At 43.1% G+C, this 72,089-nt stretch overlaps 1 protein-coding gene across 5 annotated transcripts; it reads right to left on the bottom strand.

The window, feature by feature from the left end:
* Positions 1-41,883: 41,883 nt before the first annotated feature.
* LOC109778399 (uncharacterized) lies at positions 41,884-63,686 on the bottom strand. 5 transcript variants are annotated; one of them, XM_073511414.1, is made up of 18 exons: positions 63,491-63,686; positions 62,681-62,837; positions 62,153-62,414; positions 61,763-61,982; positions 61,553-61,676; positions 60,495-60,734; positions 59,524-60,012; positions 58,176-58,550; positions 54,550-54,933; positions 53,805-54,206; positions 53,166-53,549; positions 52,185-52,553; positions 51,390-51,770; positions 49,662-50,042; positions 49,143-49,544; positions 48,537-48,920; positions 48,218-48,283; positions 41,884-41,996 (listed from the first exon to the last, which is right to left on the bottom strand). In XM_073511414.1, exons 2-17 carry the CDS (start codon positions 62,834-62,836, stop codon positions 48,260-48,262), a joined length of 4,977 nt encoding a protein of 1,658 aa, XP_073367515.1. In that variant the 5' UTR covers position 62,837; positions 63,491-63,686; the 3' UTR covers positions 41,884-41,996; positions 48,218-48,259. The 5 variants fall into 5 exon arrangements, with proteins under 5 accessions (XP_073367515.1, XP_073367514.1, XP_073367513.1 ...); XM_073511413.1 differs by lacking the exon at positions 41,884-41,996 and adding an exon at positions 43,726-44,025; XM_073511412.1 differs by lacking the exon at positions 41,884-41,996 and adding an exon at positions 47,023-47,374.
* Positions 63,687-72,089: the final 8,403 nt, after the last annotated feature.

Raw genomic sequence — 72,089 nt, 5'->3', positions numbered from 1 at the left:
ATGCCTAGGCACTAGGCAACAGCCAAACGCATCGCCTAGGGCATAAGTGGAAGTCTAGGCAGGTCAAGCAAGATATTGTCTATCCAAGCAGGAAATCATGCATGCCATATTGCACTGATATGCCAAACGAGCCATATTGCAATGGTAGTAGCGGGAAGTTAACTTATTTATATGCCCTAAATCTATACCTAGTAATTAAAGGGCTCTTGCTTCTTGCGTTACATCATGAAAATTGTCCCCAAAGTTGTAAAATATTGCACACCAATGCCACCTATAAATGACAAAAAAATGATTCACACAGGGCAATCTCCTGCATGGGCCGGCAAATGCAGTAGGGACCTGCTATACTGCACTCTACGGCTGGCAGAAGACACCGTGCGCCCGTTTGGGCCGGCCCACGTTCGGGCGGCCTGTTTTATAATTTTTATTTTTATTTTCCGGTTTCGTTTATTTTTACTTTAAATAATTTAGGACTTAAGTAATTTCCGAAATTAAAAAATGAGAAATATGAAATAAATTATTTCATAAATAATGAAATGTTTGAGGATTTAAAACTGTTCATGAGTTCATAAAAACAATTTTCTTATTCAGTAAATGTTCGAAATTTGGACAGCAAATGTTTAGGAAATTAAAAAATGTTCATTATTTTTAAAAAGCTCATGTTTTAAAAACTTTTAATGAATTAAACAAAATTTCACCAATTCAAAAAATGTTAATGAATGGAAAAATATCCTAGAAACATTTCAAACACCGTTCAAGACTTACAAAATAGTTTATTCATTCATAAATTTGTTGTTGATTCAAAAAATTATCATGCATTTCAAAAATTATTCGTTAAATCAAAAAATGTTCTTGAATTTCCAAAATTGTTCCACCAATTTCCGAAATAGTATTCGTCCATTCTAGAGATGTTCGCTGATTCACGAAAATTGTTAAAAAAGTTTTCAAAAATTTACCAAATGTTTGCAAATAATGAAATTGTTGATGAATTTCAAAACTCATTTAAAAAAAGGTTCTAAAATTTGCAAATGTGTTCATGAATTTAAAAAATGTTCATATTTTTGAATATGTTCACGAGTTGGCCATTGCCTAGGCGTGCCTAAGCGTGGGCTAGATATGTCAAAAGTGCATTGTGGCCAAACGCATGATTGGTTCGATGCCAAAAGTTGGCATGCCAATATTTGGTAAATGCCAAATATTGGCTAGTGATTGATTGGCTATCAATTTTTCTTCTCAACCTCACAAAAAGTTGTCAACATTTGGCAACTTTTGATTTTGCCAAATATTGGCAATGCCAAATGTTGGCATCAAACCAATTATGCTCTAGGTAGGTCAAGCATTATATTGTCTATCCAAGCAAGAAATCATGCCATATTGCACTGGTATGCCATTGCAATGGCAGGAGCCGAAAGTTACCTTATGTATATGCCCTAAATCTATACCTAGTAATTAAAGGGCTATTGCTTCTTGCGGTACGTCATGAAAATTATCCCCAAAGTTGTAAAATAGGGATTTTACCTCTACTCATTCATCCCCGCACCCTTAACTTTTGCTCAGTTTTCCCCACTCCCTTGCCCGAAACCCTCAGAACAGGTCACAACGGACGTTGCCGTCAGGTCAATGACTTGACCGTTAACTCTGACGATGTTGGGGAACGCAGTATTTCAAAAAAAAAAATCCTACGATCACGCAAGATCTATCACTAGGAGATGCATAGCGACGAGCGGGGAGAGTGTGTCCACATACCCTCGTAGACCGAAAGCAGAAGCGTTTTATCAACACGGTTGATGTAGTCGTATGTCTTCACGATCAGACCGATCCTAGCACCAAACGTACGGCACCTCCGTGTTCAGCACACGTTCAGCTCGATGACGTCCCTCGTACTCTTGATCCAGTTGAGGCCGAGGGAGAGTTCCGTCAGCACGACGGCGTGGCGACGGTGATGATGAAGTTACCGGCGCAGGGCTTCGCCTAAGCACTACGATGATATGACCGAGGTGTGTAACTGTGGAGGGGGGCACCGCACACGGCTAAAAGATCAACTTGTGTGTTCTAGGGTGCCCCCTTCCCACGTATATAAAGGAGGGAGGGGGAGGCCGGCCGACCCTCCTAGGGCGCGCCAGGAGAGGGGAATCCTACTAGGACTCCAAGTCGTAGTAGGTTTCCACCTAAGGAAGAGGGGGAAGAAGGAAGGAAGAGGGGGAAGGGAAGGAAACGGGGGCGCCGCCCCCTTCCCCTAGTCCAATTCGGACCCAAGGGGAGGGCGCGCGGCCAGCCCCTCCTGGCCCTTCCTCTCTTCCCACTAAGGCCCATAGAGGCCCATTAGTTCCCCTGGGGTTTCCGATAACCCTCCAGCACTCCGATATTTATCCGGTAACCCCTGGAACTCATCCGGTGTCCGAGTAACATCGTACAACATATGAATCTTTACGTCTCAACCATTTCCAGACTCCTCGTCATGTCCGTGATCTTATCCGGGACTCCGAACAACCTTCGGTCATCAAATCACATAACTCATAATACAAATTGTCATAGAACGTTAAGCGTGCGGACCCTACGGGTTCGAGAACTATGTAGACATGACCGAGACACATCTCCGGTCAATAACCAATAGAGGAACCTGGATGCTCATATTGGCTCCTACATATTCTACGAAGATCTTTATCGGTGAAACCGCATAACAACATACGTTGTTCCCGTTGTCATCGGTGTGTTACTTGCCCGAGATTCGATCATCGGTATCCTCATACCTAGTTCAATATCGTTACCGGCAAGTCTCTTTACTCATTCCGTAATGCATCATCCCGCAACTAACTCATTAGTCACATTGCTTGCAAGGCTTATAGGGATGTGCATTACCGAGAGGGCCCAGAGATACCTCTCCGATACTCAGAGTGACAAATCCTAATCTCGATCTATGCCAACTCAACAAACACCATCAGAGACACCTGTAGAGAATCTTTATAATCACCCAGTTACGTTGTGACGTTTGATAGCACACTAAGTGTTCCTCCGGTATTCGGGAGTTGCATAATCTCATAGTAATAGGAACATGTATAAGTCATGAAGAAAGCAATAGCAGCAAACTAAACGATCATAGTGCTAAGCTAACGGATTGGTCTTGTCCATCACATCATTCTCTAATGATGTGATCCTGTTCATCAAATGACAACACATATCTATGGCTAGGAAACTTAACCATCTTTGATTAACGAGCTAGTCAAGTAGAGGCATACTAGGGACACTCTGTTTGTCTATGTATCCACACATGTACTAAGTTTCCGGTTAATACAATTCTAGCATGAATAATAAATATTTATCATGATATAAGGAAATATAAATAACAACTTTATTATTGCCTCTAGGGCATATTTCCTTCAGTCTCCCACTTGCACTAGAGTCAATAATCTAGATTGCATAGTAATGATTCTAACACCCATGGAGTCTTGGTGCTGATCATGTTTTGCTCGTGAGAGAGGCTTAGGCAATGGGTCTGCAATATTCAGATCCGTATGTATTTTGCAAATCTCTATCTCTCCCTCCTTGACTTGATCGCGGATGGAATTGAAGCGTCTCTTGATGTCTTTGGTTCTCTTGTGAAATCTGGATTCCTTTGCCAAGGTTATTTCTCCAGTATTGTCACAAAAGATTCTAATTGGACCCGATGCACTAGGTATGACACCTAGATCGGATATGAACTCCTTCATCCAGACTCCTTCATTTGCTGCTTCCGAAGCAGCTATGTACTCCACTTCACACGTAGATCCCACCACGACGCCTTGCTTAGAACTGCACCAACTAACAGCTCCACCGTTCAATATAAATACGTATCCGGTTTGTGACTTAGAGTCATTCGGATCAGTGTCAAAGCTTGCATCGACGTAACCATTTACGATGAGCTCTTTGTCACCTCCCTAGACGAGAAACATATCCTTAGTCCTCTTCAGGTATTTCAGGATGTTCTTGACTGCTGTCCAGTGATCCACTCCTGGATTACTTTGGTACCTCCCTGCTAAACTAATAGCAAGGCACACATCAGGTCTGGTACACAGCATTGCATACATGATAGAACCTATTGCTGAAGCATAGGGAATGACTTTCATTTTCTCTCTATCTTCTGCAGTGGTCGGGCATTGAGTCTAACTCAACTTCACTCCTTGTAACACAGGCAAGAACCCTTTCTTTGCTTGATCCATTTTGAACTTCTTCAAAACTTTATGAAGGTATGTGCTTTGTGGAAGTCTAATTAAGCGCCTTGATCTATCTCTATAGATCTTGATGCCCAATATATAAGCAGCTTCACCGAGGTCTTTCATTGAAAATTCTTATTCAAGTATCCTTTTATGCTATTCAGAAATTCCATATCATTTTCAATCAACAACATGTCATCCACATATAATATCAGAAATGCTACAGAGCTCCCACTCACTTTCTTGTAAATACAGGCTTCTCCAAAAGTCTGTATAAAATCATATGCTTTGATCACACTATCAAAGTGTATATTCCAACTCCGAGATGCTTGCACCAGTCCATAAATGGATCGCTGGAGTTTGCACACTTTGTTAGCACCTTCTGGATCGACAAACCTTCTGGTTGCATCATATACAACTCTTCTTTAAGATATCCATTAAGGAATGCAGTTTTGACATCTGATACGCCTCCAACATATCTATAGTTTGATTGTTCCATGCTATTATATTATCTGTTTTGGATGTTTAATGGGCTTTATTAACCCAAGGCCCAGTGCAAATTGCTGTTTTTTGGCCTATTTCAGTGTTTCGCAGAAAAGGAATATCAGACGGAATCCAAACGGAATGAAACCTTCGGGCGAGTTATTTTTGGAACAAACGCTATCCAGGAGACTTGGAGTGGACGCCAAGGAAGCAACGAGGCGGCCACGAGGTAGGAGGGCATGCCCAGGGGGGTAGGCGCGCCCCCCACCCTCATGGGCCCCTCGTAGCTCCACCGACCTACTTCCTTCGCCTATATAAACTCATATACCCCGAAAACATCCAGGAGCACCACGAAACCCTATTTCCACTGCCGCAACTCTCTGTATCCGTGAGAACCCATCTTGGGGCCTTTTCCGGTGCTCCGCCGGAGGGGGAATCGATCACGGAGGGCTTCTACATCAACACCATAACCTCTCGGATGATGTGTGAGTAGTTTACCTCAGACCTCCATAGTTATTAGCTAGATGGCTTCTTCTCTCTCTTTGGATCTCAATACAAAGTTCTCCTCGATTCTGTTGGAGATCTATTCGATGTAATCTTCTTTTGCGGTGTGTTTGTTGAGATCCGATGAATTGTGGGTTTATGATCAAGTTTATCTATGAACAATATTTGGTTCTCCTCTGAATTCTTATATGTATGATTTAATATATCTTTGCAAGTCTCTTCGAATTATCAGTTTGGTTTGGCCTACTAGATTGATCTTTCTTGCAATGGGAGAAGTGCTTTGCTTTGGGTTCAATCTTGCGGTGCTCGATCCCAGTGACAGAAAGGGAAACGACACGTATTGTATTGTTGCCATCGAGGATAAAAAGATGGGGTTTATATCATATTGCTTGAGTTTATCCCTCTACATCATGTCATCTTGCCTAATGCGTTACTCTATTCTTATGAACTTAATAGGGATAATTAATTTGGTGCCCTTAGTTGTGTCCCACTCGGCAGGTTTACCCCTAGTTTCTGAAAACACTTGTTCCTGCCCAAACCACTTTGCTCCTCTTATGCTTTTGCCCTTTAACCGTTTGACCATAACTTCAAAAACTTCATAAAAAATTCATACTAACTCAGAAAAATTCAAATAAGATATCAAAATGTTCAGAAAAGCATCACCTATATGTGCATGTCATTTTCATTCATGAAAAAAGTGTTGGCCAGTCCCCATCTCAGTTTTAGCTCATACGATCTTAGTATGAACAGTAAAATCTAAAACAATTCAAAAAATTCTAAAAAAAACTGGTGGCAAAGTTTGACCAATATTTTGAGTGCTCGGCAAGTTTCATAAGGGAATGACATTCGTGGAAGTCGTGGTAAAGAAATGAAATTTTGGAGCATTGATTTTTGTTTTTTTGCCACGACTTCCACGAATGTCATTCCCTTATGAAACTTGGCAAGCACTCAAAACATTGGTCAAAGTTTGCCACCAATTTTTTTAGCATTTTTAGAAATTTTTTAGATTTTACTGTTGATGCTAAGATCATATGAGATAAAACTAAGATGGGTACTGGCCAACACTTTTTCATGAATGCCAATGACATGCACATATAGGTGATGCTTTTCTGAACATTTGATATCTTATTTGAATTTTTCTGAGTTAGTATGAATTTTTTATGAAGTTTTCAAAGTGATGGTCAAACAGTCAAAGGGCAAAGCATAAGAGGAGCAAAATGGTTTGGGCAAGAACAAGGGTTTTCGGAAACTAGTGGCAAACCTGCCGAGTGTGACCCAACTAGGGGCATAAAATCAATTATCCCTTAATACTCTAGATGCATGCTGGATAGTGGTCGATGTGTGGAGTAATAGTAGTAGATGGAGAATCGTTTCAGTCTACTTGTCGCGGACGTGATGCCTATATACATGATCATGCCTAGATATTCTCATAACTATGCGCTTTTCTATCAATTGCTCGACAGTAATTTGTTCACCCACCGTAGAATATGCTATCTTGAGAGAAGCCACTAGTGAAACCTATGGCCCCCGGGTCTATTTTCCATTATAAGTTTCCAATCTATTTTATTTTGCAATCTTTACTTTCCAATCTATATCATAAAAATACCAAAAATATTTATGTTATTATCTCTATCAGATCTCACTTTTGCAAGTGGCCGTGAAGGGATTGACAACCCCTTTATCGTGTTGGTTGCAAGGTTCTTATTTGTTTGTCTAGGTACAAGGCGACTTGCGTGTAACCTCCTACTGGATTGATACCTTGGTTGTCAAAACTGATGGAAATACTTACGCTACTTTGCTGCATCACCCTTTTCTCTTCAAGGGAAAACCAACGCATGCTCAAGAGGTAGCAAGAAGGATTTCCAGCGCCGTTGCCGGGGAGGCTTACGCCAAGTCAAGTCATACCAAGTACCCATCACAAACTCTTATCCCTCGCATTACATTATTTGCCATTTGCCTCTTGTTTTCCCCTCCCCCACTTCACCCTTGCCTTTTCTTCGCCCTTGTTCTGTTCGTCTTTTCGTTTGTCTTGATGTCTTACTTGGCTCGTTTGCTCGTTTGGTTGGAATAATTGTTTATTTATTGCTAAACAGAGAACCTAAGATCTATGGATCCTCATCTGCTTGCTAATCTTTTTAAGAGATCCAATTATGATGAACCAATTGCTAGTGAGTTTTCTGCACTAGATTATCTTTATGAAGTTTTGCTTGAAATTCGTGAATCTGAAAATTGTGATGAAGTACCTTATGAAGTGATTCGTGACAGATCTTTGAATAAAAAGCATGATTGCAATGATGTTACTACAAATTCTATTAATGTAAATTGTGTTAATGATATGCAATACCCTAAGCTTGGGGATGCTAATTTTGCTATGTCTACTACTTGTTGCAATGATCATGATTGGGGTGATTCTTCTTATGATCTTGAAAATTTATTTAAGCCCCATGATGAATATGAGATTGATAATAATGTTTGCAATAATATTGAAAGTGGGTTTGGAAGAGTGTCAACTTTAGATCCCACATATTTGGATTTTGATCAATCTTATGAAGTTTTTGATAAAAGTGGGTTTGGAGAGGTCATGACTTTAGTTTATGTTACTCCCACTATTTTGGAAGAGTGTCAACTTCGCATGCATGTGGATCGTGTTGAGAATATGTTATGTGATAGCTATTTTGTTGAATTTGCCGATGATCCTACATGTAATTATTATGAGAGAGGAAAATATGGTTGTATAAATTTTCATGTTACTAAATTAACTCTCGTCATGTTGAGATTGCTATCGTCTCTTTCTCCTTCCTTGCATATGCTAATTTTTGCTTGCTATGGTAATTTGTTTGCTTATAAAATGCCTATTCATAGGAAGTATGTTAGACTTAGATGTGTTTGTCACATGCTATATGATGCTCCTTTTGTGCTTCAATTTTTGTCTTTCATGTGAGCATCATTAAAATTATCAATGCCTAGCTAAAAGGCTTTAAAGAAAAGCACTTGTTGGGAGACAAACCCAATATATTTCCTTTATGTTTTTGAATAAATAATTCAAATAGACTCTGATTAGATGTGATTTTATATTTTAGTTAGTGTTTGTGCCAAGTAGAACCTTTGGAAAGACCTGGGTAAAGTCTATACGACCTTGCTGTAAAAAACAGAAACTTTTGCGCTCACGAGATTAGCTGCCATATTTTACCAGAGAGTGATTTTGAGTTAATTATTTTTGCACCTGATTAATAGACAAATTACTCACGTCCACCAATTTATTTCATAATTTTTGGAGTTACATAAGTATTCGAAAGTTACAGATTACTACAGACTGTTCTGTTTTTGACAGTTTCTGTTTTTCGTGTGTTGTTTGCTTATTTTGATGAACCTATGAGTAGTATCGGGGGGTATGAATCATAGAAAAGTTGGAATACAGCAATTTTAACACCTATATAAATAAAGAATGAGTTCAATACAGTACCTTAAAGTTGTAGTTTGTTTTCTTATACTAACGGAGCTCACGAGATTTTCTGTTTGAGTTTTGTGTTGTGAAGTTTTCAAGTTTTTGGGTAAAGATTTGATGGATTTTGGAATAAGGAGTGGCAAGAGCCTAAGCTTGGGTATGCCCAAGGCACCCCAAGGTAAAATTCAAGGACAACCAAAAGCCTAAGCTTGGGGATGCCCCGGAAGGCATCCCCTCTTTCGTCTTCATCCATTCGTAACTTTACTTGAGGCTATATTTTTATTCACCACATGATATGTGTTTTGCTTGGAGCGTCTTGTATGATTTGAGTCTTTGCTTTTTAATTTACCAAAATCATCCTCGCTGAATACACCTTTTGGAGAGACATGCATGAACCGGAATTTATTAGAATACTCTATGTGCTTCACTTATATCTTTTGAGCTAAATAATTTTTGCTCTAGTGCTTCGCTTATATCTTTTTAGAGCACGGTGGTGGTTTTATTTTATAGAAAATATTGATCTCTCATACTTCACTTATATTATTTTGAGAGTCTTAAACAGCATGGTAATTTTCTTTGGTTATAAAAATAGTCCTAATATGATAGGCATCCAAGATGGGTATAATAAAAACTTCCATAAAAAGTGCATTGAATACTATGAGACGTTTGATACTTGATGACCGTTTTGAGATATGAAGATGGTGATATCAAAGTTGTGCTAGTTGAGTAATTGTGAATTTGAGAAATACTTGTGTTAAAGTTTGCAAGTCCCGTAGCATGCACATATGGTAACCTTTGTGTAACAAATTTGAAGCATGAGATGTTTTTTGATTGTCTTCCTTATCAGTGGCGATCGGGGACGAGCGATGGTCTTTTCCTACCAATCTACCCCCTAGGAGCATGCGCGTAATACTTGGTTTTTGATGAATTGTAGATTTTTTGCAATAAGTATGTGAGTTCTTTATGACTAATGTTGAGTCCATCGATTATACGCACTCTCACCCTTCCATCATTGCTAGCCTCTTCGGTACCGTGCATTGCCCTTTCTCACCTTGAGAGTTGGTGCAAACTTCGCCGGTGCATCCAAACTCCGTGATACGATACGCTCTATCACACATAAACCTCCTTATATCTTCCTCAAAACAGCCACCATACCTACCTATCATGGCATTTCCACAGCCATTCCGAGATATATTGCCATGCAACTTACCACCGTTTCATTTATTATGACATGTTTCTGTTGGAGATCGCTGCAGAAATTAAAATTTTCTACGCATCACCAAGAACAATCTATGGAGTCTTCTAGCAACGAGAGGGAAAAGAGTGCATCTACATACCCTTGTAGCTCGCGAACGGAAGCGTTCAAGTGAAGGGGGTTGATGGAGTCGTACTCGTCGTGATCCAAATCACCGATGACCGAGCGCCGAACGGACGGCACCTCCGCGTTCAACACACGTACGGTTGGGGAAGACGTCTCCTCCTTCTTGATCCAGCAAGGGGGAGGGAGAGGTTGATGGAGATCCAGCAGCACGACGGCGTGGTGGTGGAAGCAGCGGGGATCTCGGCAGGGCTTCGCCAAGCTCAGCGAGAGGGAGAGGTGTCACGGGAGGGAGAGGGAGGCGCCAGGGGCTTGGGTGCGGCTGCCCTCCCTCCCCCCTCTTTATATAGGGCCCCTGGGGGGTCGCCGGCCCTAGGAGATCCAATCTCCATGGGGGGGTGGCGGCCAAGGGGGTGGCTTGCCCCCCAAGCCAAGTGGGGCGCCCCCACCCCTAGGGTTTCCAACCCTAGGCGCAGGGGGAGGCCCAAGGGGGGCGCACCAGCCCAACAGGGGCTGGTTCTCCTCCCACTTCAGCCCATGGGCCCCTCCGGGATAGGTGGCCCCACCCGGTGGACCCCCGGGACCCTTCCGGTGGTCCCGGTACAATACCGGTGACCCCCGAAACTTTCCCGGTGGCCGAAACTGGACTTCCTATATACAATTCTTCACCTCCGGACCATTCCGGAACTCCTCGTGACGTCCGGGATCTCATCCGGGACTCCGAACAACTTTCGGATTTCCGCATACTAATATCTCTACAACCCTAGCGTCACCGAACCTTAAGTGTGTAGACCCTACGGGTTCAGGAGACATGCAGACATGACCGAGACGACTATCCGGTCAATAACCAACAGCGGGATCTGGATACCCATGTTGGCTCCCACATGTTCCACGATGATCTCATCGGATGAACCACGATGTCGAGGATTCAATCAATCCCGTATACAATTCCCTTTGTCAATCGGTACGTTACTTGCCCGAGATTCGATCGTCGGTATCCCAATACCTTGTTCAATCTCGTTACCGGCAAGTCATTTTACTCGTACCGTAATGCATGATCCCGTGACCAAACACTTGGTCACATTGAGCCCATTATGATGATGCATTACCGAGTGGGCCCAGAGATACCTCTCCGTCATACGGAGTGACAAATCCCAGTCTCGATTCGTGCCAACCCAACACACTTTCGGAGATACCCGTAGTGCACCTTTATAGCCACCCAGTTACGTTGTGACGTTTGGCACACCCAAAGCACTCCTATGGTATCCGGGAGTTGCACAATCTCATGGTCTAAGGAAATGATACTTGACATTTGGAAAAGCTCTAGCAAACGAACTACACGATCTTGTGCTATGCTTAGGATTGGGTCTTGTCCATCACATCATTCTCCTAATGATGTGATCCCGTTATCAATGACATCCAATGTCCATAGTCAGGAAACCATGACTATCTGTTGATCAACGAGCTAGTCAACTAGAGGCTCACTAGGGACATGTTGTGGTCTATGTATTCACACATGTATTACGATTTCCGGATAACACAATTATAGCATGAACAATAGACAATTATCATGAACAAGGAAATATAATAATAACCATTTTATTATTGCCTCTAGGGCATATTTCCAACAGTCTCCCACTTGCACTAGAGTCAATAATCTAGTTACATTGTGATGAATCGAACACCCATAGAGTTCTGGTGTTGATCATGTTTTGCTCTAGGGAGAGGTTTAGTCAACGGATCTGCTACATTCAGGTCCGTATGTACTTTACAAATATCTATGTCTCCATTTTGAACATTTTCACGAATGGAGTTGAAGCGACGCTTGATATGCCTGGTCTTCCTGTGAAACCTGGGCTCCTTGGCAAGGGCAATAGCTCCAGTGTTGTCACAGAAGAGAGTCATCGGGCCCGACGCATTGGGAATAACTCCTAGGTCGGTAATGAACTCCTTCACCCAGATTGCTTCTTGTGCTGCTTCTGAGGCCGCCATGTATTCCGCTTCACATGTAGATCCCGCCACAACGCTTTGCTTGCAACTGCACCAGCTTACTGCCCCACCATTCAAAATATACACGTATCCGGTTTGTGACTTAGAGTCATCCAGATCTGTGTCGAAGCTAGCATCGACGTAACCCTTTACGACGAGCTCTTCGTCACCTCCATAAACGAGAAACATATCCTTAGTCCTTTTCAGGTACTTCAGGATATTCTTGACCGATGTCCAGTGTTCCATGACGGGATTACTTTGGTACCTTCCTACCAAACTTACGGCAAGGTTTACATCAGGTCTGGTACACAGCATGGCATACATAATAGACCCTATGGCCGAGGCATAGGGGACGACACTCATCTTTTCTCTATCTTCTGCCGTGGTCGGGCATTGAGCCGTGCTCAATTGCACACCTTGCAATACAGGCAAGAACCCCTTCTTGGACTGATCCATATTGAACTTCTTCAATATCTTGTCAAGGTACGTACTTTGTGAAAGACCAATGAGGCGTCTTGATCTATCTCTATAGATCTTGATGCCTAATATATAAGCAGCTTCTCCAAGGTCCTTCATTGAAAAACACTTGTTCAAGTAGGCCTTTATGCTTCCCAAGAATTCTATATCGTTTCCCATCAACAGTATGTCATCCACATATAATATGAGAAATGCTACAGAGCTCCCACTCACTTTCTTGTAAACACAGGCTTCTCCATAAGTCTGTGTAAACCCAAATGCTTTGATCATCTCATCAAATTGAATGTTCCAACTCCGAGATGCTTGCACCAGCCCATAGATGGAGCGCTGGAGCTTGCATACCTTGTTAGCATTCTTAGGATCGACAAAACCTTCTGGCTGCATCATATACAATTCTTCCTTAAGAAAGCCGTTAAGGAATGCCGTTTTGACGTCCATTTGCCATATCTCATAATCATAGAATGCGGCAATTGCTAACATGATTCGGACGGACTTCAGCTTCGCTACGGGTGAGATAGTCTCATCATAGTCAACCCCTTGAACTTGTCGATAACCCTTAGCGACAAGTCGAGCCTTATAGATGGTCACATTACCATTCGCGTCTGTCTTCTTCTTAAAGATCCATTTATTTTCTATGGCTCACCGATCATCGGGCAAGTCAGTCAAAGTCCATACTTCGTTTTCATGCATGGATCCTATCTCGGATTTCATGGCTTCTAGCCATTTGTCGGAATCTGGGCCCACCATTGCTTCTTCATAGTTTGAAGGTTCACCATTGTCTAACAACATGATTTCCAGGACAGGGTTGCCATACCACTCTGGTGTGGAACGTGTCCTCGTGGACCTACGAAGTTCAGTAGTAACTTGATCCGAAGTACCTTGATCATCATCATTAGCTTCCTCTCTAGTCAGTGCAGGCACCACAGGAACATCTTCCTGAGTTGTGCTACTTTCCGGTTCAAGAGGTAGTACTTCATCAAGTTCCACTTTTCTCCCACTTACTTCTTTCGAGAGAAACTCTTTCTCCAGAAAGGACCCGTTCTTGGCAACAAAGATCTTGCCTTCGGATCTGAGGTAGAAGGTATACCCAATGGTTTCCTTAGGGTATCCTATGAACACGCATTTTTCCAACTTGGGTTCGAGCTTTTCAGGTTGAAGTTTCTTGACATAAGCATCGCATCCCCAAACTTTAAGAAACGACAGCTTAGGTTTCTTTCCAAACCATAATTCATACGGTGTCGTCTCAACGGATTTCGACGGAGCCCTATTTAAAGTGAATGCGGCAGTCTCTAAAGCATAACCCTAGAATGATAGCGGTAGATCGGTAAGAGACATCATAGATTGCACCATATCCAATAGAGTGCGATTACGACGTTTGGACACACCATTACGCTGAGGTGTTCCAGGCGGCGTGAGTTGTGAAACTATTCCACATTTCCTTAAGTGTGTGCCAAATTCGTGACTCAAATATTCCCCTCCACGATCTGATCATAAGAACTTTATTTTCCTGTCACGTTGATTCTCAACCTCACTCTAAAATTCCTTGAACTTTTCAAAGGTCTTAGACTTGTGTTTCATTAGGTAGACATACCCATATCTACTCAAGTCATCAGTGAGAGTGAGAACATAACGATAGCCACCGCGAGCCTCAACACTCATTGGACCGCACACATCAGTATGTATGATTTCCCATAAGTTGGTTGCTCGCTCCATTGTTCCGGAGAACGGAGTCTTGGTCATCTTACCCATGAGGCATGGTTCGCATGTGTCAAATGATTCGTAATCAAGAGACTCTAAAAGTCCATCAGCATGGAGCTTCTTCATGCGCTTGACACCAATGTGACCAAGACGGCAGTGCCACAAGTATGTGGGACTATCATTATCAACCTTACATCTTGTGGTACTCACACTATGAATATGTGTAACACTACATTCGAGATTCATTAAGAATAAACCATTAACCAGCGGGGCATGACCATAAAACATATCTCTCATATAAATAGAACAACCATTATTCTTGGATTTAAATGAGTAGCCATCTCGAATTAAATGAGATCCTGATACAATGTTCATGCTCAAAGCTGTCACTAAATAACAATTATTGAGGTTTAAAACTAATCCCGTAGGTAAATGTAGAGGTAGCGTGCCGACGGCGATCACATCGACCTTGGAACCATTCCCGACGCGCATCGTCACCTCGTCCTTTGCCAGTCTCCGTTTATTCCGCAGCTCCTGCTTTGAGTTACAAATATGAGCAACCGCACCGGTATCAAATACCCAGGAGCTACTATGATTGCTGGTAAGGTACACATCAATAACATGTATATCACATATACCTTTGGTGTTGCCGGCCTTCTTGTCCGCTAAGTACTTGGGGCAGTTCCGCTTCCAGTGACCACTTCCCTTGCAATAAAAGCACTCAGTCTCAGGCTTGGGTCCATTCTTTGGCTTCTTCTCGGCAACTGGCTTACCGGGCGCGGCAACTCCCTTGCCGTCCTTCTTGAAGTTCTTCTTACCCTTGCCTTTCTTGAACTTAGTGGTTTTATTCACCATCAACACTTGACGTTCCTTTTTGATCTCCACCTCCGCTGATTTCAGCATTGAATATACCTCAGGAATGGTCTTTTCCATCCCCTGCATATTGAAGTTCATCACAAAGCTCTTGTAGCTCGGTGGAAGCGACTGAAGGATTCTGTCAATGACCGCGTCATCCGGGAGATTAACTCCCAGCTGAGTCAAGCGGTTGTGTAACCCAGACATTTTGAGTATGTGCTCACTGAAAGAACTATTTTCCTCCATCTTACAACTAAAGAACTTGTCGGAGACTTCATACCTCTCGACCCGGGCATGAGCTTGGAAAACCATTTTCAGCTCTTCGAACATCTCATATGCTCCGTGTTGCTCAAAACGCTTTTGGAGCCCCGGTTCTAAGCTGTAAAGCATGCCGCACTGAACGAGGGAGTAATCATCAGCACGCTGCTGCCAAGCGTTCATAACGTCTTGGTTCTCTGGGATGGGTGCGTCACCTAGCGGTGCTTCTAGGACATAATCTTTCTTGGCAGCTATGAGGATGATCCTCAGGTTCCAGACCCAGTCCGTATAGTTGCTGCCATCATCTTTCAGCTTGGTTTTCTCTAGGAACGCGTTGAAGTTGAGGGCAACATTAGCGTGGGCCATTTGATCTACAAGACATATTGTAAAGATTTTACACTAAGTTCATGATAATTAAGTTCATCTAATCAAATTATTCAATGAACTCCCACTTAGATAGACATCCCTCTAGTCATCTAAGTGAAACATGATCCGAGTCAACTAGGCCATGTCCGATCATCACGTGAGACGGACTAGTCAACATCAGTGAACATCTTCATGTTGATCGTATCTTCTATACGACTCATGCTTGACCTTTCGGTCTTCCGTGTTCCGAGGCCATGTCTGTACATGCTAGGCTCGTCAAGTCAACCTAAGTGTATTGCGTGTGTAAATCTGGCTTACACCCGTTGTATTCGAACGTTAGAATCTATCACACCCGATCGTCACGTGGTGCTTCGAAACGACGAACCTTCGCAATGGTGCACAGTTAGGGGGAACACTTTCTTGAAATTATTGCGAGGGATCATCTTATTTAAGCTACCGTCGTTCTAAGCAAATAAGATGTAAAACATGATAAACATCACATGCAATCAAATAGTGACATGATATGGCCAATATCATTTTGCTCCTTTTGATCTCCATCTTCGGGGCGCCATGATCATCGTCGTCACCGGCATGACACCATGATCTCCATCATCGTGTCTTCATGAAGTTGTCTCGTCATTTATTACTTCTACTACTATGGCTAACGGTTTAGCAATAAAGTAAAGTAATTTACATGACGTTATATATTGACACGCAGGTCATAAATAAATTAAGACAACTCCTATGGCTCCTACCGGTTGTCATGCTCATCGACATGCAAGTCGTGATTCCTATTACAAGAACATGATCAATCTCATACATCACATATATCATTCATCACATCCTTTTGGCCATATCACATCACACGGCATATGATGCAAAAACAAGTTAGACGTCCTCTAATTGTTGTTGCAAGTTTTTACGTGGCTGCTATAGGTTTCTTAGCAAGAAGGTTTCTTACCTACGCCAAAACCACAACGTGATATGCCAATTTCTATTTACCCTTCATAAGGACCCTTTTCATCGAATCCGATCCGACTAAAGTGGGAGAGACAGACACCCGCTAGCCACCTTATGCAACTAGTGCATGTCAGTCGGTGGAACCTGTCTCACGTAAGCGTACGTGTAAGGTCGGTCCGGGCCGCTTCATCCCACGATGCCGCCGAAACAAGATAAGACTAGTAGTGGCAAGAAAATTGACAACATCTACGCCCACAACAAGTTTGTGTTCTACTCGTGCATAGAAACTACGCATAGACCTAGCTCATGATGCCACTGTTGGAGATCGTTGCAGAAATTTAAATTTTCTACGCATCACCAAGAACAATCTATGGAGTCTTCTAGCAATGAGAGGGAAAAGAGTGCATCTACATACCCTTGTAGATCGCGAGCGGAAGCGTTCAAGTGAACGGGGTTGATGGAGTCGTACTCGTCGTGATCCAAATCACCGATGACCGAGCGCCGAACGGACGGCACCTCCGCGTTCAACACACGTACGGTTGGGGAAGACGTCTCCTCCTTCTTGATCCAGCAAGGGGGAGGGAGAGGTTGATGGAGATCCAGCAGCACGACGGCGTGGTGGTGGAAGCAGCGGGGATCTCGGCAGGGCTTCGCCAAGCACAGCGAGAGGGAGAGGTGTCACGGGAGGGAGAGGGAGGCGCCAGGGGCTTGGGTGCGGCTGCCCTCCCTCCCCCCCTCTTTATATAGGGCCCCTGGGGGGGCACCGGCCCTAGGAGATCCAATCTCCATGGGGGGCGGCGGCCAAGGGGGTGGCTTGCCCCCCAAGCCAAGTGGGGCGCCCCCCACCCATAGGGTTTCCAACCCTAGGCGCAGGGGGAGGCCCAAGGGGGGCGCACCAGCTCAACAGGGGCTGGTTCTCCTCCCACTTCAGCCCATGGGGCCCTCCGGGATAGGTGGCCCCACCCGGTGGACCCCCGGGACCCTTCCGGTGGTCCCGGTACAATACCGGTGACCCCCAAAACTTTCCCGGTGGCCGAAACTGGACTTCCTATATACAATTCTTCACCTCCGGACCATTCCGGAACTCCTCGTGACGTCCGGGATCTCATCCGGGACTCCGAACAACTTTCGGATTTCCGCATACTAATATCTCTACAACCCTAGCGTCACCGAACCTTAAGTGTGTAGACCCTACGGGTTCGGGAGACATGCAGACATGACCGAGACGACTCTCCGGTCAATAACCAACAGCGGGATCTGGATACCCATGTTCGCTCCCACATGTTCCACGATGATCTCATCGGATGAACCACGATGTCGAGGATTCAATCAATCCCGTATACAATTCCCTTTGTCAATCGGTACGTTACTTGCTCGAGATTCGATCGTCGGTATCCCAATACCTTGTTCAATCTCGTTACCGGCAAGTCACTTTACTCATACCGTAATGCATGATCCCGTGGCCAAACACTTGGTCACATTGAGCTCATTATGATGATGCATTACCGAGTGGGCCCAGAGATACCTCTCCGTCATATGGAGTGACAAATCCCAGTCTCGATTCGTGCCAACCCAACAGACACTTTCGGAGATACCCGTAGTGCACCTTTATGGCCACCCAGTTACGTTGTGACATTTGGCACACCCAAAGCACTCCTATGGTATCCGGGAGTTGCACAATCTCATGGTCTAAGGAAATGATACTTGACATTTGGAAAAGCTCTAGCAAACGAACTACACGATCTTGTGCTATGCTTAGGATTGGGTCTTGTCCATCACATCATTCTCCTAATGATGTGATCCCGTTATCAATGACATCCAATGTCCATAGTCAGGAAACCATGACTATCTGTTGATCAACGAGCTAGTCAACTAGAGGCTCACTAGGGACATGTTGTGGTCTATGTATTCACACATGTATTACGATTTCCGGATAACACAATTATAGCATGAACAATAGACAATTATCATGAACAAGGAAATATAATAATAACCATTTTATTATTGCCTCTAGGGCATATTTCCAACAGTTTCATCATTTCATATTGCCTTGCATGATCATGTAGTTGACATCGTATTTGTGGCAAAGCCACCATGCATAATTCATCATACATGTCACTCTTGATTCATTGCCATACCGGTACACCGTCTGAGGCATTAATATAGAGTCATATTTTGTTCTAGTATCGAGTTGTAATCTTCAAGTTGTAAATAAACAGAAGTGTGATGATCATCATTATTAGAGCATTGTCCCGAAAAAAAGGAAGAAAGGCCAGATAAAAAAAGTGAAAGGCCAAAAAAAGAAGAAAAAAAATAAAAATAAAAGGGACAATGTTACTATCCTTTTCCACACTTGTGCTTCAAAGTAGCACCATGATCTTTATGATAGAGAGTCTCTTATTTTGTCACTTTCATATACTAGTGGGAATTTTTCATTATAGAACTTGGCTTGTATATTCCAACAATGGGCTTCCTCAAATGCCCTAGGTCTTCATGAGCAAGCAAGTTGGATGCACACCCACTTAGTTTCTTTTGTTGAGCTTTCATACATTTATAGCTCTAGTGCATCCGTTGCATGGCAATCCCTACTCCTCACATTAACATCAACTGATGGGCATCTCCATTGCCCGTTGATTAGCCGCGTTGATGTGAGACTTTCTCCTTTTTTGTCTTCTCCACACAACCCCCATCATTATATTCTATTCCACCCATAGTGCTATATCCATGGCCCACGCTCATGTATTGCGTGAAGGTTGAAAAAGTTTGAGACTACTAAAGTATGAAACAATTGCTTGGCTTGTCATCGGGGTTGTGCATGATTTGAGCATTCTTGTGTGACGAAAATGAAGTATGACCAAACTATATGATTTTGTAGGGATGAACTTTCTTTGGCCATGTTATTTGAGAAGACATGATTGCTTAGTTAGTATGCTTGAAGTATTATTATTTTTATGTCAATATTAAACTTTTATCTTGAATCTTCTGGATCTGAACATTCATGCCACAATAAAGAAAATTACATTGAAAATTATGTTAGGTAGCATTCCACATCAAAAATTCTGTTTTTATCATTTACCTACTCGAGGACGAGCAGGAATTAAGTTTGGGGATGCTTGATACGTCTCCAACGTATCTATAATTTTTTATTGTTCCATGCTATTATATTATCTGTTTTGGATGTTTAATGGGCTTTATTATGCACTTGTATATTATTTTTGGGACTAACCTATTAACCAAAGGCCCAGTGCAAATTGCTGTTTTTCTGCCTATTTCAGTGTTTCGCAGAAAAGGAAAATATCAAACGGAACCAAACGGAATGAAACCTTCGGGAGAGTTATTTTTGGAACAAACGCAATCCAGGAGACTTGGAGTGGACGTCAAGGAAGCAACGAGGCGGCCACGAGGTAGGAGGGCGCGCCCAGGGGGGTAGGCGCGCCCCCACCCTCGTGGGCCCCTCGTAGCTCCACCGACGACCTACTTCCTTCGCCTATATATACTCATATACCCCGAAAACATCCAGGAGCACCACGAAACCCTATTTCCACCGCCGCAACTCTCTGTATCCGTGAGATCCCATCTTGGGGCCTTTTCCGGCGCTCCGTCGGAGGGGGAATCGATCATGGAGGGCTTCTACATCAACACCATAACCTCTCAGATGATGTGTGAGTAGTTTACCTCAGACCTTCGGGTCCATAGTTATTAGCTAGATGGCTTCTTCTCTCCCTTTGGATCTCAATACAAAGTTCTCCTCGATTCTCTTGGAGATCTATTCGATGCAATCTTCTTTTGCGGTGTGTTTGTCGAGATCCGATGAATTGTGGGTTTATGATCAAGTTTATCTATGAACAATATTTGGTTCTCCTCTAAATTCTTATATGTATGATTTATTATCTTTGCAAGTCTCTTCGAATTATCAGTTTGGTTTGGCCTACGAAATTGATCTTTCTTGCAATGGGAGAAGTGCTTAGCTTTGGGTTCAATCTTGCGGTGCTCGATCCCAGTGATAGAAGGGGAAACGACACGTATTGTAGTGTTGCCATCGAGGATAAAAAGATGGGGTTTATATCATATTGCTTGAGTTTATCCCTCTACATCATGTCATCTTGCCTAATGCGTTACTCTATTCTTATGAACTTAATACTCTAGATGCATGCTGGATAGCGGTCGATGTGTGGAGTAATAGTAGTAGATGGTGAATCGTTTCGGTCTACTTGTCGCGGACGTGATGCCTATATACATGATCATGCCTAGATATTCTCATAACTATGCACTTTTCTATCAATTGCTCGACAGTAATTTGTTCACCCACCGTAGAATATGCTATCTTGAGAGAAGCCACTAGTGAAACCTATGGCCCCCGGGTCTATTTTCCATTATAAGTTTCCAATCTATTTTATTTTGCAATATTTACTTTCCAATCTATATCATAAAGATACCAAAAATATTTATCTTATTATCTCTATCAGATCTCACTTTTGCAAGTGGCCGTGAAGGGATTGACAACCCCTTTATCGCGTTGGTTGCAAGGTTCTTATTTGTTTGTGTAGGTACAAGGCGACTTGCGTGTAACCTCCTACTGGATTGATACCTTGGTTCTCAAAACTGAGGGAAATACTTACGCTACTTTGTTGCATCACCCTTTCCTCTTCAAGGGAAAACCAACGCATGCTCAAGAGGTAGCAACATCCATTTGCCAAATTTCATAATCATAAAATGCGGCAATTGCTAACATGATTCGGACAAACTTAAGCATCGCTACGGGTGAGAAGGTCTCATCATAGTCAACTCCTTGAACTTCTCGAAAACCTTTCGCAACAAGTCGAGCTTTGTAGACAGTAACATTACCGTCAGTGTCGGTCTTCTTCTTGAAGATCCATTTATTCTCTATGGCTTGCCGATCATCGGGCAAGTCAACCAAAGTCCACACTTTGTTCTCATACATGGATCCCATCTCACATTTCATGGCCTCAAGCCATTTCGCGGAATCTGGGCTTATCAGCGCTTCCTCATAGTTTGTAGGTTCGTCATGGTCAAGTAACATGACCTCCAGAACAGGACTACCGTACCACTCTGGTGCGGATCTTACTCTGGTTGACCTACGAGGTTCAGTAGTAACTTGATCTGAAATTTCATGATCATCATCATTAGCTTCCTCACTAATTGGTGTAGGGATCATAGGCACTGATTTCTGTGAAGAACTACTTTCCAATTCGGGAGCAGGTACAATTACCTCATCAAGTTCTACTTTCCTCCAATTCACTTCTTTCGAGAGAAAATCCTTCTCTAGAAAAGAACCATTTTTAGCAACGAATATCTTGCCTTCGAATCTGTGATAGAAGGTGTACCGAACAGTCTCTTTTGGGTATCCTATGAAGACACATTTCTCCGATTTGGGTTCGATCTTATCAGGTTGAAGCTTTTTCACATAAGCATCGCAGCCCCAAACTTTAAGAAACGACAACTTGGGTTTCTTGCCAAACCACAGTTCATATGGTGTCGTCTCAACGGATTTAGATGGTGCCCTATTTAACGTGAATGCAGCCGTTTCTAAAGCATAACCCAAAATGATAGCGGTAAATCAGTAAGAGACATCATAGATCACACCATATCTAATAAAGTGTGGTTACGACGTACGGACACACCATTACGCTGTGGTGTTCCCGGTGGCGTGAGTTGCGGAACTATTCCGCATTGTTTCAAATGAAGACCAAACTCGTAACTCAAATATTCACCTCCACGACGTAGAAACTTTATTTTCTTGTTATGATGATTTTCCACTAGTGGTGTTCCCGGTGGCGTGAGTTGCGGAACTATTCCGCATTGTTTCAAATGAAGACCAAACTCGTAACTCAAATATTCACCTCCACGATCAGATCGTAGAAACTTTATTTTCTTGTTACAATGATTTTCCACTTCACTCTGAAATTCTTTGAACTTTTCAAATGTTTCAGACTTATGTTTCATCAAGTAGATATACCCATATCTGCTTAAATCATCTGTGAAGGTCAGAAAATAACGATACCCGCCGCGAGCCTCAACATTCATCGGACCACATACATCAGTATGTATTATTTCTAACAAGTCTGTTGCTCGCTCCATTGTTCCGGAGAACGGAGTTTTAGTCACCTTGCCCATGAGGCATGGTCCGCAAGTACCAAGTGATTCATAATCAAGTGATTCCAAAAGTCCATACGTATGGAGTTTCTTCATGCGCTTTACACCAATATGACCTAAACGGCAGTGCCACAAATAAGTTGCACTATCATTATCAACTTTGCATCTTTTGGCTTCGATATTATGAATATGTGTATCACTACTATCGAGATTCAACAACAATAGACCACTCATCAAGGGTGCATGACCATAAAAAGATATTACTCATATAAATAGAACAACCATTATTCTCCGATTTAAATGAATAACCGTCTCGCATCAAACAAGATCCAGATATAATGTTCATGCTTAACGCTGGCACCAAATAACAATTATTCAGGTCTAAAACTAATCCCGAAGGTAGATGTAGAGGTAGCGTGCCGACGGCGATCACATCGACTTTGGAACCATTTCCCATGTGTATCGTCACCTCGTCCTTAGCCAATCTTCATTTAATCCGTAGCCCCTGTTTCGAGTTGCAAATATGAGCAACAGAACCAGTATCAAATACCCAGGCGCTACTATGAGCATTAGTAAGGTACACATCAATAACATGTATATCAAATATACCTTTCACTTTGCGATCCTTCTTATCCGCCAAATACTTGGGGCAGTTCCGCTTCACTTTGACCAGTCCCTTTGCAGTAGAAGCACTCAGTCTCAGGCTTAGGACCAGACTTGGGCTTCTTCACTTGAGCAGCAACTAGCTTGCCGTTCTTCTTTAAGTTCCCCTTCTTACCTTTACCTTTTTTCTTGAAACTAGTGGTCTTGTTAACCATCAACACTTGATGCTCCTTCTTGATTTCTACCTCCGCAGCCTTTAGCATCGCGAAGAGCTCGGCAATTGTCTTATCCATCCCTTGCATAATATAGTTCATCACAAAGCTTTTGTAGCTTGGTGGCAGTGATTGAAGAACTCTGTCAATGACATTATCATCAGGAAGATTAACTCCCAGTTGAGTCAAGTGGTTGTGGTACCCAGACATTCTGAGTATATGTTCACTGACAGAACTATTCTCCTCCATTTTGCAGTTGTAGAACTTATTGGAGACTTCATATCTCTCAATTCGGGCATTTGCTTGAAATATTAACTTCAACTCCTGGAACATCTCATATGCTCCATGACGTTCAAAACGTTGTTGAAGTCCCGATTCTAAGACGTAAAGCATGGCACATTGAACTATCGAGTAGTCATTAGCTTTGCTCTGCCAGACGTTCATAACGTCCGGTGTTGCTCCTGCAGCGGGTCTTGCACCTAGCGGTGCTTCCAGGACCTAATTCTTCTGTGCAGCAATGAGGATAATCCTCAAGTTACGGACCCAGTCCGTGTAGTTGCTACCATCATCTTTCAACTTAGCTTTCTCTAGGAACGCATTAAAATTCAAAGGAACAGTAGCACGGGCCATTGATCTACAACAACATAGATATGCAAAATAGTATCAGGTACTAAGTTCATGATAAATTAAAGTTCAATTAATAATATTACTTAAGAACTCCCACTTAGATAGACATCCCTCTAATCATCTAAGTGATCACGTGATCCAAATCAACTAAACCATGTCCGATCATCACGTGAGATGGGGTAGTTTTCAATGGTGAACATCACTATGTTGATCATATCTACTATATGATTCACGCTCGACCTTTCGGTCTCAGTGTTAGCCATATCTGCATATGCTAGGCTCGTCAAGTTTGACCCGAGTATTCTGCGTGTGCAAAAATGGCTTGCACCCGTTGTATGTGAACGTAGAGCTTATCACACCCGATCATCACGTGGTGTCTCGGCACGATGAACTGTAGCAACGGTGCATACTTAGGGAGAACACTTATACCTTGAAATTTAGTGAGAGATGATCTTATAATGCTACCGCCGTACTAAGCAAAATAAGATGCATAAAGGATAAACATCACATGCAATCAATATAAGTGATATGATATGGCCCTCATCATCTTGTAACTTTGATCTCCATCTCCAAAGCACCGTCATGATCACCATCATCACCGGCTTAACACCTTGATCTCCATCGTAGCATCGTTGTCGTCTCGCCAACTATTGCTTCCATGACTATCGCTGCTGCTTAGTGATAAAGTAAAGCAATTACATGGCGATTGCATTTCATACAATAAAGTGACAACCATAAGGCTCCTGCCAGTTGCCGATAAATTTTACAGAACATGATCATCTCATACAACAATTTATATATCATCATGTCTTGACCATATCACATCACAACATGCCCTGCAAAAAAAAGTTAGACGTACTCTACTTGCTGTTGCAAGTTTTACGTGGCTGCTACGGGCTTAGCAAGAACCGTTCTTACCTATGCACCAAAACCACAATGATTTTTCGTCAAGTGTGTTGTTTTAACCTTCAATAAGGACCGGGCGTAGTCACACTCGATTCAACTAAAGTTGGAGAAACAGACACCCACTAGCCACCTTTGTGCGAAGCACGTCGGTAGAACCAGTCTCATGAACGCGGTCATCTAATGTTGGTCTGGGCTGCTTCATCCAACAATACCACCGAATCAAAGTATGACATGCTGGTAAGCAGTATGACTATTATCGCCCACAACTATTTGTGTTCTACTCGTGCATATAACATCTACGCATAGACCTAGCTCGGATGCCACTGATGGGGAACGCAGTATTTCAAAAAAAATTCCTACGATCACTCAAGATCTATCACTAGGAGATGCATAGCAACGAGCAGGGAGAGTGTGTCCACGTACCCTCGTAGACCGAAAGCGGAAGCGTTTTATCAACGCGGTTGATGTAGTCGTACGTCTTCATGATCCGAGCGATCCTAGCACCGAATGTACAGCACCTCCGTGTTCAGCACACGTTCAGCTCGATGACGTCCCTCGTACTCTTGATCCAGTTGAGGCCGAGGGAGAGTTCCGTCAGCACGACAGCGTGGCGACGGTGATGATGAAGTTACCGGCGCAGGGCTTCCCTAAGCACTACGACGATATGACCGAGGTGTGTAACTGTGGAGGGGGGCACCGCACACGGCTAAAAGATCAACCTGTGTGTTCTAGGGTGCCCCCCTTCCCACATATATAAAGGAGGGAGGGGGAGGCCGGCTGGCCCTCCTAGGGCGCGCCAGGAGAGGGGAATCCTACTAGGACTCCAAGTCCTAGTAGGTTTCCACATAAGGAACAGGGGGAAGAAGGAAGGAAGAGGGGGAAGGGGAGGAAAGGGGGGCGCCGCCCCCTTCCCCTAGTCCAATTCGGACCCAAGGGGGGGGCGTGGCCAACCCCTCCTGGTCCTTCCTCTCTACCCAATAAGGCCCATAGAGGCCCATTAGTTCCCCGGGGGGGTTCCGATAACCCTCCGGCACTTCGATATTTATCCGGTAACCCCCGGAACTCATCCGGTGTCCGAATAACATCGTCCAATATATGAATCTTTATGTCTCGACCATTTCGAGACTCCTCGTCATGTCCGTGATCTCATCCGGGACTCCAAACAACCTTCGGTCGTCAAATCACATAACTCCTAATACAAATCGTCATAGAACGTTAAGCGTGCGGACCCTACGGGTTCGAGAACTATGTAGACATGACCGAGACACATCTACGGTCAATAACCAATAGCGGAACCTGGATGCTCATATTGGCTCCTAAATATTCTACGAAGATCTTTATCGGTCAAACCGCATAACAACATACGTTGTTCCCTTTGTCATCGGTGTGTTACTTGCCCGAGATTCGATCGTCAGTATCCTCATACCTAGTTCAATCTCGTTACCGGCAAGTCTCTTTACTCGTTCTGTAATGCATCATCCCGCAACTAAATCATTAGTCACATTGCTTGCAAGGCTTATAGTGATGTGCATTACCGAGCTGGCCCAGAGATACCTCTCTGATACTCGGAGTGACAAATCCTAATCTCGATCTATGCCAACTCAACAAACACCATCAGAGAAACCCGTAGAGCATCTTTATAACCACCCAGTTACGTCGTGATGTTTGATAGCACACTAAGTGTTCCTCCGGTATTCGGGAGTTGCATAATCTCATAGTCATAGGAACATGTATAAGTCATGAAGAAAGCATTAGCAAAAAACTAAACGATCATAGTGCTAAGCTAACGGATGGGTCTTGTCCATCACATCATTCTCTAATAATGTGATCTCGTTCATCAAATGACAACACATGTCTATGGCTAGGAAACTTAACCATCTTTGATTAACGAGCTAGTCAAGTAGAGGTATACTACGAACACTCTGTTTGTCTATGTATCCACACATGTACTCCCTCCGTTCCGATTTACTCGTCGTGGATTTAGTTCAAATTTGAACTAAAACCACGACGAGTAAATCGGAACGGAGGGAGTACTAAGTTTCCGGTTAAGACAATTCTAGCATGAATAATAAATATTTATAATGATATAAGGAAATATAAATAACAACTTTATTATTGCCTCTAGGGCATATTTCCTTCAGAGGAGTGGGGCCGCACTGGACTATGTCGTCCGTTGGACCTAACAAGTGGGGCCACGTTGGGCGGTGTCGCTGTTCGACCGTTGGGCCGTGGTTTCGTTGGGCCGTTCCTTACATTAAACGCCTGCGCGCGCCGCCACGACAGAAGCATGCTATTCATGCACCCAACAAGCCTGCCTGCATGCGTCGATGCACGCCACCACGATGCGCTGACTAAGCCTGCATGCGCCGACCGAGCCTACATGCGCCGATGCGTGCCGCCACGATGCACTGACTGAGCCGCTTTTGTGCACGCCAGCCACCACGGATGCAGCGACGTTCGCTGCCACTGGTTCCTCTCTTCTCGCACGCTTGTCTCCTCGATTTAGAGCATCGTTTTTACGATCTGTTTCAGCCTTTTCGATCCACTCGCATCTACACCCGTTTTGCTACGACAAATAAATTGAACAATATGTTTTATATTTTTGTGGTTGCATGCACTAGCTAGATGGCTACATATTTGTGGCTTGTGTAAAAAAAGAGAAGGGTTCGTTGTGGCTGCATGCACTAGGTGGTTACTAACAAAGCGAGCTCTCTAAGAAAACAATCAACAAATATGTAGATAGGGCCAACAAGCCCATAATACGATCACATAGATCAAACTAGGAAAAACTTAATAATAGAATAGATAGAAAACTTAATAATAGAACTTAATAAAGGGCCAACAAGCCCATAGCATCTCCAACATAGTTCAATTACAACTTAACATAACATAGACAAAAAATGGATAGAGGGTTTAGAACCCTAGCCGCCGCCTTCTCCACATCACTCCTCCTCCGGGCGCCCTTCACTGCTCCTCCGGGGCGTTGTCGATGGGGTACGGAAGAGTGTGCATGCGCGACGTGGTGGGGAAGATGTTGGTGTACTCCGTGAACATGTTGTGGATGGTGAAAGCGATGAACTCGCAGCCACACCAAAACACCTGGCCGAGGAGGTAGAAGGCGTCGAATGTGTTGGTGAAGTGGGCAAGGAGAGCAACCACCACCCCGTTTTGGATGACCTCCTCAACGCGGAACATCGTTGAACATCGTTTTGGATGACCTCCTCAACGTACACGCCGGTAGGGTAGAGCCTCTCCGGCACGGTGGGTGGGCGCCGGGATGTGGTTCCCCCTCTTTATACGATGGGACGTCTCGGGCATGTCCCATGGACACGTGCTACCCAACGACCGCAGTCAGTTGCATGTGCCCACGTATACGAATACCACTGTACGGTCAGCATACGAAACCACTATACGGGTTCGTCCAGGGCGGCGCGGGAGCGGCCCCACTCGTCAGAGTTAACGTCAAAGGTGGACTCGACCCTACGCGGCCCCACTCGTCAGAGTTAACGGTCATTCATTGACCCGACGGCAATGTTTGTTGTAACCTGTTCTGAGGGTTTCGGGCAAGGGAGTGGGGAAACATGAGAAAAAATTAAGAGCGTGGGGATGAATGAGTACAACTAATGAACCAGGGCACAGAAATAAAAAACCCTATAAAAAATTACCCACCAATGCCACCTATAAATGACAAAAAAATGTTCCACACAAGGCAATCTCCTGTCTGGCTAGCTCATGCAGTAGGGACCTCCTATACCGCGCTCTGCGCGCTAGTAGTAGATGCAGTGTGCCCGTTTGGGCCGGCCCATGAACGGACAACCTGTTTTATAAAATTATATATTTTTCTTTTTCGTTTTTGTTTATTTTTACTTCAAATAATTTAGGACTTCAAAAAAGTTCCGAAAATTCAAAAAAAAGTAATTTTGAAATAAATCTTGAATAAATAATAAAATGTTTGAAGATTTAAATAATGTTCGCTATTTCATAATTTTTTTGCTTGTTCAAAAATGTTCGAAATTATCACAAAAAATGTTTAGGAAATATAAATAGTTCATCTATTAAAAAGAGTTAATGAATTAAAAAATTGCCAATTCGAAAAATGTTCATGAATGAAAAAATGTACTAATTTTTTTTCAAAAACTGTTTGTGACATACAAAATAGGTCATTAGTTCATAGAATATTTGCTGATTCACAAAATTGTTCATTAAATAAAAAATGTTCTTTCAATTCTAAAATTGTTCCACCAATTTTCAAAACAATATTCATACATTCTAGAAATGTTCGCTCATTCACAAAAATTCATAAAAAAAGTTCACAAATTTAACAAATGTTTGCAAATAATAAAAATGTTCTTCATTTTAGAAAATGTTCAAAATATTGTAAATGTGTTCATGAATTTCAATTTTCGAATATGTTCACGAGTTTAAAAAAATGTTCGTGAGTTCACGAAATTGAGAGTGATAGTGTATCTTAGTGATGCAGCAAAATGTGATCATGGCCATTAAAGATTATGATTTTTTTTCTTCTGTTGCAATGCACGATCCCTTTTGCTAGTTAATATCAATACACATATAATAATCAAAGATACACCCTAATAGTTTAAATCATATTACCACCTACGCCATGCCTAGGCGCTTAAGAAACGCCTAGGCACTAGGCGAAGGCAAACCGCCTCGCTTACGCCTACCCTTTTTTCCAATCGTACTCTCACACTAACCTTCCAGCCTAAAAAAAAGTGAACCGGTAGGAAATAAAGAGTTGTGAGGGGTGGTTTGCCTCCACGAGCGTCATCTCACTAATGCAGAGTGGAAACATGTAGAGGAGCATTTAGAGAAACGATTGAGCTGCTGGAAAGGCACGTTACTCTCTGTTGGAAGACGGTTGGTCTTGATCAATTCGGTTCTCACAAATATGGTTCTCTATATGCTTTTTTTTCAACTCCCAAGAGGGGTCTTGCAAAGGGCTGGATTATGTCAGATCTAGACTTTTTGGCAAGGATACTATGAAAAGAAAAAATATAGACCGGCAAAATGGAGCGTGGTTTGTACGTCTAAAGACCAAGGTGCTCTTGGCATTCATGACCTGCAGGTCAAGAATGATTCCTTATTTAGTAAATGGTTGTTCAGACTTCTTACTAAAGATGGCATTTGGCAAACCCTGCCATCCAACAAGTATCTTTGCCAAAACGCTATGTGTTAGGCCTACTAGAAACCTAATGATTCACAATTTTGGGCAGGTCTAATGGCGGCAAAGAAACATCTTTTCTGGTTTGCATCCTTCGCGATTAAAGACGGGTCTAAGATTCATTTTTGGGAGGAGACTAGCTAGGCAATGTCAGTCTCCAAGAGCAATATCCAGCTTTGTACCAGATTATTCGCAAAAAGAACGAAACTCTTGCGCAGGTTCTCAGTTCTTCTCCACATGATATTTATTTCAGGCGGGATTTGATTGGCCCCATTCTTGTATCATGGCAACATCTTTTGTCCCGATTGGATACGATTAACCTGCCACAAGGACCAGATGTGTTCCACTGGAACCTCACTATATCTGAGTCCTTCACAGTCAACTCTATGTACCGTCCACTCACGCATTCAGAGGTCCCAGAGGATAATAACAAGAAAATTTGGAAGTCAAAGATTCCACTAAAAGTTAAGATCTTCATGTGGTATCTTCAGAGGGGAGTGGTGCTAACCAAAGATTCTGGCCCGTCGCAACTGTCAAGGAAGCAAGAAGTGTAGCGTTTGTACTCATGACAAGGCAATTATACACCTCTTTTTTCAGTGCAAGTTTGCGTTCTACGTGGTCAATCATCAAAATAGCGTCTAATATGTATCCGCCTGCAGGTGTTGCCAATATTTTTGGTCATTGGTTGGACAATATTCCTTATAGGTTCAAAATGCTAATAAGGGTGGTAGCGTATGCCTTATTATGATCGTTTTGGCTATGTAGAAATGATCCAATTTTTAATGACAAAAACTCTTCTGCTTTGCAGGTTATTTTTCGTTGTACGTGATTGCTTCGTACGTGGTCTATGCTTCACCGTACGGATATCCAACTACTATTTAAGGTGGTGTGTATGCAATTGGAGCGAGTGGCCATGGAGGTATTTTCTTAACATGGGTGGCAGCATATCCTCCATATCGGCCCTTCACCTCCTTCGACATAGGAATAGTGATGGTCCTATTTGACTCTACTGGTTACTATATGTCAGCTTCTTATCTTATTTTCTGACTGTTTCTGTTTGGCTGTATGCATCCTAACAATGCAGAGGCCAGGTGTTACTCATCATGATTTGTATTTTCTTGATGCTACATTATGAGTTATTAAAAGCGCCCTTTATAAAAAACTAGAGTATCCACAAGTCTGGCCGTACACTCAACTTAAGGTTAGTATAAGTTAGTACCCTACATGTACCCCCTCTGGCTCTGGTCAGTTGGGACCAAGATAAGTCAAGGTCAATGCATGCAGGTGATACATGGTTGCTTCAGCTGCTTCTCTCCTACTCGTCCACCCTCTTCGTCATCTTTAACTCCAAAAACCCATCATCAGTTTGGACTGCAGGCTGCAACTCGTCTGCATGAAGCAGGAATCGCTAGGAATCACCGGTCAGGCATACGGCGGTGAATCCGTTCCCGGGCCTTGTACACACCACCTGTCACACTATAAAGGCTGGCCATGCTTGAAGTCATTACCATTAACCATAAGGAGGGGGATGCCTAAGGCTAGGCTTGCGACTAGAGTGAAGTCGTAACAAGGTAGCCATACTGGAAGGTGCTACCTCCTCGTCCTTAGTTAGAAGAATTGCATCTCTAAAATCGATCATTTTCTACAGCTTTTGTCATTCTTATCGTCCACGGACTGGCCGGACACCGGTTTTTTCGCCGGGTTTCGTATGTATGTAGCCGACATCCTAGCCGCGAGTTAAGTGTTGATATGCGCGCTGCACGCAGTTGAGGTCCCGCACTAGGCCTGCTGCGTTTCTTCAGCTTTTGTCATTCTCATCATTCAATTGGTCCTCTCCATTCTCAGTTGCTCGACCACGGTGCTTTTCTTTCATTTTCTTTATTTTTATCTTTTTTATATAAACTTTACACACATATATACTATATCTATAGAAAATTAAAATGCTATCTTCTATATTGTCTCATCGTTTCTTCTCTATTTTCTTCCACACTCACAATAATAACTTGTTTTCACGCATCCTTTTAGAGCATCTACAGCCGGGCGCCTCAAACCCCGCTCAAACTATCGAGCGGACGGCCCGGCAAAAAAAATGACACAGACGGGCAGTATGGACCTACGGAGCTTGATGAAACGATTCAAGAAAAAAAAGCCAGGCAACCATTAAAGAGAAATGAGTAAAATAGAAAAATTAACAATTTATTTAATATATAATGAAAATTTTAAAATCTTTTTCGTTGTATTAGGTCTATCAGCGTACATGAACGAGATGAACTTGACACTCGATGAGCAATCATCAGTTGATTGAATGAAATCTAGTGTCAAGCTACCTCGTTCACACAGCGAGAATCGATGAACCTAAAGCAGCAACAGAGAAGCTTACCGCAGTCCGCCGACATGGCTATTTAAGTCGGACAGCGCGCGCCTTGAGCCCCGAGGTGAGACTAAACCACTAGCTATTTTTGACGAGTTCATTCTGTCGGGAACTCGGCAAAGCATGACCCCCTGGCATTCCGATATAAAAAAATGAAAAATAGAAAAGGTTTATCGAGTCTTCATTGACTGAAACTCGGCAAAGAAACACCGCCGGCATGGCTCCGTCGCCTGCTCTACAGTAGGCCCCACATGTCATACTTCATCGAGTTTTTTCGGTCTGGAACTCAGCGAACTTCAGATTCTGCCGAGTTGTTTTTGTTCGCCGAGTCGTTTTTCGTTGGAACCAGGCAAAGTCACAGTTCTGCCGAGTCTAATTTTGAATCAAACTTGGCAGAAAGTTTGCCGAGTTCCCGATAGAATGAACTCGGTGAAGTTCTGGAACTCAGCACAAAACCAGATCCTCGTAGTGATGTACGGCACCTATCGCTGCCATGGAACAAAAGAAAAAGTAGCATCCAAAGTGCATCTTGGCACTTGCACAAATGTAGTACGGACAAGGGAATAATTTGCTTTGCGTGATGATGAAGTTAACCTTTTATTTTGGCGTGATGATGAATGTAACTTGCTATTTGCCAGGAGGAGTACGAACCAGGGACAGGGAATAATTTGCTTTGGGTGATGATGAAAGTTCCCAACTATATTGGCCAGCAGGCTACATAGATGGGCATGCATGCAGAATGGCAGATGCAGTAGTCCCTCTTGGGAGAACACCAATGGCAATGGCGACCATGGATCCACTGCTGCTTGCAGCCTCATTCTCTGGTTCCCCGGTAGCACTGCGCCTTCTTCTGGACGGGGAAGGTCCGGCCGTGTGGGCAGACGGGGTGCCAACTCCAGCATTCCTTGAGTTGCTCCAGCATGGGGGCACCGACGACGAGGAGGGCGTTGGCATGGCGACGTCGCTCCCGCTCTCGCCCTCTCTCCTAGACGGAGTCACCGCTGAAGGGGACACCGCATTGCATGTGGTGGCCACCAATGGAGATGGCGCCAGATACCTGCGCAGCGCCAGCTTCGTCCACGGAAAGGCCAGACACCTCATCTACACGGAGCGACACGCCCCTCCACTGCGCCGCCAAGGCCGGGAGATCTTCCATGGTCTCCCACCTCGTCGCGCTAGCTTGAGGCGATGACGAAGACAGGCTCAGGGAGCTTGTGACTTGTGAGGACGGAGAATGGGTGTAAACAGACGGTCCTGCATGAGGCTGTCCGCATTGACTCGGAATTGGCTTGTTTTCCCAAGGACGGCGGTACTTCGCCCTTGTACCTCGCCGTCTTGCATGATCGCCCCGACATTGCACAAACACTGTATCACAAATTCACAAGAGCGGTGGGCATCTCTCGTATTCTGGACCGGATGGGCAAAATGCATTGCATGCTGCTGCTCTTCGTAGCCAAGGTAACATATCTATTAGGGTATTCCTCTCACATTACATTTATTTAGGCTCCTTATTAAGTCCATCCCTGGAAACAAAAGATTTACCCTACCTCCGCGGTACGTAGAAGCATTAGAGTTAAACTTAAGAAAAAATTCCATGGTGACCTATGAAATGAATCTTTTAGAATAGCAAAGGTCTAGCTGACTTGGCTAAACGAAGGTTCTTGGCAGAAACAACAGTGGAGCAACATTTAGATTTTATTGCACTTTTAGAAACACGACGGGGTAATTTTACCTCACAATTTCTTGGAACTCTTGCCGGAGGAATTGATTTTAACTGGCACGTCTTACCTCCTAGAGGAAGATCTGGTGGGATCTTACTAGGAGTTCGATGTGAAACACTTGAGGTCCTTAACGTGGTTCGGGGAGATTTTGCGGTTAAGTTTCGGGTGAGATCAAAATTGGATGGGTTTCGATGGTCTCTCGTGGCTGTGTATGGAGCAGCACAACCTGAACATAAACCAGATTTCTTAGCCGACTTGGTGCGGATTTGTGGAGATGAGACTCTACCGATCCTTGTCGGTGGTGACTTCAATATAATTCGGAGGAGAGATGAAAAGAACAATGACAATTTTGATGGTCGGTGGGCTATGATGTTTAATATGATTATCGAGAGTCTTAATTTGAGAGAAATTGAACTCACCGGTAGACAGTTTACTTGGGCCAACTCGTTGCCCACTCCAACGTATGAGAAGTTGGATAGGGTACTTGCTAGTGTGGAATGGGAACAAAAATACCTTTTGGTGTCGGTTCATGCGATGCAAAGAGCGATCTCAGATCATACACCATTGCTTGTAGACTCGGGCGAGGCCACGCACGTTGCGAATAACAATGCTTTCTCTTTCGAACTTAGTTGGTTCGAGAAAGAAAACTTCTTGGAGATCATCGCACGTGAATGGGCAATTCCGGTTAGTGGAAGCACTAGTCTTGGGAGATGGGAAAATAAGATCCATCATTTGAGAAAGTTTTTGCGAGGTTGGGCCAGAAACAAAAGTGGGACTTACAAACAAGAAAAAGAGAGACTTACTAGTTTGATCGAAGCTTTAGATTTAAAAGCAGAAAGTAACCTGCTTACGGTGAATGAGCAAAGATCCAAGTCCGAAGCTGAGCTAAACCTTCGAGCGCTTCTTAGAGAAGAGGAGCTCAAATGGGCACTGCGTGCCAAAGTGCTTAAGATGGTCCAAGGGGATGACAATACACAATTTTTCCATATGATTGCAAATGGCAAACATAGGAAGAAGAAAATTATTCAGCTTGAACAGGACGAGGGGACAATTATAGGGCATGAGAACCTGAAAGCTTATATCTCTAATTACTATAAACAACTGTTTGGCCATCCGTAAGCAAGTATGGGTCCCTAGACGAGTCTGTAATTGGAGATATTCCTCAGCTACAGGTAGAAGAGAACGATATTTTGGCTGCACCGTTTACTGAGAAAGAGATTCTGGATGCAATCTCACAAATGAAATCGAATAAAGCACTGGGACCAGATGGGTTTCCAGCTGAATTCTATAAGAAATGTTGGCATATTATTAAGGATGATCTTATGCCTATGTTTCATGATTTCTGTAGCGGTCATCTAGAGCTGTTTCATCTTAACTTTGGCATGATTACGCTATTGCCAAAGAAAGAAGAGGCAGTTCGAATTGAACAATTCAGACCAATTTGTCTTCTTAACGTGAGTTTCCAAAACTTCACAAAAGTGGGTACTAATAAATTGACACAGATTGCGCATTCAGTGGTACAACCGAGCCAAACAACGTTCATGCCAGGACGACATATACTTGAAGGGATGGTCGTTTTGCATGAAACGCTATATGAAATTCATTCGAAGAAGCTAGATGGTGTTATCTTTAAAGTGGATTTTGAGAAGGCGTATGATAAAGTTAAGTGGCCTTTCCTACAACAGGCAATGCGCATGAAAGGATTTAGCGAGGTCTGGCGGAACCAAGTGGGTTCTCAAGTCGAGAAGGGTAGTGTCGGAATCAAGGTTAATGATGATTTCGGTCATTGTTTTCAGACACACAAGGGTTTGAGACAAGGAGATTCCATGTCTCCTCTCCTGTTTAATATAGTGGCCGATATGTTAGCCATTCTTATTGGCGGGGCCAAGCAGCATGGGCAAGTGGAGGGGTTAGTTCCTCATCTGGTTGATGGAGGAGTATCCATCTTACAGTATGCTGATGACACCATCCTATTCATGGAACATGACATCGCTAAGGCACGTAATATGAAACTTATATTATGTCTATTCGAATAATTGTCTGGTTTAAAGATAAACTTTCACAAAAGTGAGTTGTTCTGTTTTGGGAAGGCCAAAGACGAACAAGACACATATAGACAATTGTTTGGATGTGAATTGGGTTCTTTACCATTTAGTTATTTGGGTATACCGATTCATCACCGTAAGCTATCCAATAAAGAATGGAAATGTATCGAAGATGGAATAGAAAAAAAGCTTAGCTGTTGGAAGGGTAAGCTAATGTCTTATGGAGGTCGGTTAGTGTTGATTAACCCAGTACTGACTAGTATGCCGATGTTCCTACTATCGTTCTTCGAAATTCCGAAAGGGATACGGAAACGACTTTATTTTTTCAGATCTCGGTTCTTCTGGCAGTCAGATGAGGCCAAGAGGAAATACCATCTCGCGCAATGGGACATTCTTTGTCGACCAAAAGACCAGGGCGGTCTCGGTATTGAGAACTTAGAAATTAAGAACAAGTGCCTTATGAGCAAATGGCTCTACAGGTTAGAGACAGAGCCGGAGGGCATGTGGGAAGATTTTGCGTAAAAAGTATCTCCAGTCCAAAACACTCGCTCAGGTTACCATGAGACCAACGGACTCGCCATTCTGGAAAGGGCTTATGCGAGTGAAGGACCTGTTCTTTCGGAGGGTCAAATTCCTAGTTGGAAATGGGATGTCAACAAGGTTTTGGGAGAATACGTGGTTAGGAGAGACGCCCCTGGTCATACAATATCCCACCTTGTATAACATTGCGCAACGAAAGGAGGATTACGTAGGCACAGTTTTACATACGATCCCCTTAAATATTTAATTCAGACGAGCTCTAGTTGGTGAGCGATGGAATGCATGGATGCACCTGGTTCGGAGACTGATAGATGTTCAACTCTCCGACCAACCGGACTCCACGCAATGGAAACTAGCTAAGAATGGGATTTTTACGGTAAAATCTTTCTATCTGGATTTGATTAATTCTAGCCCAGTCTCGAGATCGTTGCATATTTGGAAGATTAAGGTTCCTTTGCGCATTAAAATCTTTATGTGATTTGTCCACAAACAAGTAATTCTTACAAAGGACAACTTAATCAAGAGGCAATGGGTAGGTAGTCCATGATGTTGCTTTTGTGATCATGATGAAACAATACACATTTATTTCTTGAATGCCCATTAGCCAAATTGCTTTGGAGAACGATTCATATAGCCTTCAACATTACTCCTCCAGTTGACATTGCATCGTTGTTTGGAATGTGGTTAACTGGGGTCGAACATACTACAACGGCTCGTATTCGGATTGGAATACGTGCGCTCTTGTGGGCTATTTGGAATTGTAGGAATGATTTGATATTTAAAAGACAACACAATTTAACTTTCTTGCAGGTCATCTTCAGAGCTACCGCTTGGATCCGTACGTGGTCCTTACTCACTCCTATGGATCGAATCCAGGGAGCCTTTGGTTACTGGGTGCAACCAGTGGAAGATGGTCGCATGGGCTATATTCAACCGGTTCGTTTAGCGGTCGCATAACAGGATAGGAGTCTAGGGAGCCTATCTTTCTTATTGCCATTCCGGTTGCGATTGTTAGCATGAACTTTGTGTTATTTTTATTTTTCACTCCACTTACGAGATGTAGTACTTTGACGACTTTGTGATACTTTGCGACATTTTAATAATATGGCTACATGTATCATTATGATGCAGAGGCCGGGGGTACGCCTCCATTTCCAAAACAAAATTAAGTCCATCCCTGCAAAATTAATTGTTTTGTCTTGTTTCTCGGTCCACTAATTAGAAGAACTAGGAAACATGCCCGTGCATGTTCTGTCAGGCCCGTATGTTGTGAACTGTTTCGTTTGCTCTAACTTTTTTATACTTTTGCTTTGGTACACCCCATAAAACATTAACGGCTGAGATCTCTCTGTATCCCTTCGTAATAAAGGATAGGCTGGTTATTTCACCCACACCGATACGCGGCCTGTGTATAGGTGGCGCCCTTTTTTTCCTCGCGGCGTCTTTTTTTTTCTCATGGGGCCTTCCGCTGTTTTTCAATTTCTTTTTAAAAGAAAAAGATTTACCGGCTGCCTCAGCTATTTTTCACTTTCTTTCTAAAAAAAAGAGGGCATTTAACGTGAATCAAACTCAAAACCTCTTGTCTTCATCTAAGGAGGACCACAATAAACAACTACGACATCCTAATGCTTTTGCATATTTACTTCTTTCTTTGTTTTCATCTACTTTAGTTCGCGGCTGGACCAGCCCATTGTTGAATCCGTCCTTTTATCACTATTTCTTTTTTCTATTTTTGTTCCTTTTGAATTTTTCCAAAAATGCTCGCGCTTATTAAATCTTGCTGAACAGTTTAAAAAATGTTCGCTTTTTAAAATTTTATTCACGAAGTACAAATATTTGCATTTGAAAAAAATTGTACAAATAGGTCAAAAATGTTCGTGTATTTGAAAATTGCTCAAAATGTCATAACACAAACATATTTTCAAAAAGCCGAACAAATTTTTGAACAATAACTTTTAAAAAAAAGCACTACAAAATTTGAAATTTTCAAGCATACATCAGAAAATAAGAGCAAAAATTTGAAACCAATTTATTTCAAATTTCCTTGAACGTCTTTTCTTTTTGTGTAGAAAAAGTTTGAATATAAGATTATTCTCTAAATTCCAAATAAATTCTGAAAGCACGAACATTATTTGAAAATGCAAAATTGTCAAAATCACAAAAACTTGCCATGGTGCCTTGAAATGGTGATACAAGGCCCTAGAAAAAAAATTGGTCCATTTGAATGATGTGTCGAAAAAAGGTACTTTGAGACGGAACCTTCCGCCCAACCTGAACGGCCTACCCGAACCATCATCTTTGAACATGAGGAGTTTCTTGACATGAATGAAATGACCCCAAATTTTGTCAGCATGTGGGCATGCTCATGGTTGGCCTCCATGCAAAATTTGAAAGAATTCAGACATCAAACGCACATTGCGTCATGTTTGACTAGTGTTTGGGGGGTTTTTTCACCAGGGAAACCCTATATAATGCATAAAAATATCATAACTCAACGAAATTTATCATGAATGCTTGGCATGTTGATGCTAGTGTGTGGAAAGAAATATTTTCCAATATTTGAAGGGGCCAGGTCTTGGATACAAAAGTGTGAACATTACTTTTCGGTGTACCAAGTTACGGATTGGTACAAGGTAGAACTTTCGGCTATGCACCTTAGGGGGAGAGCTGAAAGCATTGGGTCCATTTTATTAAAGTGAAAAAGTGCTTCAGACATATGCCCTACCGGCCTACCCGAACCACCACCTTTGAACATGGTGTGCTTCTTGCCATGCATGAAATGACGCCAAATTTTGCTAGAATGTGGGGATGCTCATGGTAGGCCGCCATGCAAAAATTGAAGGAATTCGAACACCGAACACACGTTGTGTCATGTTCGGCTAGGATTTTGAGTTTTTTCACTAGGAAAACCCTAGAAAATGCATAAAATGTCAGAACTCAATAAAATCTATCATGGATGCTTTGCATGGTGATCCAAGTGTGTGGAAAAAATTTGGGTCCATTTTATTGATGTGAAAAAAAGTGCATCCAGACTTGCCCTGCTGGCCTACCCGAACCACCACCTTTGAATATGGTGTGCTTCTTGCCATGCATGAAATTTATGATGGATGCTTGGCATGGTAGTGCGCTCGTGTGTGGAAAAATTCGGGTCCATTATATTGATCTGAGCATTTTTTGAAAAAGAAAAGGAACACAAATAAAAAATGAAAAACAACAAGAATGAAAAAGAAACAAAAAAGAACAATAAACTAGTCGCTGAATGATATGTTTTATTTTTATATATGTATTTAATACATGTTCAGAAATTTTAAAAGGTTTCGATTTTTTATGTGAGCAGTTTCTGTTTAAATGTTCAAAATTTTAATTATATTGATGTGAGCATTTTTCTATTTAAAGAACAATTTTTTGACATATCTATACATTTTTTTGAGATGTGAATATTTTTATTTTATAACAAAAAATTCAAAAAGTGAACATTTTTTGATATTTTGAACAAAATTTTATAAGTGTGAGCATTTTTTGAAAAAGAAAAAAGAAATGGTGATAAAAGGTTCGGTTCCACAATGGCTCGCCCCAGCCGCGAGCTGAAGTAGAAGAAAACAACAAAAAGAAGTAAATAGGCTCAAGCGTATTATGATGTCCTAATTGGTTAGTGTGGTTCTGTTTAGACTAAGAGGTCTTGAGTTTGATTCATGCCCGTGCTGCCCATATACGGTTTGTGTGTGGGGGGGGGGGGGGGGGTGAACCGAACTAGGGGGAAACACCTCTCATTCAAAAAAACATGCCTGTGCGTTGAAACATGAGAAAACAAAATAGCTAGCTCCATATACATGTTGCATAGATGATTGTGCGTGTGGCAGCTCCTATCACCTCATACTCGTAGTATACCTACCCACGTCCGTCAGTGCGCTTGACAACCATATCTTTAGTGGACGTGATTTTGTCCAACAAACAAACACCAAACATCTCAAGATAATCCAAGTTTCCCTTTATCCTCTCAATGAAAAAAGTTTTTCCTCTCTTTGTTGCTCTCAAGCATCATATTTCCGTTACTGCAGGTTTTCACCTCATAGTTTTGGGATGTTTTTCATAAGCCCATAAGAAGCATATCTTTTGGTTGTTGAGTTGTCAACAACTACGTTCATGCCTTCCTTGTCAAGGATGCCCTTTCATGTTCCTTGTCGTAGGAGGTGATGTTTCCTTCTCCATTCAATTGGTTCCAAGTATCTACCTTCCATTCAATTGTTTTGGGAGCATCGTGTTCTTCCTTTATTTTGAAGTTCTTTCAATCTTGTCAACTTCATGTTGGATCCGTTGTTTCTCTTTTCAACCAGAGTGTTGTCCAAGTTCTCTCTTGTTCCCTGTGGCCTTTTTTCATGTCTTTCAACCTCCAATGTTCTTTGGTATCTCTACTTTTGTCAATGATGCAACTATATAACCCCACCAAAAAATGATGCAACTATATAGCTAAACCTCTTCCTCTTTCTTTTCTAGATCTCGGGATGAGATCTATTATAAGTGGGGGAGTGTTGTAATAGCCCGAGACCAATTTCTCTGATTCTTTCCTTAATTGTTAATGTAATATTTATTTTATTTTATTTTGAATCAACATGTCATCATGACATCGAATAGTTAACATCAAATAAATAATAGTGAACATTTTTAGAAAATCTTTTGAGCCTTATTTTTATTTTATTTAACTGCTTTTCCTTTGCCTTTAAAAGCTTTCCATAGTTCGCATGCCTTTCTACAAGTTTGGCCCCCAAACCTTGCCCAAAATTCTTATGTATTTTTTCCAATCTCCACCAAAATCTCTTGATTTTTGGACACTTCTAAACTGTACCTCTAGTTCAAATCCTTTTATTTAAATTCAAATGAATTTGAATTCAACTTCATCCAAAATTGCTGGAAACACCTCCGTAGGTTTGGAAATATTCCAGAAAGCACTCTCAACAAGTTTCACCTTTTTTCTAGAAGTCCTAGACATTTGTTTCCTTGCCTTTGTTCTTCTCAATTTCTGTAATTACGAAAACGCATAGAAAAAAAGGAAAAGAAGAGTAGTCCCAGCTTCCCAGTGCTGCAGCCCAGCTCGCCCTGGCTTAACTCTCGCCCCAGCCCTGGCTCGCCCAGCGCTGCAGTCCAACACTGTAAGTTATTAGTTCTGATGTTATTGATGCAAATATTCATGTCCCATACAACCAAATGCCAATAAATATATTGTAAAACATTCTGGCAACAATGTGCGAGGTATCATCTAGCACTATTAATTTAGGGCTCCACCCTGCCACAATAAAAAAGCGGAGTACTCCACTATTGCACGAAGACTATAATGCTGGATTGAATAAAATGCATTAGTAGTCATTGAACTTGTGTTGATAGCTCACTTTAGCCACTATACTTAAGAATACAATAACTATATACGTTTGTTGGTGATTATACGGTCACTGCCTCACCGTAGAGCTTCATATTTTGTCTAGTTGACTGGTCAAACAGTCCAGGTGACACCTCATCAGCTTGTTGTGTTCCCTCTCTTCCTACCAAGTCCCACATGTCAGTGCATTGAGGAATCGACTCCTTTGGTAGTGGTGGCCATGGGCACGTACGTGGGCATTGCCAGCCAGGGTTTCAATCTCATGGCTTGTCCCAGGTCGCCGATTTGGACCAGGATCCTCCAACTAGGCTCCCGCGAAACTTCCACCGTGAACTTGGATAGATCGGCGGGTGTGGCATGGTTTGCGGCCAAATCCAGTGTGTGTGAGGGTCCAGCCATGGGTCATGCGCAATTGGCCAGAGTTGCACGCTGGTGCTCAGGATTGGCGTGGTGGCAGCCGGTGGTGAGGCTCTCCGTTGTAGGTGTTGGTTCATGATGACCACTCCGTCCTACGGCGCCAACCTTGCCACGGATTGCGTTGGCGACCGGAAGATCTTTGTGAGGGGTACTCTCGCTAGATCATGTGATTGCTTTCGACGGGTAGATGCATTTTGTTGACGATGACTTGATACAGAGGGTATGGTTGTGCAATAGCGACGGTTGGTTTCTAGTACAGAGCATGCGGCTGCTGGGAAAGTGATGGCGACAACACATGATTGACTCTGATGGTGGTGCTCCTTGAGTACCCAGTCTCAAGCTGCGGTGTGAAAACCTAGGTCTAAGCCGAGTTGGTTGTACCTGGCAATGCGATGTTTTTGTGTCGTTACCTTGTTGAAGGCATTGCTCGAATATGTGCGTACTAGTTCTTCAGGGTGACGGTGAAAACCTAGAGTCTGGCTTTTAGTGGTCGGATCTGTTGAAGAATCTCATTGTCCTTGTGGTGTCATGAGATGATTGATGCAGATTTGATCACATCAGGTTTTTTTATGTTTCCATGCGTAGGCATAGCTTTGGCTTATATGACTTTGCTATCTGCCGACAGGTTTTGTGTGTGTGGTTGGCCACTTTCATGAGTTGGACATGAGACAATTTCATTATATGTCCTTCACAAAGTGATAATAAATCTACAACTAAAACTTTAGACCTAAAGAATTGGATTACCAAAACAGTCGCAGGAGGTGACAGAGACTAATAAATAATAGAAGGACAAACCTCAGTGCAGTATGCATAATATCATCATACAAAAATGTCATTGTGTCTACAATAATGGAAGTTGAAAGAAAAAAACATGTTAGATGCAATAATTAAGTTGGTTTAGTTTTCCTATAACGGAAAAGGTCGACGGAAGGAACATGCCATGATAAAAAATAGTAAGCTATGATAAGAGTGGGTGAAACGAGAGTATTTTACTAAATAGTTTTGCTGCACTAACATATATTCCTATATGTCCATGCAGATCATGATTGGCTCATATAGAAAGAAAAAAAAAGTTATGACAACGCTGAGTAAATAACTTAAAAATCATGTTGTGTAAAATGAGTCTCAACAAAAATGACGTGGACACCATCAAAGCAGCCAACCTATCATGGTAGTGAATGGGAGAAAATGTGTCTGTAACTTTAGATGATGTAAGTCATAGGTTACATTACTTCAGAGGAATAACTGAAAGGTGGCAATGCTTGGAAGCAATTAAAAGCAAAGCATTAGACTACTTCAAAACCTTCATTACAGTGTAGCCAACTTGAAGACTGGTGGGTGAAGATTTCATATTTATTTCTTGGAGAAAATGCCTACAAAATATTGGTGGACAAAGATTTATTTCAAGCAATAACGCGATATAATCTTAGCCATGATATCTTTTTATATTTTAAGTGATATAAAAAATGCTAATTTGGTCAAGAACAAAATTGAATATAAGTTATCAGTCAATTTGTATCAAACCTATAGGGAAGTAAGGACAAAAATATAGTAAACCTGGGTCACCCAGCTAGTTCTTACAAATTACTCCCTCCGTAAAGAAATATAAGAGCTTTTAAAACACTAAAATGGTGATCTAGACGCTCTTATATTTCTTTTCTGAGGGATTACTTAGTAGAGGAGTATAAACTAGTTGCTCGCTAGGAACAAGAATCAAGTGATCCCCGCCCAAATGCAGCGAAAACCTAGCAAGCAACCTAAAATAAGCAAGGCAGTGAGAGGGTGCTTTGCTCTGCTCACGAGAGAGGGTCGCGGGCGGAGGCGTGGGCATGCGGGGAAGGGTGGAGGAGCCGATGCTACTGGTGCTGCTGCCTGGGATCGGGGCCTAGGCTTGGGCTTGAGGAGGTGGCGACCGAGGCCAATGTGGTAAGCATCCATTATTTGAGCAGCACCTTTTCTTCTCTCAGGGTCTCGCGCCAAAACTTTTTTAGCCTCATAGTAGAAATCATATAGAAATGATATCCCTAGATAACTTCAACCACATGAGGTCTTTTATCCACATTTCTACAGCCAATGCGAAGTCAGGACAATGTAAGGTTGCATTATCGGTCTCTAGAGGCACACCCACCAACGAGGAGTCGAGGAGACACATACGCAAGGTTTCTTTCACTTCTTTCCTCAATTGGCACATTGCCAACTTTCATCCAGGAAACTTCCATCACACTTTTAGCAACGATAGAAGCCGACCATGCAGTAACCCTAACAACAACAACACATGATTTCAAGCTCGTTCTTTCTTTATAACATACTTTAGTCACTTCTTTGTTATTAGGAAACCACATCACAAAGGTGTCAGGACCAATAGGACGTGCTGAGAAAGCATTCTTTATTTGTCTGCCATTAGCTTCATCCTCAACGATAGTTATCACAATACTGGTACATATTTCCTTAAGTTGTTTTTCGCAGTGCAAAAAAATCAGGAATATAATAAAACCTCTGTTGCCCCTAGCCTGAAAAGCACAGATAGGAGTGATGCAAGATGGCCTGAAAAAATCGGGTTCTACTCTCACACCTACTCTCTCTCTCTCTCTCTCCCTATTTAGCTAGAACTCCATATGACTCTTCCTCTCTCCCTCTCACTCTCTAGGTCTCCGGTAAACTCTCCCTAGGCCTCTCTTTCCCTAGTTAGCTAGAACAATGTACGACTCTCCCAGACGCATGGGCGTGCGCTCTCTCTCTCTCTCTCTCTCTCTCTCTCTCTCTCTCTCTCCCCTCTCCCTAGCTAGCTAGGAATCCATCTAACTCTCTCTCTCTCTCTCTCTCACACACACACACACACACACACACTAGTGCTCTCTCTCGCGTGTGCGTCCACACACACACAAACACACACACACACACACACACACACACACACACACACATCTCCTCTCCCACACACATGGAAACTCATATCTGTTTTTGTATTCCGCTGGCATGTCGAAAACCCTAATCCACATCGGGATGATCTTAAGTTCATACTCATCTAACATCTCTTTTTCAAACCACCATGGGCGCTTGCCTGGAAGTAATCAGGAATATGGTCCCCTAGCTCCCTCCAGCCCAACCCCTTAACCAGACACCAGATGCTTCCCAAAGTGATTCCCCCATGGCCCCTGCATGCGTCTACCTCTCCGAGAAAAGTTTCCCCACTGCTTGTGCCCCCCAGGCTAACACCTTCTTTGGCTCTCCGCAGCCACCTTGACCCCCTTCTTCTCCACTGCAGACATCGATCCTAAGTCCCTTCATGAGTCCTTGGATGTTCTCCATTATGCTCTCATACTAGAAAAACCACAAATCAACTACGGAACCCCATCAAAAGTCCGCCGAAACCCCCAAACCTTGAGCATTTACAAAAACAGTGCCCGATATGTCACTGGTTATTAGGGTGCCTCCTATTTAGCGCGCAGGTCACCCACGAGCGACCTGACACGTACCCCCTCACGCATGGGGTATTTGTATGGGCCGACCCATTTGCGGATTTGATCTCCACCGGTTTTGGGAAGCCTTTAGAACCTTCCCTGAACCGTTTTCTTCCTTTTGTTTTTTCTTTTATCATTTTGTATTTTCCTTTCTTGTTTTCCATTTACTTTTTCATTGTTCTAGTTTTTTTTCATTTTTTTTCTTTCCCTTTTTATTTTTCAATTTCCGAACATCTATCAAAATTCATGAACATCTTTGAAATCGTGAAAATTTTCTAAAATCACAAACATTTTGCGAATAAAATCCGGTCTATGGTTGATCAAGAGGCCTCACTGATCAATATCAGTAACTGTCTACCTCTAATTCCGTGTCTTGACAACGACTCATTTGCTGGCCTGCAGGTGACCAATCTTCATCTGGGACACGCGACCCTCCATGGTAGCGACCAATCCTTCCCAAACAGGATGTCATTGACAAGAATTGCCATTTTCGAATGATCTTGAGCCACAGGATTCCCTCTGCCTCCCTAATCTATCGATGCGGCTGTCTCGTGAATTCTCATTTACCTTTCGCGTGTACTAGTCCAAATTAAAAGTCTATGACCCAGTTGTTTACACCCATAGATCCTTTTAGCAATACAATTTATATTCTAATTGTTCTGTGTGGCTGAAGTGGATAATAAATTAATTATGGAAGTAAAACGGACTATTTCACAAAAGAAGTTTCATCTTTGATAGAATGAAAATTGCTACTCGTAGAGAAGGAATACATATATCCAACACCGAAGGAGAAGCACAGTGGAGCCCGAGAGACGACACTACCTATCAAGAGATGGGCACACTGCTGACTGCTGTTCTTCGTTCTCCTATAAATTTACTGAAGTTGGATAGGTAGTGGAGCCCGAGAAGTGGAGTAGAATTTACTTAACTTGATAAATAGTTGAGCAAATCGCATGATAGTGTGAATCCACCTGAATGAGTAGTACAAATGACGTGAGGGCATGGGTGAACATGCCAACGCACAAACTACAAGTTATGTCGGTTCGCACAAATTACCAGAAACAGAGGAATTTCAAGCTACAGAAACAATCTGAGATTATTGTATCAAATTTCTATTTATAATAATTAAATGATTCCATCCATGACGAGCAAACGTCCCTCGTCCTCAAGCTCATTGCCGGCTATTTCTTTTACAGTAGATATATCGATTTTGCCATGTCAATATCCAGGATTTATGTTGTGTTACAAACCCATGATGGGCCTACATAGATAACCATGCTCTAAGTTAGAAATTTAAAAGCCAAAAAACTAGTATACACGACAATTGAGCTAATAATAACTAAAAAAATGATAATTGAGTTAAAAGACAACAAACAAGGTCAATCACAATTGCTTTGCCAGCAGCCTAAACAAAACAATTGCTTTGCCAGCCCTTCCCTATAATAATTTACTAAAGACCGTTTAATATTTCTGCACTTGTAAAACACATCTGTTAATTTAGGCCTTGGTTAAACATTTTCCCAGATACAAACTATGTGGGATTCATGGGCATAGCCCCAAATATGCCTTTCACGGAAATGCAATATCATGGTTGGCAGCAAGCAGTCGCAGAAAAATGTGGTACGACAAGCAGAAGAAAACCAGTAAATTGACTCCCCCGCATCTATTGGAGGAAAGATCAATCGAGAAAACAATAAAAAATATCCAGTGCCGCTGAGTGTGCATAAAGTTCAGGTGCCTGATACTGAGGTATGGGTACATTTTTCCGACGGATAACTATTTTTTATATTTTTTGGGCAGACTACTGTTCTTAAAATTGATATTATACATTCCAATGTCCTTTTATTTGTGCATCTAAAATATAATTGTTGCAGACAAGCAATTGTCTTACGTTTTTTTTTTGCCATTTTCCGTTACCCCACAGAAAGAATGTCTGCCGATTTACACCACAAAAAGGAAACCAAACCAAAACCATACCGCATGGACATGGAGACTAGCAACACAGTTCATGAGTTTTACCAAAATGCTCAGACTAAAGCCACAAGAAATGTTCTTATAGCCGAGTAAAAAAAGTAGTAATGCGAAATAAGCATGCATTAATTACCTTTACAAACCTTTACGTCCAAGAGATTCGACCATGCCAGTCCTACCTTGAACTGCTTTCTCCAGGCTGTCAACATAAATAGGAAGCCGATAGTTATTAGTTGTGTCAATTAGTGTAATAGTTGTATCTGTACCTAAGTTTACGACCAAGACAGTCAATCCCAACAATTATGCTATATATACTACTCCCGCCGTTTCATAATTTTTGTCATGGTTTCAGTTCAAATTTGAACTCATTAGCGAATCCCAATGGGATGACTTATTGGAACTGACATGGGTAAGTGGACACTTAAGACTGACAAATTTATTAGAAAACTCACCTTTGTTAGAACAATGGGCAACTCTTTATCTTCATTCTTCCAGTACGTACCGACATCGCTAACTTGGACACCTTGAGTCACAATTCCATTCCACACAAAAATCCTGTCTTTGCACTGTATGTCTTCCGTGTCCTTTTTCCTTGGGGTCCTTCTTACCTTGATTGCTTGCGTGGACTGTGGTTGCAGGATCCCTGCATCCGGTTCGATTGTGTAGGACGCAGAATTTTCTTCATGAGGCCATGCGCTGAAACCGACAATGTGGTCAGTAACATTGACTATTTTAAGCAAGCGCAACATGGACACCCTCATGTTGGGAAGGAAGGTGAAGGGGAGCTGTGGAGGATCAAACTGAATCAACTCGTCAGAGGTGCATAAGCTGCTTGTCTGCAGAAAAGGAATGCAGCTGTTTCAATTCAACAAGTCCGAGGATTTTCAATGAAGACAAAAATATAAGACAGGTCCAAATGTGTGCGGGTAGCAGTAGGACAGAAAAATGTTGCAACGCTAACAAATAAACACGATCCTTGAGCTTTGAAGGTAGTATATATCATGGGGGCCTAGCTCGTGATTATTAAACACATTCATTGCATTACGGGACTTAATTACCTTGTTAGTATAAACAATCGGCAACTCCTTACTCCCTTTGTATTTACCATAACCAGCAAGATCAAGGTCGCTAGCTTTGGCTTTGGCACCATCACTCACTAAGCAGCTCCATACAAGGAACTTATCGTCTTGGCACTCACTAAGAAGCTCCTCCTTTTTCTTTGGTACCCTTTTTACAACGAGTCTTTGAGTGGACCGTGGTGGCATAATTCCACCCGTGGGTTGTGTGAAGTACCAGGCCACATTTGTTTTTAGGTTATATCCATCAAAACCTACATAGTAGTCTGTACTGTTGACTATATTAACTGAAAACACCAACGGCTTGTTTGGCATCATCATCAAGGGGAGGCTGAGCTCAGGCGGCTCAAACTGGATCAGCTCCTTTGAGGTACTTAGGCTTGCCTGCCAAGAAACAACACAACCGTGCCCAAAGAAAATCATCAACAGTTTCGCTTTTACTGATTTAAATTGATCATCATTGACTGTACAAGAAAATACATTGCGTAATTAGGAACTCACCTTATTATTAACAATAAAGGGCAGTTGCTTACTCTCTTCCTCAACCATGTAACCAGTGATGTCTATGCTTTTGACACCTTCAGTCACAACACGGCTCCACACAAAGTAATCTTCTACGGGCTCCTCCGTCTCATCAATTCTCCAATTTAGTCTTCCTATTTTAGTGGATCGTGGTGGCAGGATTCCTTTCAATTCACCAGCTGCAGGTATCTTGTCCCGCGCTGCATTCCTGCGGATGATATATACATTGAAAGCAACGTAGAAATCTGTAGTGTTAACTACATTTACCATGAACTTGATTTCCTTGTTTGGCCAGTGGGGCATGCAGAGCTCGGCGGGATCCAACTGGATCAGCTCATCTGAGGAGGTTAACGAGCTTATCTGCAAAACAAACACGACTTTTAATGAATGAGAAAAAATCTTGGTCAATTCGTTTCTGCTGGAATAAATAAAGTTGCACAAGTGGGTTTGTGGCGCATCAATCATCACAGAGAGATGGATTCCATGATCATTTAGTACTTAGGCCTCCCCGTACGTATTTAAGGGAGGGAGTGGGAGAGACGATAGTAGTATGAAATTAAAGTTTAATCAGAAATCACAAGTGTGTCACCATGTTTAAATACCATTCATTGCGAAGATAGTAACATAGTATATATATATTACTATTCATGATGATTTATGATACTCGCATTATGAGTGGCCTTACGGTCTGCCAAATATAGGCCAGGTTACTAAATATTCATTGGAAACATAGTCTAGTTTTTTGAATAGTTAAGGGTATGGATTTTGACTTATGATGTGTTGTGGGGGTTAGCTTGGACCCTTGGGGTTGGTGTTGGGTTTTACTACTGAACCAAATTGACAGCGGTAAATTTCTATCTTAGATCTGGTGAGGGGGTTGGATGGTAGACAGGACCGGTGGCTTGATCTGGCCGGATCTGAAGCAAGTTGCAAGTGGTTTGACCGATGTGTGGGCTTGAGGATCAGTGACTCAGATCTGAGTGAAGACTAGGGATTAGGGCGATGCCTTGGCCGCAACAGGACCACAGTACGTAGTTGGCTCTTCAGCATGTCAGCCAGATTGTCTCGGGTTGTTTGTTGTGGCGGCAGAGTCCATGTAGTGATGGTGACAAGCGACAGGTGGTCTGTTCAGTGATCTTCCGCGGCACCAACCTTGCATATCTCCATCCATAGCTCTTCTCATAATCGGAGCTGCACTACCTCCGTCGCGTGTGGCTGATTGCTTGGCTTTGATCTTCATGGCTTCGCGTGACCTTTGCCATGTGGTTTTGTCGTCATGACAAGAATATTGACCATTTAGTTTTTCTAGTAAAAGTTTGCGTGTTCTATATGGGCAGTCAACGATGTGACTTTATCCACCTTTATTGTGTTGCAAATATCTTTGGGAGCTGGTTGCGAAGCATTGATTGCAAGAGTAGCATCCTCTTAGGGGTGGTAGTGGTTGCCGTATTAGGGATGGATATGTAGAGTTGTTTCCATATTGTTTCTCGTTTTTTTTGCTCTTAGTTTTCATTTGAACTAAATTTAATCATGTTTCATCGAATTTTTTGACGAATGATGGATAATTTACCAAATTTTAGTGGGTACCAAATATTATTCATTTCAAAATAAAAAACCATGGGAAAAGCAAGGGTTGACTCTCTCGGTTTTTATAATAAACCAAGTAAATTATCATGAATTTGTCCTCAAGAAAAATAGTTAACTAACCTTGTCAAGAACAATGGGCAACTCTTTGCTCTCTTGTTCAGCCATGCAATCACTAAGCTCGCTGTCTTTGACACATTCAGATACAATGCCTGTCCACACAGAGTACTTTTCATTTAACTGCTTATATTTTAATGCATCTTCCTTTTCTTCTCTTGTTACCATAAGTTTTTGTGTGGATCGTGGTGGTAGGATTCCTCTCGGTGGCTCTGTGTGGTACCATGCCACACTTGTTGGCCTGTTATATGTATTGAAACCAACATTGTAATCCGTAAGGTTCACTATCTTAATTGAGGACAACACCTTCTTGTTTGGCAAAATGGGAAAGTGAAGTTCTGGTGGATCAAATTGGATCAACTCCTCTGAGATAGATGAACTTGTCTGCTGAAAACAACATAGCATGTATAAGTTAGGCAGGGTAAAAATATGCAATTAGAGAACACAACGTGACTTTGACCATGAGGGGAATATGCAATAAAATGGCCGTGTTCATCAATTGGTGCAATGGACAGCATCTTCCCCCTTTTCAAAACATATGATAATAGTTGTAGTAAGCAAGTAGTTGTAGTCATTGGCATCACATCCAGATTCCTTTACTACCGAAATTAGTATGCTCAAAAGTGTTCTAGTTGAGCCACAAGGAGTTCAGTAGCAAAAGCAAAAGTAAAAGGTATGGGAGCTCCAAAGGTCAGGACCTGAGGACATTTATGGGGATATTTAGCTCTTTTAATGTCGTCGAGAAGAAAAACACAAAGGTAAAAAAAATTAGGACATATTCATTACATATAGAGAACTCACCTGTTTAAGAAGAATGAGGAAACCGGTACACTTTGTCTCGGACATGTTATCAATAACATCGCTGGCTTTCGCATCTTCAGTCACAATGCCGTTCCACACCAAAAACTTGCCGTTGCACTGAGTGCCTTCTAGTTCCTTTTCCTCTGCTATCCTTGTTACCAGGATTACTTGCGTGGACAGTGGTGGCAAAATTCCTTCCGATGGATTTGCGTTGTACCTTGCTGAATTGCTTTTCTTGGTGCATACTCTGAAACTGATATACTGATCTGTAATATTGACTATCTTAGTTGACGACAAGACTCTCTGGTTTGGCAACAGGGGAAAGCTGAGCTCGGGAGGATCAAACTGAATCAACTCGTTTGAGCTTGTCTGCAAAATGGAACATATATAGCTGCGGATTAGTTGGTGCCTGAGAAACATTCAGGCAGAGAACGTTTGGTATTTGTTTAATCCAACACTCCCATCTCAGCACGCAAAACGTTTTGGAGTGGTCTCAACAGGTGCGTATCCTGTCTAGTTTTAACAGTTGAGAGTGTCTAGTTTAGGTGTTTGAGAGATGTACCGTTTACGTTCAAAATATGAAATTCAGGATAAGTATGGGGAAAATATGGTGCAACTTAATCTTTAAAAAAATGTATACAGTATTGTAAAAAGTCTCGTTCCTTGGAAATTTACAAGAAATGGCAGTAGTTTGAAACTAACATTGCAAACTACTTAATGGCTCAGATATATTTTACCTTCTTATATCTCATGTGAAATGAGGAGTGACCATATTAAAATTTGCCTTTAATACGAGCTTTATTGAGGCGCACAAGCTACAATATTTACTAACACCATAGTATAGTATTATAAAGGTGCAAGAAGCTTCATCGAGTCGTCAACACAGGATTCCATTGCTTTACATCTTCTTATCCGGTGGTGGCGAGCGCAAAAGAGTAAATCAAATTTAAAACCGATGCATTACAAAATTATGAAGCTTACCTCCATAAAAACTATGGGCAACTCTTTTCTCTCCTTTTCGGGCATATATCGTATGAGGTCGCTGACGTTGACATCTTGAGTCACAACGCAGCTCCACACAAAGTATTTATCTTTGCACTGCATGTCTTCCAGTTCCGGTGCATCTTCCTTGGCGACCCTTGTTACCACCAGTTCTCGTGTGGACCCTGGTGGCAGGATTCCACACGGTGGCTCCGTGATGTACAACGCCACATTGGTTTCGTCCACTTGCGTATTGAAACCAATGTGATAATCTGTAATGTTGACTATCTTAATTGAAGATAACAGACGTTTACTCGGCAGGAAGGGGAAACAGACTTGGGGGGGTTCAAACTTGATCACCTCAACTGATGTAGATGAAGTTATCTGCAGAGGAGAACATGGGTGTTAGATTAATTGGGGACAAAAGAAACAGCCGATCAGAGAACGTAATCATGCCGCGTAAAGTATATCTCCAGATTCAGGGCGTCGCCACCATCATCAAAATAAGGATCACGCGGTGGGCAAGACTCTCTAACATCAGTTTCAGAGACGTCAACTCCGAGCAATGGTGGTACAAGAATGCAAAAGAAGAGTAAGAGTAATGCGTTTCTGTACGTAGCTACTAGCTAGGGAACTTACCTTATCAAAAATCAAGGGCAACTCGATACTCTGCTCTATCTGGAGAGATATGTAACCATCAAGGTCGCTGACTTTGATGCCTTCGCTGACAATGGAATTCCATATAAAGAGCTTGTCGTCATTGTATGTTGTATCTTGTGTTTCCTTTTCATTTGTTAGCCTTGCTACGGCGAGTCTTTGATCAGACCGTGGTGCCAAAATTCCTATCTCAGTAAACATATGGTAGGTCACAGCCGCATCTTTTCCAGGCTTACTAAATAGACGAAAACCAACATAGTAATTGGTAACGTTGACAATGTTAATTGAGGACAAGCCTGTCTTGTTTTGCGGAAAGGCAAGACCTGCAGGATGGTCCAACCGGATCAGCTTGTCTCCTGAGGCTGAGGTAAATGGGCTGCTTATCTGCAAAAACAAAATGGACACAAGTGTGCATTAGGCCCGCTCACCTCTGGCGCAGTACGTCGGATGCAAAGCTCAACCAACCAACTAACTTACCAGCTAATCTAATCCCTCATGATCCCTAGCTAGGAACTAGCTAGGCTTATCAAATGACGGGGGATGGCATGTGGGAGTGGGACTCACCAATAATTACGATGCCATGTCAAACCAGATGCCACATAACCCAAATCCACCTCATGATTCTAGTTACCAAGCTCCTTTATCGGAGAGGCAAAAGTCGTTTTACACGAGCTAGTAAAAAAAAAAGAGTACTACAAACAATGCATTGCTTCATTAGGGAACTCACTTTGTTGTTAAAAATGACGGGCAGCTCCTTACTGTCTTCGTCACTGAGTTGATCTATCAAGCAGCTGGATTCGACACCTTGAGCCACAATCATGTTCCACAGGAATATGCTTTTTTTGCACTGCATGTCTTCTTCTGCTTCATTTTCCTTGGGTACACATTGTACAAGCATTCTCTGAGTGGACCGTGGTGGCAGAATCCCTCGACATGGCTCTGTGTACCAGGCATCAATTCCCATGAAGCTCCAACTATTGAAACCAACGTAGCAATCTGTAATGTTGACCATATTAAGCGAGGAGAGTGAAGTCTTGTTGAGGCAAGGGAAGCCTAGCTCCGGTGGATCAAACTGGATCAGTTCTGTGGAGGTAGTACAAGAGTCTTTTATCTACAAAAATGAAGGCAATCAATCCTAGGTGGATTAGTCTGACTCATCAGAGAATAAAACAATCAGAGAACCAACATTACATTATTTGTTCATTAGTGTACAGAAGAAATAAATTGCATGGTTGGCCCAACATAGAGATGCATGGTTCCATGTGTGGCTTCTTGTGTGGCGACAACGACCGACGTTGAGTGGTTTTGATTTTTTTTTTGAGGGAACGTTGAGTGGTTTTGATGGGTGGGTGTTCTGTGGTCTACGCTTCGGCACCAGTTGAGTGGTTTTTGACCGACGTTGGGCCGGCTCCAGTTGAGTGGTTTTGTATGAGACAGTGCAGACAAAGATGGTGCCGGCGATCTGGATGCGGTGGTGCCGGCGGCTCGCTGATCTGCCGGTGCTCCAGGATTCTGCCTGGTGGTGTTGGTGGGGACGGCAGCCTTTGCACGAGAGCTGGATCCCTTCGAACTGATCTGGGTGAAAATTTGCCTTCGGTTTCTGCTAAGGCCGGCGGTGGCGGCGCTATCTGCGTCGTTCCCTTCTTGAAGGCATCGCAGTGAAAAAGGTCTTGTGAGAATAATTAATAAAGTGGTCGTATGCATCACCCAGATGAAGAGGCCGGGGATCATCCTCTTTTTCTAAAAAAAAAATGCAGACAAAGGTGTTCCTAAGACGGTGAGTCACTTTTGCTTCTGTGGTCTATGGATTTAGCAGAGTTGCCTTCTTGGGCTTTCTGCTGCCATTACGGGGTTTGCTCACGCGCTGGTTTTTGTATGGGCCGGCCCATTTCTGTGTTACATCCCAACCGCTTTTTTTTGTTTCTTTCGGTTTTTCTTTTTTTGTTTTCTTTTAGGTTCCCTCTTCTGTTTCCTTTTTCCTTTTTCCTTTCTTTTCTTTTCTGTTTTTATTTTTCCATTTGTATTCTTGTTTTTTCATTTTGCAAAAATCTATCAAATTCATGAACCTTTTCTGAAATTATGAACATTTTTTAAGTTCACAAACATATTTTTGAAATCATAAAAAAAATCACAAATTTGTGAACATTCTTTTAAATCATAAACATGTTTTGGAATCACGATTTTTTTAAAAATTCACTAACAATTTTTAGAAATCATGAACATTTGTACAAATTCGTGAACATTCTGTTAAATTGTGAACATTTTTTTGAATTCACGAACAATTTTTTGAAATCATGGACATTTTTTAATTTTTGAACATTCTCTTAAACCGTGAACATTTTTTGAAATCGTGAAGAAATTATCAATTCATGAACATTTTTTGAATTCCGGAACATTTTTTTAATAAAATTATCTTTTTTAATTTAGTATTTTTTGATACAACGAATTATTGAAAAAATGAGAAAAAAACTAAGTGAAAAAAACAGGGGGTGTCCTGCCGACACATGGGCCGGCCCAGAAGGGCGCGAAGGGAGAGGCGTGCGTGCGCCACTGGTTTCCGGCGGGCGGGTCGCCGAATAAGAGGTCATGCGCAGTGAGTGATGACGATGACACGGTGTTGGACATCTTGCAGCCTTCTTTAGTGTATTTTGAGTATATGTTATGTTTCTTGCCTCGGCTTGGTAGACATGCATTGCTCGAGGCCCGGTAACTAAGCCTGCCAGTTGTTCTTGTCTGGGTTTTCGCACGGTTTTCCAAAATGAATTGGACAACTTTTCTCATAATGTTGCGGGAACTCGCTGCTCTTGATTGGCAAAAAAAGTTTCTAGAAAGAAAAAAAAACACAGATTGAAGGGGTAACTAGACCTAGCTACCGCGACCAGACGAATCGCGTCCAAGCATTGCCGCCAACCAAGAACGCCGTCGGATCCCTCCTCCGTCGCCACCCCCTCCCCCGTTGTACCTTCCTCCATCGCCATCGCGGAGGCGCCCTCCAGCAAAGTTCGGATGTCTCCGGGGAAGGCGGTGGCGGGGCCCTTTTCTGATGGGTCGTGGGCGTGCGCCTTGGTGCGTGGCACGCAGATCGTCCCTGGATCTAGCAGGTTGGGTAGCATGGCAAGGTAGGGTATGCGGCGGCGGCCATAGAGCTGTGCCTTGTGGCGTCGTTGTTTCTTGACTTCGGCCAGGAGGGAGGGGATCGGTCGGCGGCTATTGACCCGGATGCCGATCTGGTAGTGGCCTACTTGACAGCACGACGGTAAGCCGAGCACGGCTGACCAAGGGACAATGCGTGTGGGATTCGGGCACTAGTACCCATTTGACGGTGGTGGCGGCAGTTGTCGTCGTATGGGCGACGACAATGGCTGGCGTGGCGGTGGGTGCTACATGTCGACCCATCTTCTTCGAAGGCAACAGACTCCGTGGTTGTGTGGGCTACTCGGAGACTGTATCTCGAGGAGGTGACAACCTTCCTGTGGCTGGCGACGGTATGGGACGTCCCCTCCATCAACAGACCGGGTTCGATGCGACTCGGCAAGTGACACACGCGTATCTTCCGGAGACGTCGCGCAATGCGTGTCGCCGGCAGGTGAAGCCGCTGACAGATACGCTACCGGTGGATGCTACGCACGACGTCTCATGCGGAGGCGTCAAGTCATGCCTGCAACTGGCAAGTGATGCATGGTGGCTCCGGCGGAGGTGTCATGTTCATCTTGTTGCTGCTGGATTGAAGGTGGTGCGACAGTGGCGGGAGGCATGCAGTATGGGACATCCTTGTCTTCCGGTGTCTTCTCCAAAGGTATATAGTTATCGAGGTGTCGGTTGCTGGATAAGGAATGACAGTACGGAGGGCTTTAACGACGAGTTTATGCACTCCGGAGGAAACACAAGATCTCTGCTGAGGCTACGTTGATGCGTGCCTGCGTCGTGACCTTGCTGGAGATGGTGGATTGAAACTTGGCTTTGGGGATGAGAATCCGGAGTTCAACCTTTTGTTGGACTCGCCATCATCGACGCACGTGCGGCGATTCCTTCTTGAAGGCGTAGCCCAGGAGTTGTATATTTTTCATTTTTATGTTGTCTTCTAACATAGGGTTAGTAGCTATATGGTGGAGTTACCGTGGCGAGGCATGCAGCCTCAGCTTTTCTTTTTGCTTTATTTCTGGATTGATGTTGTTCGGCTGCTGGATTTTGCATTCTTAATAATATATGGATGCATGCATCGTCATGATGCAGAGGCCGGGGGTTATCCTCCTTTTCAGAAAAAGAAAAAACTAGACTATAAGAATTTTGGAGGGAAAAAGTGTCATTCAATCTAACCAGTGAACTTTGTTAAAAGAAAATTAGTGTACTTACCTTTGTTAGAACGACAGGCAACTTCTTATATTCCTTGTAATCCTCCGAATCAAGGTCGGAGACTTTGATATCTTCGGCCACCATTGTGTACCACACAAAGACTTGGTCATTGAACTGCATGTCTTTTACTGCATCTTCCTTTTCTTCTCTTGTTACTGTGAGCCATCGTGTGGACCGTGGAGGCATGATCAATAAGGAACTGGTTACGGCGTACATTGCGGAGTTTTCTTCTGGTGAAGACCAGGCTATACTGACATACAGATCTGTAATGTTGATTATTTTAACTGAGGATAACACCTTTTTATCTGGCACCAACGGAAAGCAGAGCTCGGGGGGATCAAACTGGATCACCTCATCTGAGCTAGATGCACTTATCTGCAAAGGAAGACCACATCCATGGATAAATGGGCCTATTAGAAACAGTCAATTATAGAACATTAACTAGCAGCTAAATTAGTATCTATATTAGATTGGCAATTCTAACTTTCAAGTTTTGTTTCAAGTATAGCCCATTTCACTTTTTTGAGATAATTTTCCAGCTTGTTTTCCTTTCAACAGTTTCATACTAAACTATTTCCAATGGTTGTTATTATTATATAGTAGAATGAATAAGCAGCACGCCATTATCCAGAAGTAAAAAGTATCCTGTCAAATAGGGGTCATTCTATCTCTTTTTGGTAAGTGCAATTTGTGAAAACATCGCCTGCACATCCGCGAGTAAAAACCAGGGACAAAACTGGGACCGTGAACACAACAGGACATTTTTTTTTATTCCTGGAACACTAATCATCAGGCATCACAAGACTGATGATGCCAACCATTTGAAGCTTCAGTTTAGGGTACATCTGTTATTTTATTCTTGACAAATAGTAATGCAATGGAATTAATTAACAGGGAAAGTAGGTGTCACAATGAACTAGGCACACTGCTGCCAGACATATGGGTTTCGTTTTCAACAGAGATTAGCAGCTAGTCAGCTCGTCTACTTAAAAAGGTAATCTAAAAATGTATAAAACTGATAGATGATATAATCAAATGAAATAAATAACATTCAAGATTATGTTCTTACCCAAAAAAACCAAAGTGACACATATTTAGTCTCCCCAATGATAATTTTTAATTTATCTATGTTTTGAAATGCATAAAACTCACAAATGACATAGTCAACTCAAGTAAATCGCAATGAGGATTAGACTTTTCTTGTCAACCAGAAAACCAATATGGCACACATTTGGACGCTCTATGTAGTTATACCCAAGCCGAGTAGATCGAATTCTTAAACAATTGTATGTTCTGCTAATGAAGGTGATTAAACTCTTCACAAGTTTAATTAAGTCACTATGCTCACCTTGGATTCTGCCTCGGTTGACAGCACTGTGGATACGTGTGGACCGTGCAAAATTCCTGTATCTGAAATTATAGGCGACCCAAGTGGCACATCCACTTGGGGTTCCTCGGCCTTATATGTAATCGTCAGATTCACCTCATCCACCAATTTACCCTCCTCTCTTTTGAATATATCTTCAGTTATGTCATCAAGATTCTCATTCACTCTGGTGCTCCGCACAATGAAATCACCAGTGTACTTGTCTTGTGGTGCCTTGTCTAGTGGTTGCAATGTTATGTTGACACCAAACTTCGATCGTGGAGCCACAAAGCCTTTATTTGGTTGTATACAGTATGGCAGGGGGCTTGTCGTTTCGACGTTGAATGCAATAAAATCATTTGTCTCATTGGTTAGCTTAAGTGAGCATGATATCTGACTATTGAGCTCAAAAGGAAAGCATAACTCGAGCGGCTCAATCCCAAGCATGTCATCCTCCAAGTAGGGGCTTATCTGTAAGAACAAACCAAGATGCCTTGCGACCGTGAGATGTACTTTTCCTAAAATCTCATAAGCTTTGTGTTCATTAAGGTGGAAACTTCTACAATTAGAATAGTAGGCAAATTGTAATGGGTTTTTCTAATTTAATAAAATGTTTGGATTAGCATTGATGGAAATTAAACACCAGGTCATGGTAATAGGCACACTCTCTTGCCTGTATAATATCACTTTCAATTGTTTTTCATATAGGAGTGCGTAGAAGAAAGAATGCATCCACACATATATCTAAAAGTCCTCTCCCACAATGTAGGATCCACTTTCTTGGTTTGTTTCTCGTGTGCATTTACATGTACATAGGGCTTCCCTAGGGACCATGTCACGTACACTTTGCTTCCATGTTCTCTCTTCGAAACAAAACAATGATATCTAAAGAACAATGTAGGAACAATTGGAGTGTTACTTCTATTGAAGTTATGAGGAGCGCATGGGCTTACCTGCCCTATCGTAGATTCGTTCGGATTGCTGATTCTACTTTTTTCATTTGTATTGCTGATTTTACTATCTGTGCTTTCCAGTTCATTAATAACACGTATTATATCTGATATAAAAGGCCTCTTATAGGGATCATCTTGTTGGCAGAGTAGCCCGATCTCGATGAGTTTCTCTATCTGTTGGCATCTGAATAGAGTTTCTTTCCCTGATTTATGCAATCTGTGCCTCCATCTTCTACGTACCTGCCATTTGACAAAGCTGATATAGTGACAAAATATTCAATCCCCATGATTTGTATAAGCATAGGGTAGACAAACCATGTGGGCACGGTTCAGGAATCAAGACATCATTATGCCAACAGGTATGTACACATCATGTTTTTAGATCTCTTATAAACTGTGGCACCATGAAAAATTCAATATGCCATCCGATGCTTGTAATGCAAATTAAGCAGAAGTACAGAGAGATGCAAATTCCTATTCCGTTAAAACACTTATTGGGTGCTTAATCACTACTTAGCTTATTTCCCCTTTGATTAAATTAATGGATTTTAAACACTTGAAAGAGTATATTTGGTTGTTGACCAAGTTAGTCGACATTAGATCTGTAATTGGGCACATATTAGACATGTCACAAGATGAATAAAGTTACAAGGTTACGGACCGGGGGTACCTTGTCTAGACTCTGGGAATACCCCTTTTACAGGAAGCACGAAGAAGAAAAACGAGCGGCACAAAACAGGTGCTTGTTGTCTCACGTGCGGAATTTTGTGGATTATCATGCAGCTAAATATCCATATACATTTTTTTTTGAAATGGAGGTATACCCCCGGCCTCTGCATCATGACGATGCATGCGGCCCTTTTATTAGAAATCCAGAAAGTATCATCACAAAGGTCTTACAGCATATACATGCGACTGTATTACCCTTCTTTATCGAAAGAGTATGCTTTTATCTTTGAATCAAGCCATAGGCATACCAAACCTTCTAACTGCATGCAACATAAATAGTTTTGCTAAACCTTTAAAAAGAGGCCACCTACAATATGAAAAACACTTACATTATTACTATCGGGAATACTCCTATGTCCTGTCACCAGTTCGATTATTATGATTCCCAAGCTATACACATCATACTTGACTGACATTTTGCCTTTGTCTATGTATTCTGGAGCGGTGTATCCTCTGCATGAGAATATATTAATTATGGAAGATAGAAAATGAATTGTAACGAAGGTAAAAGAAGTTTTGTTGTTTTGGAAATTGCTTACGGTGATGAAACACGGGTTGTACTTTTGGTTTGTGCATTTTCCTCCATTCTTGATAAGCCAAAATCAGTTATTTTGGCTACCATATTATGATCTATTAGTATGTTTGCTGGCTTCAGATCCATATGAATAATTTGTTTTTCCACATGAAGATACTGCAGACCGTCGCATATTCCCTTTATTATGAAGTAGCGAGTGTCCCATTGAAGCCCTCTTAATTCATCTGCAGAACCCAAAGGAAAGAAGAACCTGAGGTCTTTCAACATTTATTTGTGCACTGTTAGACATAAAAAATGATAGTATAATTGTTAGTCAGTCCCTTATAATCTGTGGCCCTGTTATTGAAGAGTAGAAGTTTAAAAGAGAGAGAAAAGTTTCATATCCAGAGTGTACCTGTAATATAATTTTCAAGACTTCCGTTGTTGATGTACTCAAAACAGAGTATTCTTTCTCTATTCTCGGCGTAAATGTAAGCTCTTGATCCTTCATTTTCGATTGCTTTATGTTCTGTGTGAGAACAGAAGCCAAGAAACCGAACTATATTCTTATGGCTGACATGAAATAAACTGTTAACCTCGCGTTGAAATACTTTCTCATCTATTGTATGATTGTTCTTTATCCTCTTCACAGCAACTTGTCCATTTCGAAGGACACCCTGTTTAAACTTGGATGACATTAGAAATTATCTGAAGATGCAATGCAACAATTTGTTTTGGCAACATACCACCCCAAAGTATTTTGCCTGGGAGTATAGCACATAGACACAGCGGTAATATTGATAAAATTCTGCATCTACCAATGGAACTTTTTTCAGGTAGTAGTTTATTTTGGCGCTTATGTCGAAACAAAAAGAAAGTATGACCAACCACGTGAGGTATTTAGGTTGTTTAAACAAAAAAATCTCTGAAGAGTGAAGTTTACCTTGTAAACGGTTCCAAATCCGCCCATACCAACTATTCGCTCTTCTGAGAAATTTCTGGTGATGCTCTCTAGAGCTGACAACTTTAGATCTGTCGGTCTGATGCTTCCGTCAAATATACGCTCCAATACGTTGTGTTCCATGATTGCCTCGTCCATCCTAAGTAGAGTACAGAGTGTGCTTAATTCGACATGTATACTTACCTAGTAAATGTAATGCAATTCATCATGAACCATGAGAGACGAAGCATGGATCCAAACAAGGAGTTGCGTACCAAACAACTAGGGATCAAACAACCCTACACATTAATACAAGAAGATGCTGAGACGTAATCTGAACCTTGAACTCTGAACCCCAATTTTGCTTTATTTATAAAGCGGGGCGAAAGCCTTTTTCGGTGAACTCTGAACCCCAATCCTTTGACCTGTTTGTTGTAGGGCTTGTTCGGTTGCAAGGGGTTTGACCGGGATTGAAGTGGATTGGGGAGGATTAAATCCCCCTCCTCAACTCCCTTGAAACCTCTCAAGAGAGGTTTAACCCAACATAGCCGTACTGGGAAAGGGGGTATAACTGACTAATCTCACTCACGATACGAATCCAATGTCTTCCCCAATGTCTCTCGCACACCAACTCCCGAACGGATCCCATCCATTCAGGCTGACTTGGGTGGTGTTGTTGCTATTTATTTCTACAGGCTAAATTCGCGGCTTGCCGTTTAGATCTCAACTTATAGTTAGGCAAATCAAATCAAACCAAAGCAACATGCTGCTGAGACAGAGATTCAGCGGATCTTGGAGAAGATGTGTACATACCTGGTAGCAGTGGACGGGGCTGCAGGCTGAAGAAGATGTGGACTGGACTGTACCTACTCTGAAATGAGCAATGAAACGCTACCGTGACTGGATCTTGGAGAGTTTTCCTTGTTTCTTTATTATGACCTTGGGAAGGCCTAACAGTCTCCCATGGACTGCATCCATTTTATTTTATTTTTGTGTGTGTGTGTGTGTTTTGACGTATGTGGCCACTTGTGGTGGGAGCTCTGAGGCGACCCGCATCACCAGGATTTTACATGTGGTTTGATACCTCATCTCGTCGTGAATCGGGCCACCGCCTGCCCGTCCTCGGCTTCCGGTGTGCTACCATTACTGTATATACTACACCCTACGTTCGAATTTACTTCTCCTAGAAATGGATGTATCCAGAGGCGGAGGCAGGGTCAGACCTCCTCTCTGAGTTTTCGTTACTTGGTACTGATATAAATTGTACATATACGTAAAGTGCAATCCTGAGATCAGGCAGTCTGTTTCCTGTCCTTCCGGTAATTTTGTTCGTGGGCATCATGGCTTCTAGGGCTGATGGCTCCGTGCGCCCTACGCGGTCGTCGCCTCTGCCTCGTCCGCCGCTGCTGCACAAGTTAAGGCAGAGGGCACTCCACTCTTGCGGCGTTTGAATCCACGATGGAGACCATGCCAGCTTGTGTGCTGCACGGGCATCATGCATCACAGGATCAACTTCAAAGAATCTAGGTACGTCATTAGTAAATAATAATCTTTGTGAATTAATACAATTCCGTTGATTTGTCGGTTTTTGTTTTCTTCTGGTTGTCAGACTTTTGGTGTTCGGCTGTGTGCATCCTAGTTATGCAGAGGCCGGGTGTTGCTCATAATGCTTTGTATCCACTTAATGCTACATTTTTGAGTTAATAAAATCGCCCTTTATCGGAAAAAAAATACAATTCCGGTGAAGACAGTGGCGGGAAAATTACAATCTAGGATTCTAAATTTACTCCTCGTTTAACATTTCAAACATTATGTCTCAATCACTGAAGGATGAAGAGAAAGGATACAACAAAAACATATTCGTTTTTTCTCCAGCCTAACATAATTTGTTTTTCAAGGCCATTGCTTCTAACTCAAACGTTAACGAAAATGCAAAACCACCTGAGAAACAACCGGTTGTAGATAGATGATAATTCCAACCCCAATCGTGTTGATATGCAACTGGTAGAAATGTAGCTTTTAATATATTACCAGACATATCTCAATCCTGGCTCCGCCCATGGATGTATCTGGACGTATTTTAATTTTAAAATACATCTATTTTTATCCATTTATGTGACAAATAATCCAGGAACCCAGACGAAGGTAGTAGCTGGCATTACTCCGTCTCCTCTGACATGCCGTGGAGTATATCCTGAAATGTTTAATAAAGCTCCATTTATCCAAAATGTGTTGCCTAAGATAATTTTGTCATTTCGAATTGTCCTAACTGCTGAAAGAGGATGATATTACGAACACATAGATACAGGAATTGACGTCTCTATAACTAGCGGTCCATGTACGTTGCATCTGAATAAATTTTCCTTCTAAATGAATACCTAGACATTGCGTCGACAGCCAGTTAGGGGAGATTAGTTTGTGGCGTCTTAGCGATGCTACACTAAATGACTACTACCCATCGATGAGTATTGTGCATTATGGTGGACGCACATGTGACACTGACAGTGCATTTGGCCTCTTTGGGGAGTGTTCAACAGTAGCCAATCGAAAACGAAGTGTCAAGCCACAAGTGAGAACATTAAGCAATCAAAACAAAACTGATGTTTCTGATTCAATATTTGGAAATTCTGGTTTGGAGAAGCCAGTGAGGCGGCGTGCTAATTACGCTGGACTGTTTGGTTGTGTGCAAGGCTAATTTTGATTAAATATTGAGAATTTCGGTACATTATCGACGTCTCACTAATGCAGACTGATAACATATAGAGGAGCGCTTAGAGAAACGATTGAGCAGTTGGCGAGGCAAGTTACTCTACGTTGGAGTACGGCTGGTCTGGATCGATTTTACCTCACAAATATACTGTAGTTCTCTGTGTGCTTTATTTTTCCTAACTCCCTAAAGGGTTTTTTGCAAAGGCTGAACTATTTCAAATTCGGATTCTTTCGGCAAGGAGCTAGTGAAAAGACAAAGTACATGCTTGCCAAATGGATGATGATTTATAGGCCGAATGACCAAGGTGGTCTTAGTATTCATGGCCTTCAAGTCAAGAATAATGCATCTCAAACGTGGATCCCAAACCTGACCACGCGTGGAGACCTATGCTGGTCTTAGTCCTGACATTTGAGATGCAGGACTAAGACCGAGGATTTGGGCGGAGCTCGCGTGGTCAGGCTGCTACCAAGTGCTACGAGGAAGCAAGTGTTGCGGCCGGTGGGGCGGCCATGTCCTGTTTCAGCGAAGCGAGGGCAAGCGGCTATCGGCCCCTACAAATTTCAAACGATCTCACACCATGATAAGCCACCATGGTTAGCCGGCCGTGTGCACACCAGCGAGCATCCATACAGTCAGTTAGCAGAGAGCCAACAAGTGCTTCAGGCAATGGCGCCATCCATCACCTGGCCAAGCTCCGGCGTCCTGACGGCTGGCTTGGCGTGGAGCCTGCACAGCGGGCTTGGCTTGTCTTGCCTTCTCAAATTAGTTGGCCGTAAGCGGTGAATGGCTGGCTTGCAGTGTCTTGGCTTGTCTGCCGGAGATGTGGCGGATGGGTGCTCTCACTACCGGACTCGCCCTCTAAGCCGACGGCCACGGGCCGTCAGCATAGGCCATTTGCCGTCGGCTTAGGTATATGCGACGGCAGCCGTCGGCATATCCCCGTCGGCATAGATCACGTCAGCGTAGTCTTGTCAGACCGTCGGCATAGAAAAGCCGTCAGCATAATGCCGACGGCTTCCGTACGGCCGTCGGCATAGCATCGCCGTCGGCAGTGATTTTCGCCTGACGGCAACGAACGACGCCGTCAACCGCGCTCACAAATCAGAGCCTGCCACATGGCAGAGCCATCTATGCCGACGGCTTGGCCGTCGGCACAGCTCTGCCACGTGGTAGCCTCTGGTTTCACCTGGCAGCAGGAATATGCCGACGGCCAAGTCGTCGGCATATCCCTGCCACATGGCAGTCACTGGGCTGTTCTGGCATATCTATGCCGTCGGCTTTGCCGTTGGGATAGATATGTGCTTTTTTTTTTTCCTTTTTTTTTTCTTTTTTTCAATTCATTTTGACAGCATTTCAAAACAGAAAATATGAGATTATGCAGAAATATGACAGTTCATCATCTAAACATACTCAAGATCATCATCATTTAAACATACTCAAGTTCATCAGCTAAAGATCATCATCAGCGAAACTTCATGAAAATAAATAGTGCAAGACATGGAACATCATCATCGTCATCTAAAGAAACTAACAAGTAGGAACATGAAAGGTATGGCACGACGGCCACATGCAAGACCACCACAAATGAAAGGTATCATGACCGACATCAGGCAAGACCGCCGCCGCCAAGACCACCTCTGCCAAAACCACCACCGCCAAGACCACCTCCGCCAAAACCACCACCACCAAGACCACCTCCGCTAAAACCACCACCGCCAAGACCAGCACCACTCTGCCAGATCGGAGTGACCCGTCCCCTACATGTTTGAGAGAAGATTCTAACGGTAAATACGATATGATAGTGTTAAATGAACAAGAACTAGTTTGTCAGTAGTTAGGAAAATGTACTAACCGGACTATCACTGCCTAGTGCCACCCATTCATCGAATGTGGGCATGTGTGGGGGTTCTCCCGCAGGTGGTGGTGGGGGTCCCATTTGTGGTGGATCCGTGCGGTTACTCCAAGACGCTAACATAGCCTGGATGTTAGTTAAACAAGCAAACTAGAAGGACAGAAGGAATGGAAGTGCAAAAATTTAGCTTGGTTTTAAGAGAGCAAAACTAACCGTCATCATCTGACGGTTGTAATCATCGTTTGCCTTCACTCGTTGCAAGTACTCCCGCACCTCGAGATTCCTATGCTCGACAAAGGCCTTATATGCCTACAAAATTTAGGTTGTTTCTAAGTGAGCAATGCTGAAAATAAACTGAGAAAGTTAGAGAGAAAGAAGATAAAGGGGACGTACTTACAACATGCTGGCGGGCTAAGGGAGGCTGCGAATGCCCCGTACTCTCTAACGCGCTCGGGTTGGTAGCCCGAAGCCGTGTGTACGAGACCGAAGGAGTGATCAAGCACTTCCCCTGGATGGCCACCAGCGCCGTGTCGTCGATCTGAGACTGGGTGACGTCAGGAACATCCGGATGCAACCTCTAAAACTGGTGAGTGTAAGACTGCAGGTGCTCCTCGGTCTTGCCGTAGTACTGGCTTTCGCCGTCCTTGCGATCACTCCGCTCGCGGGCCAGCTTCCACGACTCAATGTCTGAGAGCGGCCTCTTCAACTTGTCCTCCTGCAATGTCAAACAGAAGTTAGCCATACATAAGAACATGACGGTAAAGAAGAACAAAAATGCAACATGCATATAGATATACCTTCATGGCCTTGAAGCCCGAGTGGTTCCTGTTTCCTTGGCCGTGTGTCCCGTCTTTTCCACGGTTAGCCCGGACCTTGCTGCTCTTGGCAGCAAACTCTGCATCGTCGCCGAGCCACCTATCCACTAAACTCGCCCATCCATCATCCTTTCCATAGCACCAACGAGGAATAACCTATGCAAATTTTGGAAGCATGACATGTGAGCAGGAAACATATAATTGACTGCTTGAACAATGAAAAGTCAGTAATAGTTACCTTCATGAACTGCTCCCTGCTCAAGGTAAGTCGTTGCCTCTGCGCTTGAGTTTTGGTCATCTTTTGATGAAGGTAGGTGTGGTCGTACTGTGAGACGGCAACCCAGCGCACCTCGTACTGCAACTGATGAGCTTTCTTCTTCGCAGCCGCAAGCAAGACCACGTCGGCTCTGGCCTTGTGCTCGTCAAGAACTCTATAGAGTTGCTGCAATCATGCATAAACCAGAAGCAAACAAGGCATGAGTTGAGTGATTCAATGATAAACTATGAACGAAACTGAAGACAAGTGATTCAGAAGAGAACTTACCCAAAATTTGGTGATCACTTCCTTAGCGGCCGTCCCGTACTCCGCGTGGCTGTAAGCCTCGTAGTGGGCCCAACTCGTGGCCAAAACCCGCAGCTCTGGGTCCCTGTCTGGCCGCGGGCAGAATAGGCCCGACCAAAACTCCTTCAATAGGACAGTAATAAGGTCATTCGGTTTACGGCCCTTTTCGTGAAGGATCCAGTTCCTGCAAAAGAATCAAAGGATTGGCATGTGTACAATAAGAAAATGTTGTCATGTGTTGAAAATATGATTGAGAGGCACTTACTCTGTCCCTGAAGGTTCAATGAGCCACTTGTGTGCCTCGATAGAAGGTGGTGAAGGTACTCCGGCAGTACCACGCAACCACCCCTTCGGAGCACACCACGGCAAGTCACCCCACAACTCGGGGTCAACCTCCCCTCGACCACCCTCCTCGCCCTCCTCCTCCTCACCCTCCTCGGCCTCCTCCTCCTTGGCCTCCTCCTCCTCCTCGCCCTCCTCCTCCTCGCCATCAAGAACATACTCCTCCTCCTCAGACTCAGAAGGTGCCTCAGTATAGGAGGGCATCGAAGAAGACCCTCCTATTTCGGACACGACCCGGAGTTTTTTGCCCCGGGTGCCTCTCCCCCACCTCCCCTCCTCCTCTAGGGGCTCTCCCTATTGGGGAACGCAGTAATTTCAAAAAAATTCCTACGTACACGCAAGATCATGGTGATGCATAGCAACAAGAGGGAAGAGTGTTGTCCACGTACCCTCGTAGACCGTAAGCGGAAGCGTTGTGACAACGCGGTTGATGTAGTCGTACGTCTTCACGATCGACGGATCCTAGCACCGAAGGTACGACACCTCCGCGATCTGCACACGTTCGGCTCGGTGACGTCCCACGAACTCACGATCCAGCAGAGTGTTGAGGGAGAGCTTCGTCAGCACGACGGCGTGATGACGGTGATGATGATGCTACCGGAACAGGGCTTCGCCTAAGCACAACTACGATATGACCGAGGTGGATTATGGTGGAGGGGGGCACCGCACACGGCTAAGAGATCAATGATCAACTTGTGTGTCTATGGGGTGCCCCCCTCTGTAACACCCCGCATGTAACTTTCCATATTTGTAACTCCAACTCTTGCCATTTTCGGCTATGTGTTATGATATTCCCTCCATGGTCGGGTTTTGTCTTTCGTTTTACATTTTGTTCATGTCATGCATTTCATATCATGTCATCATATGCATTGAATTTGCATACGTGTTCGTCTCTTGCATCCGAGCATTTTCCCCGTTGTCCGTTTTGCAATCCGGCGCTCCCATCTCCTCCGGCGCACCCCTCTTGTTTCTTTTCGTGAGCGGGTGTTGAACGTTCTCGGAACGGACCGAGGCTTGTCAAGTGGCCTTGGTATACCACCGGTAGACCACCGGTCAAGTTTCGTTCCATTTGGAGGTCGTTTGGTACTCCAACGGTTAACCGGGTAACCGCAAAGTCCATTTGTGTGTTGCAGCAAAACCCCCCTCAAAACCAGCCCAAAACCCACCAAACTCTCTTCCATGCTCTAGGTCGTTCGATCACGATCGTGTGGGCGAAAACCGCACCTCATTTGGACTCTCCTAGCTCCCTCTAGCTATATAAATGCATCCCCTCCCGTATACATTCGCAGTCCCACCCTAGCCCCGCTCCCTCCGCGCCGCCGGACAAAAACGTCCACCGACGGACGTGTCCGTTTCCACCGCCGCCGCCACGTGTCGCCTCCGGATTCGCCCTTGCCGCGCCCACTTCGCCGTCACCGCCGAGGCCCGCCGAGCCCAGCGCGGGCCCGCGGGGCCCGTTCGCCGCCGCCTGCCGCCCGCGGCTCCGCCCGACCCCGCGCCGCCCGCCGGCTCCCTCCGCCGCCGCTCCCGCGCCGGCCGGCCCCGTAATGTTTCTAATTTCAGGGACTTGGTGATTTCTCTAAGTCTTTGTCTGCTGTTATTTTGTTGCCATGTAAACTTGATGATACAGAGAGATCCATGCATATTTTGGACATGTTCAGTAAGGATGTTTTGTATATATTGTTGTAATTGATCCATTCCTGCCCTTGTTTGCAATTATGGAGTGCCATAGCATGACTCAATCTTGCTCTACTTTTGCTATAAAATATTTCTGGCAGATTGTTTACGTGTTATTCAATTTTGCCAAGCTTGTTGTAGTTGTTCCATTTATGCTATGTACTTGCTCTTGCCATGGATAGCTTCATAAACTTTCCATCTTGCTGCAGGTATGCTTCCTTTGTCATGCATTGCCTTGTGGTGAGTGCATCAAGCTCACCAAGATGCCCTCATATTATTGTTTCTGCCATGCTCTGTTTTCTGCCAAGTCTGAAACCTGATAACGAAACTTGCTATGTTTACATGGTTGCCATCATGTCTTCTGGTCCTTTTTGGCTTATGGTCATTAAGGGACTTTTGTCATATGCATTTAGTAGAACACTTCCATGCCTTGTTTTGCTATGTTAACTTCTTGTAGCATGTTGTTTTCGTGCTCTGAACATCGCTACCTGATGCTGTTTTCTGCCATGTCCAGTAATTTCACCAAGTCTGTGAACCTGATATCTTTTGCACTTTTGCCATGCTTGTTTGAGCCTGTTATGTTGTGATCTAGCCGTAGCTCAGTGCTCATCTTTTGTCAAGCATCTCCTGTAGATTACTGTCATATGCTTTCTTGCTATGTTGGAGTGCTTTAGCATTGTTACTTGTTGGATTCTAAGTGCTATCATGCTGTTAATCGCAGATTCGTGTCATTCTTGTTTTGCTTGCCATTTGCAAACCGTGCATCCGTTTCCGGTGATCTTTATATCGATTTCGACCAAAATCATCTCATCTTTCCAGTGGCATGCTTGGTTTGCCAAGTTACTGCCTTGTTCATCATTTTCCTTCCGGAGCACGCATATGCATCGCATATCACATCTCGCATATCATACATGTTTTGCATCATGTTGCTTGTTGCATTTCCCGTGATTGATTGTGGTTCCATTGCTTGTGTTTTTGTCTTGGGTAGAGCCGGGAGACGAGTTCGTGAACGAGGAACCTGTTGAGTACGCTTACGAGGATCAAGCTTTCGACAACTCTGAGAACCTTGCAGGCAAGATGACTACCCCTCGAAATCACTTCTATCTTTGCTTTGCTAGTTGTTCGTTCTATTGCCATGCTGCGCTACCTACCTTTTGCTATATCATGCCTCCCATATTGCCATGTCAGCCTCTAACCATCCTTTCCTAGCAAACCGTTGTTTGGCTAAGTTACCGCTTTTGCTCAGCCCTTCTTATAGCGTTGCTAGTTGCAGGTGAAGTTGAAGTTTGTTCCATGTCGGAACATGGATATGTTGGGATATCACAATATCTCTTATTTAATTAATGCATCTATATATTTTGGTAAAGGGTGGAAGGCTCGGCCTTATGCCTGGTGTTTTGTTCCACTCTTGCCGCCCTAGTTTCCGTCATACCGGTATTATGTTCCTTGAGCTT

Source organism: Aegilops tauschii, chromosome 3 (genome assembly GCF_002575655.3).
Source record: "Aegilops tauschii subsp. strangulata cultivar AL8/78 chromosome 3, Aet v6.0, whole genome shotgun sequence".
NCBI lineage: Eukaryota > Viridiplantae > Streptophyta > Magnoliopsida > Poales > Poaceae > Aegilops > Aegilops tauschii.
The sequence above is the reverse complement of the archived record's forward strand: the minus strand, read 5'-3'. Positions and strand labels throughout refer to the sequence as shown.

What these genes read in the sequence shown, in the direction of transcription:
- LOC109778399 (XM_073511414.1), bottom strand. Translation starts at nt 62,836, where the DNA reads ATGGACGAGGCAATCATGGAACACAACGTATTGGAGCGTATATTTGAC. An exon ending in CAACCGAGGCAGAATCCAAG is followed by an intron (nt 58,551 to 59,523) that starts GTGAGCATAGTG and finishes CTTCCTTTGCAG; the next exon opens with ATAAGTGCATCTAGCTCAGA. An exon ending in TCCTCATTCTTCTTAAACAG is followed by an intron (nt 51,771 to 52,184) that starts GTGAGTTCTCTA and finishes TGTTGTTTTCAG; the next exon opens with CAGACAAGTTCATCTATCTC.